Source organism: Lathyrus oleraceus, chromosome 2, assembly GCF_024323335.1.
Source record: "Lathyrus oleraceus cultivar Zhongwan6 chromosome 2, CAAS_Psat_ZW6_1.0, whole genome shotgun sequence".
NCBI classification, from domain to species: domain Eukaryota; kingdom Viridiplantae; phylum Streptophyta; class Magnoliopsida; order Fabales; family Fabaceae; genus Lathyrus; species Lathyrus oleraceus.
Window position 1 is genome coordinate 191610861 of NC_066580.1, and position 72089 is coordinate 191682949.

The following is a 72089-nucleotide window of genomic DNA, read 5'->3' on the forward strand; positions in this document are numbered from 1 at the left end:
CTGACCTTGAATCATGCCTTTCTGAATCTTTAAACTCATATCAGAAACTTAAACAAAAATTCAAAGCACTAAAAAAGGTCCTTGAAGGAACTATCGAAGAATGTGATAAGCTTGAGATAACAGTTTCAGAATTAAAGGATGATATTCTGACTCTGACAAAAGAAAGAGACTCCACAAATAAACAATGTCTAAAACTTGAAGAATCTTTATCTCAAGCCCCACGAACTTCCAACACAATGATATATAAATATGAAAAAACTTTTCAAAAGTTTCTGAAAAATGGGATAGAAAGAAGCAGAATGACTTCCATGATTTATGGAGTCAATCGGAATAACAAAAGAGGAATATGATATGATTCTAGTGAAGATAAATCTTCTACAGATGACAAACCTAAATCCCCATTTTATTATCATTACACACATGCACAAGCACAATGTTTTACTAATGCTAGAAAACCCAAAGTCTTAACAAACTCTGGGAAAACTAATCACAAAGGACCTAAAAGATTATACGTACCAAAGGATAAGATTGTTTATGTTGCAGATATCCTATGCAGCAGAGTTAAGACACCAAGCATGGTACCTGGACTCTGGATGCTCGAGACACATGACGGGAAGAAAGCATATGTTCCAAAGCATGGAACTTAAAGATGCTGGCTTCATAGGTTTCGGAGGAAATCAAAAAGGAAGAATCGGAGGTTCCAGAACTATTGGTAATGGATCTCTTCCCTCTATATCTGATGTTCTCTATGTAGAAGGATTAATGCATAACTTGTTATCAATAAGCCAATTAAGTGATAACGGTTATGGTATAATCTTCAATCAAAAAATATGTAAAGCAATTAATCAGAACAATGAAACAGTTCTTTTCACTAGCAAGAGGAAAAACAACATCTACAAAATAAATCTTTCAGATCTAAAAGATCAAAATGTAAAATGTTTGATGTATGTACACGAAGAGCAATGGGTATGGCATAGACGCTTGGGCCACATTAGCATGAGAAAACTCTCTCAACTAAATAAACTCGAGTTAGTCAGAGGTCTACCTAAGCTGAAGTTTTCTTCAGATCTCTGAGTGAGGCATGTTAGAAAGTAAAATTTTCTAAAACATCTTTTAAAAATAAAAAATGTTGTTTCCACCTCTAAGCCTCTGGAACTTCTTCACATTGACCTTTTTGAACCTGTTAAGACATCGCCAGTCAATGGAAAGAAGTATGGACTGATCATTGTTGATGATTTTAGTTGTTGGACATGGGTAAAATTTCTAAAGCACGAGAGTGAGTCTCACTCTGTATTCACTAGCTTGTGTTCTAAAGTGCAAAACGAATTTGACTCTAAAACCATTAGATTTAGAAGCGATCATGGTGGCGAATTCAAAAATAAGTTCTTTGAAGAACTATTTTATTCTAATGGAATATCCCATGATTTCTCCTGCCCTAGAACTCCACAACAAAATGGAGTTGTAGAGAGGAAGAATAGAACACTCCAAGAAATGGCCAGAACCATGATCAATGCAACAAATGTGGTTAAACACTTTTGGGTTGATGCAGTAAATACAACGTGTTATATTCAGAATAGAATCTCTGTAAGACCTATTCTGGAAAAGACTCCCTATGAACTGTGCAAGGGAAAAAAACCCAACATTTCTTACTTCCATCCTTTTGGATGCTCATGTTTTATTCTTAATACTAAAGAACATCTGAACAAGTTTCATTCAAAAGCACAAAAAGGTATTATGTTAGGATACTCAGAACGCTCTAAAGGCTATAGAGTATACAACACATAAACCAAAATTGTGGAAGAATCAATACATGTTAGATTTGATGATAAGCTTGACCTTGAAAAGTCAAATCTAGCAGAGAAACTTGATTTGGAAATAACTCTTGCAGGTTCTGACGAAAAGACTAAAGCATCAGAAGAAACTGATAAACAAAGTCCAGAAGAAACTGAAATCTCAACTATCTAGAAAAAATCAAGAAATCGCCCAAACATCTCTGAAGATTTGATTCTGGGAAACAAGGATGAACCTGTCAGAACAAGGTCAACATTCAAAGTATCTAAAGAAACTCCTCTGGGATTAGTATCTCTGATTGAGCCTACTTCCTATGATGAGGTACTTCAAGACAATGATTGGGTTCTGGCAATGAAAGAAAAATTGGATCAATTCTCAAAGAATGACGTCTGGGATCTTGTCCCAAATCCTAAAGGAACTCATATTATTGGAACAAGATGAGTATTCAGAAACAAATTGAATGAAAAGGGAGAAGTAGTCAGAAACAAAGCACGACTAGTGGCACAAGGTTACATTCAACAAGAAGGCAACGACTACAATGAAACCTTTGCTCCAGTCGCTAGGTTAGAGTCCATTCATTTACTTGTTTCATTCGCTGTAAATCACTCAATCAAATTATATCAGATGGATGTCAAGAGCGCATTTCTTAATGGTTATATATCAGAAGAAGTGTATGTTCATCAAACCCCAGGTTTTGAAAACTCAAATGTCCAGAACATGTTTTTAAACTGAAAAAATCACTGTATGGTCTAAAACAAGCTCCTAGAGCTTGGTATGAAAGACTAAGAAAATTTCTTCTAGAACATGACTTTATTAGAGGAAATGTTGACTCTACACTCTTTTGTAAAAACATTAGAAATGATCTCATGATATGTCAGATATATGTTGATGATATAATTTCTGGTTCAGCTAACCCCTCTGTTTGTCAAGAATTCTCTGAGCTAATGCAAACAGAATTTGAAATGAGCTTGATGCAAGAACTAAAGTTCTTTCTGGGAATTCAAATCAATCAAGCTTCAGAAGCTACTTATGTATATTAAAGTAAATACATAAAAGGCATTTTGAAGAAATTTGAAATGGAAGAATGCAAACCAGCAAAGATACCCATGCATCTAACATGCATTCTGGAGAAAGAAGAAGTTAGTCAAAAGGTTTGTCAGAAGCTCTATCGTGGTATGATAGGCTCTCTCCTTTATCTGACGGCTACCTGTCTTGACATTCTTTTCAGTGTATGTCTTTGTTCCATATTCCAATCAGATCCAAGGGAATCTCACTTAACAACTATTAAAATAATCCTAAGGCATCTAAAAGGAACTCCTAACCTTGGCCTAATGTATGAGAAAACATCAGAGTATAGGCTTTCTGGATATTGTGATGCATATTATGCAGGGGACAAAATGGAATGTAAAAGCGCATTTGGGAACTGTCAATTCTTAGGAAACAATCTCATATCTTGGGCTAGTAAAAGACAGTCAACCATTGCTCTGTCTACTGCAGAAGTAGAATATATATCAGCTTCATTATGCACTACTCAGATGCTCTGGATGAAAAATCAACTAGAAGACCTTCAGATTTTTGAGAGTAACGTTCCTATCTTCGGTGATAATGCGGCTGCCATTTGTTTAAGTAAGAACCCTATCTTGCATTCCGGAGCTAAGCACATAGAAATAAAACATCATTTTATCAGAGACTATGTTCAGAAAGGGGTAATATCCTTAAAATTTATTGATACAGACCATCAATGGACTGATATTTTCACTAAACCCCTCGCTGAAGATAGATTCTCATTTATTTTGAAACATTTAAAAATTGAAATTTGCCTAGAATAAACCAAATGTGCTTCTCTAAAATAGAAAAATAAGGCTCTAAAATAACATCTGGTATCTGGATCTGACTCTGATACTTCTACCAGTTAGGAGTCATTTGAATCAGAAATCCTCAGGATCATATCCCTTGGTATTCCTGAAGATTAGATAGATCAACACGTGGGGTATCTTGCGTTTGACCTTGGATCTTCTAGACAATTGTCTAGTAGAAATCAAGAGACAGACCTTTGAGATCTCCTCGAGCAGTGTGCTGATTTGGGGATTAGACCTCTTTCATGGGTTGTAATCATGTCTCCCCTAAGCATTTCAACTTGGTTAATATGCCATTATTAATTTTCTAACTTCTCAACTACTCCTAACACTGTCGTTTTACATGCCCTCTATGTGTATTTATATTCTTCACAATTCATAATTTCACACTTTTACACTCACTTCCTACACAAACCCATCTTCTCCTTCAAGTTCATCAAGTTCATCAAGTTCATCATCTTCATCAAGTTCATCAAGTTCATCTTTCTTCATCAAGTTCATCATGGATTCTCAATAATAATCTGTCTATAACTACTCTCAGCAAATGAAATCAACGAAACAAACTCCCATTTCTTCTCAACAAACAACTGTTACAACCGGTGTTGTCTCTACCCCAATCTACAGAGAACCACATATTCTGAACTATGAACCTCATATCCACCTTTCCATTCCATTTGAAAAGCTTGAAGTCATGTGTGAATCGCTGGTAGACTTTGACAACATGAAGCGAAATGGAATAGACTTTATTGAGGAACTTAGAATGCAAGGGTGGGAAACTTATTTCCAAAGGCTCTGAACGATGACCAGGTTCAACAACAAAAGTGTTTAAGATTGATTCTCATCAGTAATAACATTATTGGAATGAAAAGTTGTTCAAAAGCCACACTAAGGTATGTTTAAACTCCTTCTTTTTATCTAGGCAACTTTTTTGAATGAGATATTATATAATTTAGTCTATGTATCTATCTCCTTGATGCATAACTATCTTAGAAGATATATCTGCATAAGAGTTTTCAGAACAATTGGAAAATATTCTTTTATATCCTTGTTCTTATTCTTTATTCAAAACCAAGTATTGTGGGCTCAAAATGTTTGATCAGAAAATTATTGTTGTTCAAATCAACTCTTTAATGAGTTTTTTTGCTTGTCTTACCCTTTGTTTTTTAAAGACTTAAATCTTGTATAAGAAAGGTTTTATGATCTTATTTAAGAGCTTGATTCTGAATATGGAGTATCAAAGACTAATTCTAATCAGAAGTAACTTCATCAAAGTCTTGAACAGACTCTGATGTCACGTGGCCTCTGAAAAACATCAGACTCTGACACTCAGAAAAAGAGTAAGGATTACTTGTAACTATTTATAAAAATCTACGTGTCTAAAATTTGTTATGCTAGCTGTGAATCTATTTGGGAAGAATTTGTAGAGTAGTAATGATTTACTCCTTGGATTCTCTGTGGCCTCTCTCTCTCTCTCTTGTCATTTCGTACTTTATCTTTGTACTTTTTTATCTTAATTGTTAGTTTTCCAAAAGATTTTCTGTGATTTGTCTTTTCAAAATCTAGTTGTCTTAAATCTCACTCTCTCTCGGTTTTGCCTTTTCATTCCCTGTTTAAACTGACCTATCTCAGTTTAAGTTTTTCATTCGGGTTTTACAACTTGTCACTCAAACCTGGTTGACAGTTCTGTAACCTTTCCCTGGTTTTCAAAAGATACTATCTCTCGTTCCTGTCCTAACCTGAGATGAACTCTAGCTCAAACCATGGCGTGAAAAACCAACTAGAGAGCATCAATGAAAGGCTAGTCATCCTTAAAGAATTGGGAGACTTTGATTATTATCTTCTGCTTCTCCTTCACTTAGGAATAAGAGTGAAATTTCATCAAGTAATCTTCAACCTCCTGAATATAACACTGCCTCTCCTTGAGAGAAAGTGGTTCTTCATTCCTTTTGAACGAGTTCTGGGTGAACTCGTCTCTCTGCAAGGAACGGTTGTAAATTTGGATGATGTTTCATTTAAACTTGTGATGAAGAGTTGTTAGTAAAGATTATGATGTTTTGTAAGGACATCCCAACTCCCTCTTCCTTCACTCAAGCTTTGGCAGTCTTCAGAACCTGCCTTAGTTTTTCTTTTTTCTTTCTTTCCCTCGTGTCAAACTCTTTCCAGATACTGTAATAATTTTATCTCTTGAGATCCAATGCTTCGTGTAAGCTATTGTATCGAAAACTACCTTTTTTCAAGACTGGATCATTCTTGTTCTTCTTGTTTTGAGTATTTTTTTCTTAAGACTTGTATGTTCAAATTCTTAAGTAAATTTGATGTATTCTTTCTTAGCCTCTGGTTGTATAACCAAAGCAATTGATGTGGTTAATTGTATGTATCAGCTGAATCAAATGAAAAAGAAATATCAAGTTAAGAGTGTTGTGTTTTTCTTTCTGATTTCTGAACTTCTTAAAATCAGTTTGCAATAAAGGAAATAATTATGACTAAAAGATGGTATGCAAATTAAAAAGGTAAAAGAAATTCATTGAACCAAAAGAATGATTACAAAAAGATGTTTATAGGATTAATCCTTATAAACCATAGGTCTCCAAGCATAGAAAAAGTTTCCCCAATCTAAATCCACTTCCTCTTCTTCATCTGAATCGAAATGAAACACTTCTCCTAATATTCTTCTCCTCTTGGACTTATTCTTCTTATTACTAATTTCCTTTCATGGCTTCAGTGTCTGAAGAAGAGAGGTTAAAGGAATTCCTTCAGAGGGTCTGGCCTTCTGATCAAAATTTGCTTTAGACACCAGAGGAGCCTTTGAAAAAATAGGAGTAGTAAATTGTTCAGAAGTTGTATTCATCTTGAACCAGATGTATGTTGAGTGAATATGGATTTATGAGTTAGCCTGAATATGTGCTTTTATAAGAAAATTTCTAGAAGATCAAATACTTTGTGTGTTTAAGTTTCTGATCTTTGAAATTCTAAAGGTCAATCACTAATTAAGTATGACATACTAGATCATAATTACTCATTGGAAACTGAAACGATTGTGATTTATCATAATAAGTAAAGAATTTATTTGGTTAATTATCTTTACTTTCATATTGTTGAAAAAGCGTTAAATTGTTTTAAATTGTCTTCTTCTTGAAAAAGTTTTAATAGTTTCAAAATTTTCAGTTGGTGTTAGAACTATTAGATTGTTTCAAATATTTCAGTGTTTTAAACTCTTTCAAAATCCTGTGCATTTAATATGTTTTAAATTTCTTTCCCCTATTTTATTGTTCTTCTATTTATTTTTAAATCTTTTCGATAATGACAAAGAGGGAGAAAATGCATAGAGTATTTAAGAAGAGACTGAAGCATCAGAACTTGAACATAGCAGTTTCTGCCAAAACAGCTTCTGATTTATAAGCTTTATATTATTTATATTTTTGAGTAATTTATCTTATTAACCTTAAATGGATAATTTTAATTAAACAAAGGCAAAGATTTAAGGAAATCTTACAAACCTTTCCTTAATGAACTATTAGACTAAAGTAAGAGCTTACAAACCTCAACCTAAGACTTGTCAAACTCAGGGGGAGCTTGAAAACCTCAGACCCTGATGTAAGAATTTGTTGATTAAAATTATAGGACTCAACTAACATATATAAGGAGCTAAGTGGATCTTACAAACCTCGTCTTAATGGACTATCAGCCTTAGAGGAAGCTTACAAACCTCATCTTAATGGATTGTCTAACTTAGGGGGAGCTTACAAACCTCAGACTCTAATGTTAGAATGTGTTAATTAAATCATCAACCATTATTCTTAAATACATTTGTTTGTCATCATCAAAAGGGGGAGATTATTTGAAGAGATTTATTCATGCCCTTAAAATGTTTTGATGACAACAAAGTATTTAAAGAACAATATGGTTTACTAATGGTTGTTCTAGTGTGCAGGATGAAAACACATTAACCTTGGTATAAATCAACTTAATCACTCAGAAGAATCATTAAAGAGAAGAAAGGTTGTTATGGATCTAAAGGATCATAACCAAAGCCTCCAGACTCTAAAGAGCCAACTCAAGTCTTTCAGATGGTCAACCTTATTCAAAGATTAAAAAGGCTTTGAAGATGGGAGTAGTTTGAAGCAAGCAGACTCTGTCATAAGAAATGACTTTGAAAGGCTTCATCCAGATTAGTTATGCTAAGGACTCTGATATAAGGCAAGCCAAGAGCCTGTGAACCCAAGACTCTGAAGTCTCATTTCCACTAGGTTCTGAAGACATACTTTAACTTTTGATCATGCTTTAACTAATTCTATAAAAAATCTCTGATTCAGGAAGTTAAGTATAAAGATAACAGTGACTCATATCAAGCTTCAACAAACGTCTACAAGAAGTCTCCAGACAGAAGTTATCTACAGAAGATCATATGACAATGGTACACTACATTATGTCAAATCATGAAAAAATAATGTTGCGAGGATCTAATCTTTTCAACTGTTCTGAACTTTACTCTTCTCCTCTCAACATCTTTATACTAGCTGAGTTCATATTACACTTCACGTGATCTAGCTAAAGACCTTCAACAGCTACTTGTATCATGGGTAATTTTGATCTTCAACGAATTTATTCTCAACATTTATATAAGAAGAAGATTGAAAAAATTCAAAGTTTCTGTTCTGACCAAGAATGTATGGGGTTGGAGAATACATGATTGTGTTCATAATATAGGTTGAGAGAGAGATTGTGTTATACAGAAAACATAGACAAAATAAACACACACTAAATAGAAAACATAACCACAAAGGTTAAGTGTGTGAGAGTGGAGTGAAAATGATCAAGAAGATTAACAAAACAGAAATGCACAACAAAGAAGAAAATTTATGCATGAAGAGAAGAAGATTGAAAACTTCAATCTTCCAAACTAGGAAGCAATCAACATATATTCTGCTTAAAAGTGTATAACCTTTATGTATCTGCTTAGCTAAGAACCACACATATAAACACAAGGTTAATACCATACTCTTTTGTTAAGAGAATCTGAAGCTCTAGCCACTATGCTCAAAGTAAATCTTTTTTATTAGATTGAAAAAAGAAGTCTCTTACTGAGTGATTGAGCAAAGAAGTATCTTTCTAGATAGATTGGGCATTGAAGTCTCGTGTTTGTGGGTAGAACATAAGTCTCTTTAAATGATTGATTAAGCAGTAAACTCTTATGTCTATGGGCAGAGTAGGAAGTCCTAAATAGGTTGTTCAAGCATTGAAGTATCGTGCTTAAGAGAAAAGTGGAAGTATCTTTATGTGGGATTGAGCAAGTAGTTCTGAACGGGTTGTTCAGCAAATTGTGTCTCTTGCTTGAGGGCTTAAGCATAAGTCTTTTTCTAGTTTGATTGAGAAAATAGTAATATGGTTGATTATAGTTAAAATCTCTTGTGCTGCAAGTGGGTTGGACTACTCTTTGTTTGAGAGGAACCAAAATATATTGTATGTCTCTTTATTTACTTCTGCATTTATATTCTGTTGTGCAACAAACTCTGAAGTTTGACTCTAATCTGATTTCGACTCTTACTTGGATCAGAATCTGAGCTTGACATCTTAGGTTCTGAACAGGTTTAAGAAAATAAAGTAAATTTCCACATACACAATTCAACCCCTCTTCGTATGTATAGTTTTCTCACCTTCAGAAGGAACGCCTTCAACTGCCACGCGACTACCACCTATTGCATGATTATCCACCACCAATCTTTATAAATACCAGTCTCATTTTTTCCTCTTCATTGCTTCCAACTTCAAACATTCGCATAGAATCATTTTTTTTCAAAATCTTTAGAAACAAAAATAATGGATGCTTTTACATCGACTTCAACACCATCCACTAGCAAAAATCCATTTGCATTTGTGATTCCAGCATCAGAGGAAGAGAAAACCTTTGTCTGGGTCAAACAGGTACTAATTCTGTTTTCTGCTTTTGATAAACTCCTTTCATTTCTATGCCCATTCCCATTTCTAAATCACAACCTAAGAAAGTTAAAGATTTATTTCCTTGTTATCCCATTACCATTCCTTTTGTGTTCGAAGAATGCGCTCCCAACCTGAACTTATGGAGACGCCTACACACAATTTTCAATCAGCACCCACACCATAAAATAAGGATTACCTTGCATGGCTCGACAAAGTTAAAAGGAAAAGGAAAGAACAATGGGAAAACATAGGTATTTTTGAGGTAATTCAACTGTCTAGAACTGGACCTAAGTATAATTCTACTATGTTGCTTTCTTCGATCTTCTTTTGATAAGGTTTGACAAACATATTCCATCTTTCTTGTCGGATGCTTATACCTACTTTGTTCGACATATAAGCTATCACTGGGCTTTAACCCACGGGTGAAACCTTCACCCCTACATTGGAAACCCTTAATGAATTTGCCTTTGGTTGATACAACCTCAAAAATTAAATTACTGGCCATCATGACACCACCGTAGAATAGGTCTCCAACCAAGAGCATGTTGCTTTTATAACCCTTTGGCTTTCCTACTACTTCTTTTGCCCAAGTTCCTTACAAATAACTAAATAATGCGTTCCTTTAGCGATTAAATTCCATGAGGATCGAAAGATATCTCTTGGCAAGTTACTTCTAGCCACCCTATATCAATCATTAGGTACTGCTTCTCATTAGATGAAACACCTCCTTGAGACCAGTAAAAATTACCTCCTTTCTGGACCCCTATGGCTCTTACAACTTTGTTTGAATGTTATGTATGAACTAAGATTACAAATAACCATTTTGAAGGCTCTGACGGTAGAAACTGATGTTAGGAGTATCGAAGGCACTCGACTTGCCTTAGTCACCCACAAGATATTCCTTCACAGATAACACTCATGAAGTACATCAAAGTGTTGTCCTTAGTTGGTTCTAAAACAGGTTCCCTAGTGTCACCCCTTTTGTTGCTGCAACTTTGAATGCTGTTTGGGCAACTTTTTTAACCCATACATTCCTATCTACTCGTATCGAGACACCTTTAGATGGTTTTGGGTTTATTAGTTATCATCCTTACTTAGTGGCAAGACAATTTGATTTTAGCCAAATGTTTCCAAAATCTCTCTACACCTGGGAGAATGATATATGTTGGTCGGAGAGAAATTTTTTTACTCAGGAGTATAGATATTGCATGCAATTCCAACATCAACAAGTTCCCGAACTTCCCATATTCCACTTTCAACATTCCTTCTACTCCATAGTGAAGTTTGAGAATTGGTGGTCGAAATACTTCTAGGGCATCTTTTTTGAAGATTTTTTTTGCAAAAGAGTGACGACTGGCTTTTCCAACTTGCAAGAATACCTTGTGAAAAAATCGGGTACACATTAACCAATTTTGACTCCTTTCTATTCATCTCTTCGACCTCTCATATGTTTTCTTGTAGGCGAAACCGATGCTAAAGGCCCGTCCAATGCTAATGAGGTCTAAGAAAACGAAGACAACTAGAAGAAAAAGGTAAGTCTTTTCTCTGGCTTGTGCATAAGTAAATCTCAAAATGATTTTAACACATCATTTTATTTTGAGTAAAAAACATGGTCAAAGTTCCCAAACAACCACCAAACTCAAGAAGAAGAAGAACAAAACCACAAAGGTTGCACCGAGACAGGGATGTACACATGATTTTCTTAAAATTTGATTTGGACAGTAAAAGTAACCACTCAAACCTTTCAGGCTATGCCGGAACCAACAAAGAACTTAGTCGAGGTCGAGAGCTCAAACGACAGTGTAAAGACTCAGTTCTTTTCGAATCCTATACCCAAGCCCTCTCCTAAGTAAGGTGTCAGTAAGAGAAAAGGCATCGGTCGAAAGACAAATCCTTCGAAAGAAAAACCAACTTTGATTGTTGGTCCTGTTGATAATGAGGGTAAAGACTTGGCCAATTATTTTAAGGATAAACGAGGAAAGCAACCAAAAGGCCTCTAAATCAAAGAGAAAGAGACGAAGTAACCTGAGGTATTACTTGCATTTCTCATTTATCATTCTACCCAACGCAACCAACCATTCCTCTTTCTCAAGAACGACCACAGTTGAATGATAAAGTGGTAGAGAAATTAAAAGGTATTAAATGTTTGACTCCCATTTACTCTCCCATTCATTAGTTGAATCCCATTGAGTCTCGTATAACATATGTCCATCTAGATATCAAGAAAACTGGTGAGGATGCAGACACTTCCAAAGAGCCAAATATTGAGGTGGATGACGAAGTCAACAAATTAACTCCTCATCGGATCAAAGAATTCAAGGATACACTAGCCTCTGTTTGTGATGATTTTTCCAGGATAATCCATAAACTGCAAAGTGCTTCAATAAAGTGGACGAAGAACAAGGAAAACCTGGTGTAAAAAATATTCCACCAGAGGGGGGTAGACAAAATAATGTTGTCAAAGGGAATCAGACTCAACCCATCATCCAAGATTCTTCCAAAATAAATTCCCTTATTCAAGAAGAAATCTTGGCCATCAAAACAAAAAAATCATACAGGGGCCTTAAGGAGGCTTCAGAAATTGCACAAGCTTTCTACTAAGATCTTCAAATTCGTATAATGCTTCTTTGGCTGATGTAAGTGAAGGCTCTGTGAACCTCCTGATCCAACAAATCAAAGCCAACATCTTTGAAATTGACATCCTCAATGCTATCAAAGAAGAAGCTCAACTTGGTACTGGCATTCAAAAGTTGCTGACTGAAATCAACATGCAAAAAATCCCATATTCGATGGTTCAGTTTTTGTAACAGTTTGAAGCTTACTTCGATCGGGTTTATAGAGACATAAACCTTAAAAGAACATATAATTCTCAACTCCAACATAAAATAGGAGAAATGACTTAGGCGTGGTATCTAAGTGGAGCATTTGAAAAAGAGGCTGATAGACTCGAGACCCAACTTCAAGAATATTTGGACAAAAAGGCTTCCTTCAATGATCGAATTTCAAGTTGTCGTGCTTGAATTGTTAAATTGAACAAAGAGATTGAAAATATGGAAAAGAAAAAAGCCGAGCTTGAATAGGAAAAATCATTACCCACCAGAGAGACTATTGATCAAGAAGCTATCAGAGGCGTCGAACATGGTGAAGTTTCTCTTCAAATGGGGAATAAGGTTAATATCTTAGAAGAAGCTAGTGATTTACTGAACACCAAACTTGCATTTTTCAAGGCCAAACTCATAGATTTTAAATCTTGATTTCCTATTTAGGTATGTTCTGAACTTTAACTTATTGGGTTGTAATTTTTCTTGTAATGACTTCCATTTTAGAGTCCTTTGAACACCATTTTGGTTTATTTTAAACATTTGATTACTACTCCATCAAAATTTGAATTCCCTGAAGTATAGGTTTATATCTTTTCAAATATTTACCGTTTACTCTTAGGATTTGACGATCAGATGATAGTTCTTCCATTCTGTAAGCGTTATTCAAAAATGCTTGAAGGATACGAAATGGGCCCTCCCAATTGGGTGACCATTTGCCTTAGGTTCTGCCTTTTCGATCCATGAGCAGGATGACTTTCCTTACACGATCACATGGCGAGAAAGTTTTTTTTAACCTTCTTATTATATGCCTTAGCTACTCTCTTTTTGCCTTATTAATGCATCTAAAGCAGATAATATTTCTTCATCTAAATCGAATAGTTCATCTAACATCATGCTCCAATACTGTTTGGATGGTATTTCATCTTGTCTTTGAATTCTAGTCGACTGTAGATATATTTCGACAGGAAGGACAACGTCATGTCCATATGTTAATCTAAACGAAATGGAATTTTTTCCACCTTCGGGGATGTTTGACACACCCATCACACCTGGTCTAATGTCTTATGTCATTTCTTTGTATTTTTACCAACATGAATTTTTATTAGACCAATTATGACCTTATTGACTACCTTGAAATGACCATTTTCTTGAGCATAGCATGGAGTAGATGTTAACAACTTAATCCCTACTTCAGAAGAAAATTCCTGCATTTTTTACCAGTAAATATTGACCCCTATTTAGTCATTATGGTCTCAAGAATTCCAAATTTTTGAATAATATGGCTTTGGATAAAATATATCACCGCCTCTTGGTCGACATTGACTAATGGTATCGCTTCTACCCACATAGTAAAATAATTTATGCCAACTAGAATATACCATTGATCTTTATATGATGTTGGTCGAATTTCACCAACCAATTCTAAATCCCAACCTCTAAATGGCCAAGGTTTTATAATTGAATACAATTCGCTTGCAGAGACATGTTGAATGTTTGCATGTCTCTGGGACTCTTGGCATCTTTTGGCAAATTCGATACAAACTTTTAGAATTGTGGACCAATAAACTCCTTGTCGGAACAAAAGCCATTTCATTTTGTGGCCCGTTTAGTAAGCACCACAGGAACCACTATGAACACTAGATATTACTAAGTATGCCTCGTTTTCGCTAAGGCATTTGCGCAAGACACCCTCATGAGTCTTTTTGAATAATTTGTTCCCAATGATGATATAGTTTAAAGCCCCATACTTGATTTTTAAATCAGTTGATCCTATTGGATTTTCTAAATATTCAATTAACAATTTTTGCCAATCAGAATTCGACATTTTGTAAATGGCAAAGATTTCATAATTTTTCAAGATCTATTTGTAGTCCTTCTGCCCTCCCAAAATTTTCCATGGACAAATTCAAAGAGGACAGACTGGTCGAAATTATTTTATCTTGAACCTTAATCAATTCTTCTAATGTTTCCTTTGACACCTTATACCCTGAGGCAATCTGTGGCAGATCGTTAGCCTCTTGATTTTCCAATCGAGGCACATGTTGGATGTCCACAAAATCGAACCGCTTAATTAGCCGATTCACGGTGATAAATTACATTATCAAAGAGTATCATACTACATAAGCCGGTTTTTTTTCAAAATATCGGACTCAAACACAGTCTTTACTTTCATCTTCCCAACCAGTTGTTGGGATCCCAAACACTCCCTCATCCCTCATGCTTTCTCTGAACCATATGAATCCATGGGTAGGGTGAAGTTTCAAAGAGCATAATGCTTCTTCTAAAGGCAAATACTCTGACCTTGTAGCAGTACAAGATGCAACATTTTCCAGGTTTATGTCGAAATTTCTTTTTGTCAACATGGTTTATCTCTGCCAAATAGTAGCTCTGATCGACCTCTATATTTTTTACAATCCCATCATTTTTCCATATCGAAACTCTTTGGTGAAGTGATAATGGTATCGCTCCGATGCCATGGGTCAATTCACTCCCCAAGAGTAAGCTATAATTAGCCCTGTAGGATATGGCAATGAAAACATTGGGCCTGGTTATCAAACCAATTGTTAAATCAACTTGAATCACCCCTAAAGTGTGTCCAGTTTTGCCCTCATAATTTGACAAAACCATGTTGCGTGGTCTTAAACTTCTATCATGTTTTCCGATCCTTTTCAAAGAAAATGAGGCATCATGTTGATTGATGCGCCTCTGTCAATCAACACTTTGTTGATTCCAGTATTTTTGAATTTTTCCCTTATGAATAAGGGTTTCAGATGGCTTTTCATGCCTTCGTCTGGCCTTTCTAAGAAAACACCTTATTCCTCTACACATCCATTATTCATGACATAATAATAAACTAGCATATGCTTGGCCATTTCTTGTTTATCGCACTTGTCAGATTCCTCAACTTTTGTAGGGCAATCATACTCGACTGGGAGTACCGACACTATATTGCAAATCATGTCGAAATCAAGTTCCGATCATAAATAAAAATTATCAATGACCATATCATCATTCATAGGTGGTGCTTCTTTTAATGCTTTCCATTTTTCTTTTGTTGGCCTAGGGGAAATAATTGTCTTTCGACTAGCTTCTTGGCCTTGTCAGTGACAGGATTAGGTTGTGGTATGTTGGTACCTGATTCTGCAATTTCTATTTCTGCCTTTTTCTTTTTGTGGAACCTCCTCCATTGGGTTCGAGACTCGGGATTTTTTCCTTTATAATTGCAAGGCCCATAGGATTGTTTCGACACTCGAAAATTCTCTCGATATGCCAATGATGAGCCTCTTCCCATCTTGAAACTTTTCTACTTTTGGTGGCTAGTTCCCTCTATTCCCATATGTCACATCCATTTTCCATGAGGAGCATTGGATGTTGGGACATAAGTGTTTGGTTTGTTCCTCAGGTGAGTCGGGAACTTATGTTGTTGCTTTTTTTAGGGCGCACCCCTTTTGTTGAAAAAAAATGGGGGTTTATTATTCCCCCACTACCCTTTTTGCTTAGTATTTATACATTCTCTAAATCCTTAGTAGCTTTTTTTGTAAAAAAATGGCATTGTATCTTGGACTCAGCTTTACTTTAGGATCCTTGAGTTTAAAGCGATTAAGGAAGTCAATCAGCTCCTCTTGGGCCCTGGGGTAAACTACCTTCATTTTCTCCTCACTATTCTCGCCAATTTCCGCTTCAATTTCCATATCAAGGTCTTCAGTAACCTTGATCATATTGATCTCGACTGGTTCGACATAGTTGGCTTCAATCTACAATGGGTCAGAGTCAATTTTCATTGGTACCTTTCCTTTGTCAGTGAATTTCAGTCTTCCTTCCTTTGAAGCATTTTGGACAAGATCCCTAAAAATAAAACATTGGGAAGTTTTATGACCCAAAAAGTTATGGTATTTGCAAAAAACCTATTTTCTTCCTTTGCTATGATGGTAGTATTTTTGCGCCTTGTGGTACCAAAATTTGGTCATCAGTAACCAGCAAGTCAAAAATTTCGTCACATTTGGTTACGTCAAAGGTGTAAGTTTTCTTTGGGAATTTATCATTGTTTTTTGGTTCGACAAGGTTCTTCCCATTCACTGGTCCTAGCTTTAACTCAGCCAAGTTAACTTCGTTCTCCTCGACATAATTGTATTCGACGTCGGACCCTGGGTCATTCTCGTCTATATCAATATAAGCTACCTTTTATTTTTTGTTTCTATTTGCCCTAGCCTTTTCTGCCTTTAGAAGTTCGACTTGTCGAACTCTATTTTCTAGTTAGGGCATATCCCTCAGATATTTGGTGTCCAATTTCATCCTGATGGAATAATCTAAGCCCCTCACAATCATCTCGACTAGTTCATGTTCCGACACTTGGGTGAAGCACTTAGAATTCAGCTGTCAAAAAATGTTGAGGTAATCATCGATTAGTTCAGCGAGTTTCGCTTCACACTTGCCAATTCTTTCAGGATAATCTTAGATTTCCCCATGTAGAACTGTTCGTGAAATAATCATTAAAACCGAGTCCAATCATTTATAGAGTGTGCATGGAGTGTTGTAAACCATGTGAAGGAATTTTTTGTGAGAGAATTAGGGAAATATATCATCCTTAAATTCTTTTTGCTTGCTATATCCCCCGCTTCAGTCCAATATCGAGTGATATGTTTGACTATGGAGTCATTAGTATCACCAACAAATTTGGTGTACTTAGGGACTTTCTAACCCCTCGGGAGTTCTGTTTGTAGTACATATTCCGATAGAGGGGAAGTAGAATTGGTCCTATGCAGGCCTACATTCAAACAATTATGTCCCATGATCCTTTCAACCATGGCTACAAGGTTATTTTGTCCTGCCATATTTTCTTGTTGGACTTGATGGACTATTTGCCCAGCATCCTGATTTCTGTTAACCAACAAAACTGTTGAATTCCATTGTTCGAAACCCACATGTATCTGTTATTCAACAACTTGAGGCACAAACTGTTGACCTTGGTTCACAATGTTTTCCTTATTGATTATTCCTACATTCTAATCTGGACTAATCATATGGGGTCGAATTTGAACCTGGGGAGCACCAAATTAATTAGCGATTCAAGACATTTGAGTCTCTAACTATTCATAACTATGATTCCTACTCTGAATCAAAGGGTTAAACAAATTTCCTATTTTTTGGATGAGCATGTTAACCGTTTCATGGTTACTCTTGTCCATTTGTTATCTCATAACCATCATAGAATTTGTGGTTACTAGTGGCATCACTGGAGGGAGGAATCCTACCCCTAGTTGTGACTGCATATTTTGACAGGGATTGATTATAGCACACCATAATGCCAAATTAGGATTAAATGGCGACAACAAACTTGTGTTATCACCAAAAGTTGACGTATTCGAGTGCAAACTCGCCATCATCGTTATTGGTATACCATAAGGTTCCTCTCGATTAAACATATGCAATGTTAAACTTGGGACATATGGTCTAAAGTGGCTTGCCATAGATTGTGTAACCCCTGGTGTTGTGTGGATACTCGACGCTATTGACGAGGGAATTATTACCCCATCTTGCATAATCGAAGGTGTAACTGTCGTACTTGTTATGGAGGTGCTTGCTCCATTCAAAGGTGAAATGACCATGCCTCCGGTCGTAGAACCGGGTGGTCATTCTTCATTAGTATTGGTATTTCTGGGATTGGCCATTCTAATATATCTTCTTATTGTTGGAACGAGAACTTCCTTATTGGTTATTTTACCACTTCTCAATCTCAAACACACAAGGCATTGGAAAGTTTAATGAATGAAGAACTTTTCGTAGACAAATGTCTTAGTGAGTAAAGGAAAAAACAAAAATTTCGCACAAAAATGGATCCCATTGGGCGTGCCAATTTGTTTACCGTGAAATTTGATAAACAAAGACAAGTTTGATTTTACTTAAGGGATTAAACTCGAAAATATCCCGGGACAAATTTGTGCAAAAATTATATGTTTCGAAATATTTTGGCAATGAATGTCAAGAACATTGAATGAAAAAATAATGCAGTAAAGTGAATGGGTGAAAAGGAAAAGTTAAAGGAAAAAGTTAACTTTATAAATGAAACGCAAATACATACATTGAAAACTCGTTTCTCACTTTCACAATTGGATACTTTGAGTGTGTAATGCATAAAGTTACAGATCCCTAAAACTATAAACAAACACTACTTATATACTAGTCATAATTGTAAGACCCCAATTTTGATCCTAAGATCCCTCATTCAATTTCATCATATGCATTAGCATTGGGATCATACCTTGGCATCCTCCTTACCCCTCTTTCATTGGGTTTGTTTTGGGAGAGATCACCAATCACTATATGATTGTATCATACTTGTAAGTTATCATTTTACTAACCAAAATATCAAAAATATGTCTTTGCACTTGCCTAACTCTTTTATAGGTAGGGCATGATCCCATTGATTTATCAAGTTCATATCTAGGGTTTGAGACCCTCATGACAAAGAGCACAACCATGAATTGATCCAAGGATGGTTACAAGTATCATATATGAGTCCCAATTATTCCTACATATCATATTGATCAAGTATTCTTCAAGGGCTTGATGGTGATTTGCCTTGGAAACCCTAGTTTGACTGGGTATCTTAAGTAACTTCTCCAACAAGCTATCTCATCAAATGATCAAGTTTCTCAAGGTACACTTCAAATTTCATCATATCATGCCTATATGATCTAACATGAACCAAGAAAGTCCAAAGAATTGAAGGTTAGCAAGTTGGTTGATGGTGGTTGGCCAGATGAATTCATCTGATCAAAACTGGGTGTCCCTAGACCCTATCTCCTAAACTTTTCACCATATGAAAATTATTCCAAGATAAACTTTACTCTAAATGACATTACAAACAACTTTCATGTTGATACCTAGAGCTAGTTTTGCTTGGAAAATCATTTTCTATGTTGAAACATTATAGGTCATTTTGTCTAAACCCTAATTTGAAAGTCAACTTCCCAAGGCCATAACTTGCTCAATTTTTATGAGATGAAAAATTTCCAAGTTTAAAAATCAAATTCAATATGTCTACTTCAACTTTTATGTTTGGAGTGGGAGATAATTCAAATTTTATGAGCATGTGATATGAGGTTACATTATAGGTCATTTTTTACCTATACCATTGAACAAGTGATTTTTCCAAACTTCAAAAATGTATAAATCTATCATTATAAATCCAAATTAAATTAAATTGGTGACTATTATGAATGTCTTTGAAAGACCTACAACTTTGATGAAGACACTTTTCTCATTTGAAGCTCACACAAAAAGTTAAGTAAGGTGGAACATTGAGATATATGGCTTGACACTTAGAAATTTTTTCAACATGTTGAAATTTCCAAACGTCCACCTCCAAATTCACCATGTTCCAAGCTCCAAATAAAAAAATGTTCAACATCAAACTTGTTCCCCTTGATCCAAGCTTTCCAAAGAACCCAAGTTGATGCATTTTGGATAAAGATTGTTAGGTATGTGCATGGCTTTAACAGGGCTGCATCATTGGAAAGAATCAAATATACAAACTTCAGTTCACATTGCCTTGCCATTCAAGCTTCATTCAAACTTCAACATGATTGATTTTGGACCTTTATGAATTGCATCATGGCCCTGTACATGCCCGTGCACTCGTGCCATTCACATTCCCAATTTTGGACAGATTTTGAAGTGTGCAAATATTATTCCCTTTGGCTATAAATAGAAGGCTTATGAGTTCATTTGAATCAGACCTTGCGTGCCAGCTTTGCTCCCCCATTCAAACCCTCTCATTCTAAAGGAAAACCTGAGAAATTTCAATTTGAAATTTGAGTTTGAATCTCAATTGTTGGAGATTCAAGAACTTCAGGATCCACATCCTTGCAACCTCTCCAATCACTTCCTGCTAGCTTCTCAAGTGTGATCAGATCGTGTTTGAAGCAAGCAAGATCAAGTTTTGCATAACATTGAAGGTAATTTTCAGAAAACTTCATCTCTTCGATTCTCACTCAATTCTACTCAATTCTCTTGGATCTTTGATTGTCTGAAGTCCTACCAATGTAGGCAAGAAGATATAGTTTTAGAGGTAAAATCGAAGCAACTCAGTTGATACACCTCAAAATTCAACTCCTCATATCTTTCTATATATGTGGAGTTAGTTAAAATTAAGGTCAAATTCGTGCTCCACGCCATTTTTTCTTTCAGATCATGTCCTCCTTTTTTATTCAGGTGATGGTTGAGGGTGGACCAGTCCGGTGAGGTCCACCGGAGAAGAAGATCGGAGTTACAGCTCCGACCATGTGTTGGCACGTCTCAGACCATAATATCCTTGCAAAATGTTTTAATCTCGTGCGTTGGTTTTAAATACCATCCCTGCAGCGCATTAACTAGTGTCCATTGTGGAACGCGCTCTGAGGACCACTTGATCTGCCACCTCAATTAATGAGGGAGATCAAGTGGTCCATGTTTTTTGGTATTTTCTGAATTTCATTTTAATTAGTTTATTTTCATTCATTCATATTAATTTTAATATTGATCCAAAAAATATGAGAGTTTCACCAAAAAAATTCAAATAATTTCCTCTTTCATATTTTGAATTAAAATTAATTTTTGGATCATTATTAAGATTTTTCATGATTTAATTGATTTTGTGATTGTTTTTAATTGTTTAAAAATACTTTTAAGTCTTTAAAAAATTTTGAAAAATTTTCTCCAAGGTCCTTTGACCTTGTTTGACCTATGATAAATCTCATGGCCATTTCTTTGGTGTTTTGATGAGGTTTTAGGAATTTGACAAACCATATCTAATTTAAATGTACTATTTTAGTATTTTTAAATTGAATAAATTCAATTAATTGTGTTGACCATTTGTGATGACTTGTTTGAGTTTGACTCTTGTTGTTGGGCCTTGGTCAAGGCTGATTTGACTTTGTCAAGTTAACATCATTGGATTTAGGGGATTGATGGAATATACATTCCATCTCCCAAAATGAATGAATGATATTAATTTGGTAAAAGTCCTCCTTTGACCAATTTGAGTTTTGATCCATTTCCCTCCCTCTTCATCTCATTCCTCTTCTTTATACATTCATCTCATTTGGTCTATGATATCTCAAAATCCTAAGGCTAGTTGATTGAAAAATCAACATAAGTATGGATGAGATTAGGCCACCTCTTTTGCATATTCTTTTTGTGTGTGGTATGTTTCATGAGCATAGTCCATTATACTATGTCTCTAACTTGCATTAACACCAAAATTCTATTGCCTGACCTCAAATAGTTGTGACTTCTACATAAGTCCAATTACGATTGCTTAATATAGCGCTAAATTTGTGAAACAAAAGGCATAGCATTCTAGTTAGTGAGATTGTAAGTCTCCCCTCTTTCATGGTATTGTGTGGAAACTTGACCTTTTTTCCTTCCTTTGGAAGATGTCTTGGTTCAAGGGTCCATGCTTGTGATAAGTGGGTTCAGTGTTCTCCAAATAATGACTAAGAGATAAAAAGCAAAATCAAAACAATACTAACTTCTAACTCATTAACAACTAACATTTAATTTTAAGTCCTTTATTTTAATGCACTTTAATTTTTAAGTTCTATTCATTTGCCATTATTCATATCATTCTAATTGTTTATGTTAATGTCATTTTCCCTTTGTCCATTTGGACCATATTGTGTCATATATCTTGCTTGTGTATAGTTTGTTTGTTTGTGTGGTCTTGGACCATTAATGTACATAATAAGAACAAAAACCCTAAAAAACTTTTGTGTGGACTGTTGACTTGATCTTGGACCAATTGGACTTAGAATTTAGGCAACCTTCCTATGCTAAAGGACTTGGCCAATGCCAACTTTTGTGAAACCAAGTGATTGCAATTTGAAACTTCATTTGATACATCATTCAAGATCCCTATGAGTGCATCTGCAACATGATCACTGTGAAGTTGTTATTTTGAACCTGTGACTTGTGAATCCATCTGTTACATGGGCTATTTGAAGAAGATCATGGAGTGGATAGGCTTGGATGTGGCTATCTTTATTTGATGCCTTGATTTTCAAGATTGATATAATTGTATGCATTTGTGTGTTGCTTGATTCTAAATGTCCAAGGGAATGTGGGTTTCTATAAGACATTCTTGTCTATTGGATTGCTACCCATCGGTCAGATCTTTTCACCTCTTAACTTTTAATTTTGTGCATAGGGTAGTCTTTTCATCTCCTTCCCATTTCTTTAATTTCAAAATTTCTCCCTCCTTTTAAAAAAACACTTCTTTGTTTGAACTGTTTTGTTCTAAACTTTGACCACTTTGCAAAAAGGTAGAAACTTTGGCCTTATGCCATTGCATTTTCAAACTTCTTTTCATAATCAAACTTGTAAATGAACTTAATTATACTTAATTTAAACTTTCAAAATCCAAAAAAAGAACTAACTCATTCAAACCTTTTTTAGACCTTTGTGTCTTTCAAACTTAATTTTTGTTAAAAGCAATGCATCCACTTTGAAATTTGTATCACGAACTACGAGGTTTTGATCCCTCATTTTTATGTTGGTACGTAGGCACAAGTCTGAAGGTCTTGTCAAACACAAAAATATAATTGGTGAATTCCTTTCTCATCCCTCCATTCTATTTGTTTGTAAACATCATTTTGTACAAAACACATATGCACACAAAAAAGGGCTCCCTATGAGTACCTAGGACACTTTGGGTGCTAACACCTTCCCTCTGTGTAACCAACCCCCTTACCTGTAATCTCTGACATTTTATTAGTTTTGATTTGAAAACTTCTTACTTTTGGGTTTTGTTCGTACTTTTCCCCTTTCCCTTGGAAACAATAAAAGTGCGGTGGCGACTCTGGTTTTATTGATGTCTAGCTTATCCATAGCTTGATGATCATGAATTTACCTCTACAATAATATAACTGTCTACAACGGTCGATTTAGAAAAACTTGACATGTCTTCGTCTTCTTGCATCTTTTGTCTTTGACTGGTTTCCACGTGTTCTTGAATAACTATTTGATCTTATCCAAACTCTCTTCGATAAAAACATCATAGTCACGTCAATTGGAAAAACTCCCCAAATTTTACTAAGTCTTTTAACTCAACCAGGATCTTTAATCGACCTCTCGACCAACTTTCCCAACCTCTTTAGACATGATAAGCTTATCAAACATCTAAGTGATCTTCTGGTCGAAAGTGACCATTTCGACTATGGGCGAAACCTTAAATCCCCGTCACAACCAAGTTTGATCCCGATTTCTCATGTTTATTACTTGTGTCGAAAGTATGAGGTAACACCTTCACTCTCTAATTTGAAGAAAATTATATTTTTCTCTCACTCTAAAATATTTCTAATATTTAATTAAATTAATTAAATTACTAATAAATCACATAATAAACATATAACACTCAAATAATTAGAATAAATTAATATAAATTCAATAAAAATAAATAACTAAAGTTGGGGTGTTACACCCTCCCTCACAGATCTTGTGTTGGAAACTTTCTTGTTTTACACCATTCAAATGTCACCACTTGATCTATGACGCTTCCATGTGACTTCTTCTATTTGCTCTCCCCTTTATTCTTACATCCATAGCCAAAACTCTATGTTGGATAGTCAAGGTCTCTCCTGAAATAACTTAACAGCCCAAGCAAATTTTTCAATCCGAGTTTCTAATAAAGAAGGAATTTATCTGAGAATATGTCACCCCACTTTTATTTGTGATAAAATGCTCATCTCTTTTCCTAAACCAGGTATTTGCTATAGTAATATCCAAAGCTAATGAAAAATCTAAGATAAATTTACCCTCCACATTCACCTCCCATAGACCATACCCCCATGTATGCTCTCAAAATCTCTTGATACGCTTCCTACATGACCATTTAAATCTCCTCTTAGAAAAAGATCATCTCCTTATGGTATCTCCTTGTGTCTTGATCCACTATAAATTTTAAGGTTATGATTCAGTCTCCCACTATTTTCACATCCACAATATAATTCTTCCACTCCTTGTCCACAATAATCCTCATCTCATTTCTCGGTCTAACTTGTCTGGTATACCAAAGCTTAAATCCTGAGTTATTTAATTCTTTCTCTTTTTCACATGTCCATTAATTTTTTTGTAGGCACAAAAAATTGATCTTCCTCCTAACCATAATGTCCATTATTTCCATAGATTTCCTAGTAAGTGTGCCTATGTTCCATGATCCAAAATGAATCTTACTCTCATGAACTAACTTCTTTACCCACACTAGTTCACGAAAATGTGATAACCATTGCTTATTTTTCATTGCATCCAGACAGCGATGCAACTGCCCTTGCTCTTTTGACACTATACTCGAGCCATACATCGTGTGGCTTTTGAGAAACAACCCAGCATTCACATTATTTCGTAGTTGATCCACGTCATAGAGATTCGACAAATTTTACGTTGGCTGTCAATTGTCCAACACAATCATATCCTTTTATTTGGACTTGGGACCGACTTTATATACCAAACTACCATTATTTGAAATAAAGAAGATTACCTCAATTGAATTGGAAATATTTTATATATTATTTTTTAGTTAAAATTTATTTTTCTACAAATATTTCTGAATTTTTTTTTCTATGAAAGCTCTTGTAGTTTTTTTGTGAGAAATATTTCCTAAGAAATTTTCTATAAATTTTAATAAAATCACTTATAAAATATATTTCGTAGAAAACATATTTAACAAACAAATTTATAAATATAATAAATCTTCATTTCATTTGAAGCGTCTTTGATAATTAAAAAAAGTTATTTAAAATAGTGATAGTTTGATATATAATTTAGAAATTGCGATATTTTGACATACTTTTAAAAAGGAGTGGTAGATTGGTATAAAATTCTCGACGTTTTTGTCGGACATTTCTTCGGTTATATCTGGCACCCTCATATTTCAATAATATCTATGTGATCTTTATCAAAATTTTATTAAAATGTTCAAATAAAAAATTTGGTAGAATTGGTAAAAAAATTCTTTAAAATTGAAAAATCAGTAGTTTATTTCAAAAGTCTGGTATTCATTTTTATCGGTTTTTTTAAGAAAACGAATTTAAAGTACGGGATTTTTTGATAAATCTTGTATCTTTGATAATTATTCTGATTTTTAAAAAATTCGGTAGCTCATATTTTATAAGTATAAAAAGATTAACACTACTGGATTTTTTGAAAATTTTGGTATGGACAGTGATTTTCCTGCATTTTTTTTGAATAAATCGATTAAAATTTTTTAAAAAAAATTATGATTTTATTTTCCATATTTTTATACCTGATTTTCCAAAAATCTAATATAAATCATAGTTTTCTGAAAAATTATATGATTTTACATCGATTTTTTAGAGTTGTTTTAAAAAATTCAGGAAAAACTCATACACATCTTAAAAAATACTGTCAAAACTTGTTTAATTCTCAAAAATTTGATAAAACCTCAGAAATTTTCCAATAATCCACTAACACAATCATTTTCTAAAAATCGTCAGAAAAATATATTAGAGTAAAAATACTACTATTGTAATAGTGTGAGATAAAATTTGAGGGTGCCATAAAAAAACATCATAAATCTCCTATGGTCATATTTAATTTTGATTCATACAATTATGTCCTACATTTTGTTTTGGGCCCGCGTAGTGTTAGACTTGAGATTTGACCATAAAACATCTGTTTTTCGGTCCTTTTACAAAATTAGAATTTATTAAAATGTTTGGTTTATAAAATTTAAATATACAATTTCTAAAAAAAATTATAATAACAACCACATGAACAATTTTAATATCACAATTGACGTGTCTCAAAATTAGTTGTTTATGAATAATTCAGCTTTAAATGATCAAAACCTTGACCGTTAACCATAAACAATACTATGTCTGTTATTATTTATTTTTTTGGAAAGCAATAGCTATCTTATCAAAATTAATAGCTCTAATGAGAGTCGTTGGTAGGTAATTAATTGACAATCTTTAAAGTTTTGTTTTGTTCTTCATTTTATCATATCTACCAAACTGTTACTAAATATCAAATTTCAATCAAACAAGATTAGAGTAGGTGGAGCCTAAACACTGTTTTATTAAGTTAATTTAAAATTTAAAATCTCAAACTAAAACACCTAAACTTTATCGTACAAATTTTGATATCAGACATCCGACTAATATTAGAGGATCAATTTCACTTTCAGTTGAATTAGCAGGATTCGAACATAAAAGAATCAGACTCTTAGAATTCAAACCTTCTAATTAGGTTAATTGATATCTCTTTTTATGTAGACAAAGTACAACCTAACTATCCTAACTACACTCTTGCTTCACTTAGAACCTTATGACAAAAGGTAAACACTATTTGAGATATGAGTCACCTATAATTTTCAGTTCTTGTATAAACTTGTATCAAAAAAGCAATAACTAAAACTCTTCACTTTCTTCTCCACACTCAACCACACTTCCAACAAGATGAAAAACGTTAATCCATTTGTTCACAAAACATCCAAACATGCTAACAAAACCTTAGTTTTTGATTTTGAAGGCACTCTTCTAAGATCCACCTCACTCTTTTCTTACTTCATGCTAGTTTCTTTTGAAGCTGGTGGAATACTAAGATCTCTCATCTTGTTTCTTTCATACCCTTTGGTATGGCTAGTTGGTGAGTATCAACTAGGTTTGAAGATTATGGTTTTCTTAACATTCTTCGGCCTAAGGAAAGATTCATTCAGAATTGGAACATCTGTTCTTCCAAAATTCTTCTTGGAAGATGTTGGGTTGGAGGGGTTTGAAGCTGTGATGTGCTGTGAGAGAAAAGTTGCTTCTAGTAAGTTGCCAAGAATCATGGTTCAAGGTTTCTTGAAAGACTATTTAGGTGTTGAAGCTGTTGTAGCGAGAGAGATAAAATCATGTAATGGTTACTTTTTGGGAGTGTTTGAGAAACATAAAACCACAATTCCCTATGATGTTAAAGCAACAAGCATGGACAATAATAGTATTGGAATTATTGGTAGCCATATTGAGTATATTGACCAGAAACTTTTCCCTCATTACAAGGTTTGGCTTTTTTTGAACACACACATGTCATTTATATTTCCAAGATTTTAAATAATGGTAGTGCCTTTTGCGATTTTAATCAGTATAGAGATATTGATATTGCAACTAAAGTTTTAAAATGCAATATGTGACAAAACGGTATTTATCTTAAAGAATAAATTCACCGTTTTTATGTTAAAAATAAATTGTAATTATTTAAAATCGTGACGATTATAATCAGTGTTGCAACATCTTTATCGTAAGAAAGTTTTTACACGAGCACAACACCGTTATTCGATGCTAATTACGATTGTTGCAGTATGAATTAACATATTTTATTCTTTATCACAAAAGCAATGAATAACACTATCACTATCTGCACTTTCGGATGCCATTTTATCCGTGTAGTTTTTGCGGACAGTTTTTTAAAACCGGTATATTTCTATAAATGAATTTTGAGTTTTTTTTTAACACATATGTTCACCCTTAACACACATGACGATTGCAGTCGTGTAAAGATTTTTGTGACATCATTTTTGTGACATCATTTAGTATTGATGTTGCAATATTGATTACGATCGGTCGATATGTGTGAATAAACTACAATTTATTATTTATCAAAAAAACAGGGTATATCCGTTGATACTATTTTGTCGCAAGTGTTTTTGCGATGATAGACAGTTCTTTGAAACTTTGTATATTTATTTAATTAAATTTTGAGTTTTGTTTTTTTTTCTATTTGGCAGAAGGTTTGCTTTATGTTAACTTCTAATGAGAGGAGAAACTGGAGAGAGCTACCAAGAAAATGGTATCCTAAGCCATTGATTTTCCATGATGGAAGATTAGCTTTCAAGCCAACTCTAATATCTTCATTCATCATGTTCATGTGGTTACCACTTGGAATATTGCTTTCCATTTTCAGAATTACCCTCGGAGTTTCACTTCCTTTTAATGCATCAGCTTCAATATTAGCTTTCTCAGGTACAAGAACCACAGTTTCAAGACCTCAAACCTCGACCGAAACCGAAATAAATCGAAAGAACATGCTCTATGTGTGCAATCACAGAACTTTGCTTGATCCACTTTACATTTCACACACTATAAACAAACCACTCTCAGCTGTTACTTATAGCATGAGCAGATTCAATGAGCTTATTTCCCCGATTAAGACGACACGGTTAACGCGCGATCGACATCGAGACAGGAAATCAATGGAAAGAATGCTTAATGAAGGAAACCTTGTAGTGTGTCCAGAAGGAACAACATGTAGAGAGCCTTATTTGTTAAGGTTTAGTCCTTTGTTTGCAGAACTTACGGATGATATTGTTCCGGTTGCTGTTGATGTTAAGGGTAGTATGTTTTATGGAACAACAGCTAGTGGACATAAATGTTTGGATCCATTTTTTCATCACTTGAATCCAAATCCTGTTTATTTTGTGAAGATTCTTGAGAGGATACCATCATCACAAACATGTCACGAAGGTGGAAAATCTGGAGTTGAAGTTGCAAATTTTGTGCAAAATGAAATTGGAAAAAGTTTGGGATTTTGTTGCACTGATTTGACTAGGAAAGACAAGTATATGACATTGGCAGGTAATGAAGGTGTGTAATAAACAATCCTTGTCTCGTAAGTTTCAGAAGCTAGCTGCAAGTTAATTTGTGTGTATCAGTGTGTCACTGATAGTGTTATTTTTATTTTGTTGTATAGTGTGAAAATATTGTACTATTTATAAGGGTGATGAAGTTGTTATGTCACTTTTCTATGTTTATAGTTATTCTGGTATGAAGACAAGGTTGCTCAATTGATGTCTCTTGTATACTTTTTCTTTAAAATGGAAATTGTTCTGGTCTATGGCAAAGTCCAACCCATTCAGCATGACAATATATGGTATTTGGCATCAGTCCATCCAACCGGACAGTCGAATCCATCTAACAATACTATGAAACATTTGATGACATCCATATATGTAGAATGATTCAAGAATCTTAGGGTTCTTGAGTGCTTCGACTCTAGCATTGTACTAGATTGAAACCGGCTAAACACCCAAAGATCTTCAGATCAGGTGGACCATTAAATCCATGGATGGAAGGTTCTAGTATTTCAAAACCTTGATCTAACATGTTCTATTTGTATGTTTGCTCAAAACTAATTGGTATTTGGAAACTGTCAGATTGTACTCTAGGAAATCTTCTCACATCAGCCTCCCAAAACAACTATGTTTAGTATTAAGTTCAATGGTCTCAAAACCATAGAACCTCACTTTAAAAGACGAATTACAAATTAATCTTAGATACACATTATTATAATGCTAAACCTCACACTCGTCATATACTTGATTGTCGGAGTGTTTGGATGTTAGCACTCATCATCAAACAAAGTTTGAAGTTCATCGTACGAGAGTTTGTCTTCGGATCCATCATTGTCAACATGTGAAGAGAAAAGCCTCAGTGAATCATTTGGTGTTGTATGTGAGAATCATCCTTCGATGTTTCTACATTTCTATGCATCCCAAATATGATGGTGAATCAAACAAACAAACAAGTGAGGTCGGAGCCACAAGCACTACGCCCAAAAGGTTTTTTAACAGCGCATCTTAGACAGCGCTTTTAAAAGAAAGCGCTGTCTAAGGTTAAAATAAAAATAAAACACGGAAAATATTCTAAAAAAATAATGAAAGCGCTGTCTAAGGGGGGGTCTTAGACAGCGCTTTTAGAAAGCGCTGTCTAAGACCCCCCCTTAGACAGCGCTTTTAGAAAGCGCTTTTAAATATAGACCTTAGTCAGCGCTTTTGAGAAAGCGCTGTTTAAAGTCTTTCAATTAAAAAAAAATTAAAACCAAAAGCGCTGTCTAAGGTGGGGGTTTAGAAAGCGCTTTTGGAAAGCACTTCATGCTTCCAAGAAACCCAATAGCGAGGGACACAGCAGAGCTTCCATCTTCATCAAGCCCTAGCAGCTCCGCCAAAACCAGACCCTCTTCTCGCAAACACAAACCCTCTAAAGAAAACGATCCTCCTTCAGATCACAACATCATCGTCTCTTACTCCCCCTCCCATGTCAAATCCAAGAGTCCGTTACCACCAAGACCTCCTTCTTCCAACCCTCTCAAACGCAAACTTGCTCTCGACACCATCGCCGCCGAAAATTCACTCCCGGCAACTACCGATTCCGGCGTTAAGGTTTTTCTCATCCATTTAGGGTTTTTAGATCTTGTTAATTTATTATCCAGTTTCTTATTTTGTATCTGTATGTGTTGTGTAGGTTATTGTGAGGATGAGGCCGTTGCGGAAGGATAAGGACGAAGGAGATCCTATAGTTCAGAAGATTTCTGGTGATTCGTTATCAATTAATGGCCGTACTTTCACCTTTGATTCTGTTGCTGATGTTGAAGCTACTCAGGTATGGTTTCTATTTTTGTTTCTGCTCAAACTGTTTTTGAGTTACTTCATTTCTACTGTGGTTGAATTTTCTGATCCTGTTTTTCAGCTTGACATTTTTGAGCATGTTGGGGTTCCTTTGGTGGAGAATTGTTTGGCTGGTTTCAATAGTTCTGTCTTTGCTTATGGACAGGTTTCCTTTTTCTCACTATTAACATTTACTTGCTTAATTTGCTTCATTTCTCATAGTGTTGGTCTTGTTAGGTATTAACATTTGGTATTTTGGTTGCTTATTTTGCTGCATTTCTCATAGTGTTGTTCCTGCTAGATATTAACATTTAGTTGCTTATTTTGCTGCATTTCTCATAGTGCTGTTTCTGTTAGATATTAACATTTAGTTGCTTATTTTGCTGCATTTCTCATAATGTGTTCCTGTTAGATTTGATGTTTTATGTATTCTATTTGAAATTGTTAGACGGGGAGTGGGAAAACGTATACTATGTGGGGTCCTGCCAATTCTTTGGCTGAAGAAAATGTAGCAAAAGAGCAACAAGGACTTACACCCCGTGTTTTTGAGAGACTGTTTGCGTGCATAAAGGAAGTAAGAGTTCAGTTCTATTCCTAATTAAATTATTTGAAGACCTCTTGAAGTGTTTTGGGTTGTTTACAGTTTTATTTACTGCACAGGAGCAAACAAAGCATTCTGATCAACAGCTCAATTATCAGTGCAACTGCTCTTTTCTTGAGGTTGGTTGTTTATCTATTTCTTTCAATGTTCCTGATCTTAACTTTGTCATTTTAGTCTGCATAATAACACAATGTTTTTGCCAGATATACAATGAACAGGTCACAAATCTGTTGGATCTGAGTCAAAGGAACCTTCAGGTAGAACCTAAGCATTAAAGGTTTTATTTATTGTTTATCATGTTTCACTGCTTTATACCGGAACTGATTTGTTATCCTTTATTCATATTAGAGAAGATGTCAAATCAGGTGTGTATGTTGAGAATCTTACAGAGAATCAAGTGTCTACAATGGAGGATGTTACTCAGTAAGAAGTACACGGAAACATACGATTGTGATCGAGTTGAAGAGATTGTAGACGCACATGGTTGCTTTGATTGTAAGTTATATCTGATAATGCATGATTTCTTTATTTTTTTGTTTTCAATTGCTTTGATTATAAGTTATATCTGATAATGCATGATTTCGTTATATTTTTGTTTTCAATTGCTTTGATTATAAGTTATATCTGATAATGCATGATTTCTTTATTTTTTTGTTTTCAATTGCTTTGATTATAAGTTATATTTGATATTTGATGGTTTCCTTGGTTTATTACAGGTTAGACATGGCTGATGACCAACATGAGGAAGTTAGTAAAAAAGTATCCGCGGAAGAAAAAATTCGAAGAGGCATCACAGTAATGAGAAGGGTGGTCCAAGGAAGATCTCGAGGCATCATACTAGATGTCTATTGGAGCAACCAGGGACAGCTTATAGAACCTAATGGGCTCCTAGTAATCGGGAGCTTATACCGACCGGAGGTGTTCGGACTGTACATATGGAGGTAGGGATTTTCGGCTTTGATTACGACCAAATGATTGGTAATGAAGACTTCATGCAAGTTTTTAGTCATGAAGAAATCGGCGTCACCGTTGTCAATACATATATTAGGTAAATCCGGTCTACTTTGTTTTATTAATTAAACAACTTATGTTAATGATGTTTACTTTATGTTAATCCGGTTTACTTTATGTTTCAAAAGAGGTGTTAATGATGTTTTTATATTAGGTTTTTGTATGACAAATTGATGCGCCCCAATGGTTTGGACGTGTCATTCGGATTCTTAGCACCCGCGACCGTCAACTTAGGTTTAATCTTAAGTAGACCGGATACCGTGACGGAGTACGTTCTTCGGATCCTCATGGACAATAAAGATGCGGAGAAGTTGTTTTTTATACCGTTTAATATCGGGTTAGCATTTCATTCTAAATTCATCTATTATAATTATTTTCCAAGTTACCATCTAACATTTGCCTAATCATTACAGTGGACATTGGTTGTTGCTCGCAATCAATCCTATCCGAGAAATTGTGTATTATCTTGACTCGTTAGGAAATGATTGGACAACATACCCGGATATGAAGGTCCTAATTGACACGTAAGTGAGAATGTTCAAAATTTTTCTTAGTTTATGTGAATTGTTCTAATTGCTTCATTTTTATTTTATTAGCGTCCTACAAGCTTTTCGGGCCCAACGAGATATCCAAACCTCAAGGAGGGGCGCCAACTCCATTACATGGATTAAAGTGGCGGTATATTTTTAATTACCACATTTTTTATTATATTAGTGATGACACTTGATAAAACTTAGGATTTATAATCCATATTTTTTTTTCATATGTAGTGTCCTCAACAACGTAATCAAATAGATTGCGGGTATTTCATGTTGAGGTTTATGCGAGATACTCTTGCTTTGGGCCGATTAAAGATTCTCACCGATGTATGTATTTCTAACTTATGAGTTATTTTTATATTTACACATATCTCATATAATTAAATAGTTGGAATTAATTCAAAATATGTTATATTATTATGTAGTACTTTGATGAATTCAAGTGTGCATTTTATACAAAGGATCAAGTGGACGAAATCAAAGAGGAGTGGTGTCAATTCATGATAAAGCTCAATGTTTGTTCATAAATTTGTGTAATTAATGTGTACATTTGTAGTATATGTTATGACTTGTAAATGTGTACATAAATTTGTATATATTTTGATACATTAAAGGCAAAATTGGTTTGAATTGGTATATATATATATTTGTTAGCCAAAAATTGGTAGAAAAAAGGCCAAAATGGCATATATAAAATGTGATAATTGTCTGTCAAAATCTGGTTGAAAACAGGTAGAAATTCTGGTTTATAAACCTGGAAAAAATGTGGTTTAAAACAAAAGCTTCAAAAATTTTCGTATACCTTAGACAGCGCTTTTGTAAAAAGCGCTGTCTAAGGGGGGGATTAGAAAGCGCTTTAGGCAAAAGCGCTGTCTAAGGGGGGGGGCTTAGACAACACTTTTTGAAAAGCGCTGTCTAAGGTATACCTAAAAAAATTAAAATAGGAGGGTCTTAGAAAGCGCTTTTGGCCAAAGCGCTGTCTAAGGAGGTGGGGCTTAGACAGCGCTTTTCAAAAGCGCTGTCTAAGGTATACCTAAAAAATTTAAAATAAGAGGGTCTTATAAAGCGCTTTTGGCCAAAGCGCTGTCTAAGGGGGGGGGGGGCTTAGACAGCGCTTTTAAGATTTAGAAAAGCGCTGTCTAAACCTTTAGCAGCGGAGGTTTAGACAGCGCTTTAAAGCGCTGTCTAAGGCTAAAAAAAGCGTTGTCTAAGGTCTTGTTTGTTGTAGTGAAGAAACCTTGGACCTATCGCTACTGTTGCTAGTGCATTTGCAAGGGTTAACCATTTCATCTTCATCCAAGAAACCAACAATGGGCTTAGAGATCTCATACTCTTCATTCAAAGGAAGTCAAAGTGTTGGTGTAATTCTTAGAGACCAATAATTTTATTAGAATTTGATTCTTATATCAAATTATCTATTAATAATAAGAAAATATTTCATTATTATGTTTATTCTTCCATAATAATAAAACTCACACAATAGCTAGTTAGTTTGTTGAAACACTACATGTGATTTAATCGTGAGACTCCTTAAATATAAAGATACTATTTTTAAAGTATTTGTAGTCAAAACCTTAATGAACATGTTCTATTTGTATGTTTTCTCCAAACTAATTGGTAGTTTGAGATTGTTAGATTGTACTCTACAGAATCTTCACACATTTGTCTCCCAAAACAACTATGACTAGTATTAGGTTCAACAGTCTCAAAACCATAAAACCTCACTTAAAAAGACGAACTGCAAATCAGTCTTATGTACACACTATTATAAAGCAAGACCTCACATTCGTCATATACTTGATCATCAGAGTGTTTACAAGTTAACACTCATCATTAGACGAAGCTTGTGACGGACTTATGTAAAGGCGAGTATGTGATAACAGATGTTTAAGTATTACATGTTTTATCTAACCCTTGTTACGGAGCAAGTTCATATTGTGTTTGAGTGACACCCTATGTGTGTATTTGTTTTTAATTTCATATTATTTTGCTTTGGGGTTGTTAGGGTGTTACAATAATGGTATATACCACCCTTTGATCTGAAACCACTATGGATCCTAGATGTGGAGTCGAGTACTTTATGACCATTCAAACATTATCCGTAACAAGGTGACTATAAAGATGGTTGGTAGGTACTCCATAAATCATGTTGAGGGTCATGAGTGATCATGATGGAATTTGTTCATCTTTTGTAACATGACAATGTCTAAGAGGTCAATAATGAATTGGACAAGAGTGACACGCTCTATGCATTATGTTCAAAATAAAGATGAGGTCAAAAAGGTAAGTATACATATAAACATTATCACATACAAGTTTCGTCAAATCAAATGAAATTTTAGTGACTTGGATATCAAATATGTGTTGTTCTATACCGCTCATTATTTATTATATACATGTGTGATTTAATATCATTGTCAATGTCACAATAACCTACATGGTCACACACATAAGGACAAGTAGATGAGAGGTAAAATGAATACATGAAGCTTATTCGATTGGCGGTCTTGGAATGTATTAATATTAATTAGAGAAACAAGATACACCATAATATACGATGTACTTAAGTGAAACACAGAAGACGTAAGGTATAGTGTAATTAATGGGAATATAGAACGTTATAATGTACGGTGTACTTAACTGGAAAACATAACATCGTAAGAAACATAGCATCGTAAGATATGATGCACTTAAGTGAAATACAATACATTGTAATGTACGATGTGCTTAAGTGGGTTTGTCTAGCTTGCGACCCACACAAGCAGTCATTTAAATAGAACCCTTGTACTTAAGTATTATGTTTGACCAAAAATTCAGTTTGTGAAACCGTAACCTCTCTCTCTCTCTCTCTCTCTCTCTCTCTCTCTCTCTCTCTCTCTGTTATTCGTGCATCGCTCATGATATCCCTCTGGATTCTACATCAATGGTTAATCGCCACAAGAGGTTACTGTTCCATAATGGAACTAGAATTGATGTTGATTGACAATGTTGGACTCTAGAACCGGTGGTGTTGATATCCAATACGGTGACACGGGGTGGACCTACAAGGTTAACACTCCAACGCTCAAGTCAATTATAGGGTCCAAGATGAGTGAAGTGAAAATTATGAGCTAAAAAAGTGTACTTTGAATCTCACATATGTTGATTATATATATGTTGGATAATATTTTATTTGGCTTTGCATGATTGGGCTGGATATATGGATATCACCCGTATTAGTCCTTTTGGATGACACATAACAGTTTCCTTGAAGACTTGCCAGGTATTTTATCACCCGAGAAGTCTTTCTAAGTTGACGCCGATATTTTTCCACTAAAACCAATCACTGAGGGAACTGTGAAAGTTGCGAGGCAGTCACAATGGTAGTGGGGAGCAGGAACAACAAATATATATATATATATATATATATATATATATATATATATATATATATATATATATATATATATATATATATATATATATATATATATATATATATATATATATATATATATATATATATATATATATATATATATATATATATATATATATATATATATATATATATATATCAATTCATTGAGAAGTTTCGTTAACTTTCCAGGCACATGGTCTTAAGCTAGCAGGTTATGGTGTGATGCTCCTCAGTAGGGCAATTAAATTTACTCTAATAAGATGGTACTACAAAGGTATATCTAACTGCTTCTCTTCTCCTTCTCATTTTCATTAATCAGGATTATTGGTTGTCATTTGTATTGCTATAAAGAAAGGGGTTAGTTTTCAAATGTTCATTTTGTTTCGTTTGCCACTCGAAATCTATTTTTCTTCTAAACTTATCTTCCATCTGTATGTTTCATAGGTTTTAGCTACCTACATCTCCCCACTGGAAGATCATGTTTCCTCGTGTACCTGTCTTTTTCTAGCTTGCATGTCTTCACTAGGTATTTCTCTATCTCTTTTTGCTCACCATTATGGTCAACCCAAGGAATGTACTTATAAATGTGGCTCTTGAACCTAATAGTGACGAGTCTTCATCATTTATTGGAGTTGAGGATCCATTCCTTATGGACATTTTTTACGGGGTGGATCCTCCTATCTTTGTATAGAATGTGCCTAGTGGTAGTTTTGGGTTCGAGATGGACTGTTCTGATTATGAGAACACTCAAACTGGAGGATTTAGGGGTTATGAAAACTCAAATGTTAAAATGGGAGGAATAAAAAGTGCTTAGTTGGTTCCGGATTCTAGAATCATAAAGATGTTTTTATCATCTCTAATAGGTGTGCTCGCGGTGCAGTTTTGACGGTTTTGCCGCTAAAATTCATCTGAACCGCAAGAGAAAAAAAACATGTGGTTTTGTTTGGTTCGATTGACTTTTAGAAATAAAACCAAACCAAATCAATGTGGTTTGATTTGGTTATGTTGTTTCAATTTTTTACAAGATTTTTATTGAGTCATACATAGACCTATAGAGAACAAAATAACTTTGTGTTTAGTCATTCATACATTACCAAATAACAACAAAACTCATCATATTTATACAAAAACTTCTCATTTAATATACAAAAATGAGATTAAACAAAAGTGGAATAAAAAATATAAAACAGTAGCATAAAACAATATCAAAAATATTATACTAAAAATGAAAAATCAGAGGAGAGGAGATATTAGAGAAGATGAAAAATAAAGAACATAAGAGATGTGAGATTAAAGAAGAAAGATGCCATAAAAACGTAATTGGAAGAGAAAATAACAACATACAAATGAGAAGATGAAAAATAAAGAACATCAAATAGGAAAGATTAATGTAGAAGATGTGAGATGTACATGACAAAAAAAATGAGAAGAATGTGTGATACTATTAGGAGATATTTGAGAATGTTGAAACTAAAATCCTAAGTGTGAGTAAGAGAGTATTTGTAAGATTAAAACATAATAAATTTCACTTTTGGATTGGATGTGGGATAAGTGAAGTTTGAGTTATAACATATTGCGGTTTGGTTTGCAAAATATATATCGCAAACCAAACCAAATCGCACGATTTTGTTAAAATTAGACCAAACACATCCGAATTAAATACGATTTTTTGCAATTTCAATTTGATTTAGTTTTGTTTGCGATTTTCTATTAGGTTTTTTCGATTTTAAACATCCCTAATCTCTAAAGATTTATAGACATTTAAGAGATAGAAAACCGATTTTCCATGTTAAAAAATTTATTATTATTAATAATACTTATCATGTTTAAGCACCATTAATTCAATTACAAAATCAAACTAATTTTTATAAAACCCAAACTCACGCGTGTAGAAAGAATTCTAACATTTTTATCACTTACCAGTATTTATTTTTAGTCAGTTAATATTTTGATAATGAAATATTAATGTGGCTGTCTATTTGCAACAGTTGTGCTTTTGACTGACTGATCGTGTACTATATACGTCTCATTAAATATTTCTTTTTATGTCGGGTAAGAGACAAGTAAGACTGTTTTGTGCACACACACATGGGTTCCACTTCATAACTCCAATGGGAACACTGTTTATGGGAGATCGATGCTCAAATTTTGGCATGTTTCAACATAAAATAGGATTTAAATGTGGAAAATCATAAAATGCCCATAAATAAATACCTAGAAAGAGATATAATTTTTTTTAATAATTATAGAAAAATATTGATCCACCTTTAAATAGTTTCAAAGAATTTTTAAGGTTTTAATTTTGATCATTTTTCCAAGAATCATTTGATAGTTCATTTCTTATGCTTTAAAATTTTCAGAAGAACCTTTTCCAAAGTTTTAGAGTAAAAAAATAATTATAAAACGATTTCTAAAAAATAATTTTATATGGATTTTAAATTATTTTTACTAAATAATCAGCGTTATTTACCGTATATATTTTAAAATATGAAAACAGACCTATCAAAAGAATTATTTTAGAAGAGTTTTGTGGTCGTTTTATAATTGTCTGAAGTTCAATTTAGTGATACATTTGAAATATGTCTATGTTTAGAGAATAACTATTTTAAAGTTAATGATGCAACTATTCTCCAACTTGTCATGAAAATGATACTTCAAAAAACCAATTCATTTATGTAATTAATACTATACTCAGGGACGGAGCTACCTACTTATGTAGGCCTATGCTCCACTTGGATTGAAAACAAATTCCAATATAGAAATACCATCTAGGAATGATAATATTTATAATATATGTATATTGCATTGGATAGTTATTTTATTTTAAGATATATTGAAAATAATTTATTAAATAATATATAAAAATTCTTAATGTGTTTGATATTTTTATATCATCGGTATGAAAGTATATATTTGGAATTAAACAAAAATTAATAATATATAAATAATTGATTTATTTGTGAAAATAAACTATGTTGTATATTTATAACAAAATAAAAAAATAAAAATGATATTTTATAATTTATAATTGATGGCTGATGATTGATAAATTAATTGAAGTATTTGATAAAATTATGAGTCAACTAGCTTATAAATATAAAATAAAAAAATTATTTGATATTTTTACAATTAATATATTTTTTTTTCTTTAAATTAAAATAAGTTATAAAAGATAATACTCAATTTTAGTTGAAATAATAAAGATAAAAGATAAAGAAAAATTATAAATTATAAACTACAAACTAAATCACTATTTGAAATAGCATATGAAAAATAAGTTATATGCTAGTAAAATAAACTATAACTTAATAATAATAATAATAATAATAATAATAATAATAATAATAATAATAATAATAATAATAAAATTATTATCAAAAAATATTTTATTGTCATGAGTTTATAAATTATAAATTCGAAAATATATCATGTCAAATATAGTCTAATATTTTTAAAATATTTAAAAGCCATAAAAAATATTATATTTATTAATAAATAATATATTATATATTTAGTATAAATTTTGTCCCAACATTTAAAGGTTGTGGTCCCGTCCCTGCTCATAGTCACGCGATGGGTACTAAATCTTTGTTTGTTAAGGAAAACCCAACAATATAGATGGATAAGGTCTCAGATGTTAAACATGAAGGAAGATAATTTATTAGCAAAATTTGAATGAAGTGAATAATCATCTCATCGTTGTTAATTAGGGTTTACAGAATGGACGGATGAGAGGATATAAGTTTAGATGTTAATGAGTGGGTTACATCAATCAATTCATTTATAAATCACTTCATTCTCTTCCAAAATAAATTCAATAGGATTCTTTCATTGGGAATAAAATATGTTTGATTCATCTATAAAAAAATTAATTTAAATATTTAATTATATTTTTACAAAATTTATTTTATTATTTAAATTTTGTAAAAAAATATGTTTTAAATTCTCAAATAATTTTCTTAATTTTTTTTTTATAAAACGAATGTCTCTTCCACTTTGTTACGATGGAGACATTGACAATTGAGTTTAAGAGTATTCAAGATTAGGAAAAATTTTATCCCACTTTATTGGATGAAACAACACCTTATGGAAAATCCAAAATGTCTCTCAGATTTTGGAGATGCATCTACGGACGCACCTTGAAACATTAAATGATCTGAAGATGCATCTCCGTAATATTTTAAAACATACACCATGCATTCCACTCTGAAGGCATTTTACACGTTTATTATTCTGGAGATGCATCTCTATTTAGGATTTAAGGAGATACATCTCGGTAACCTATCAGAACAATGCATATTATGTTTTGTTTATGTTTATTCAGATGAAGATTAATAAACGTTATGTACCATGTTATGTGACGAGATTTAAACCATACAATCGATATGCAAAAAAATGACGTATATAAATCCAAATGGTCTAAAAAAACATATATAAATAAAGTATAAATACACGATAAAGTAGGATGAAGTGAAAATAAAATACAATCCATAATGAATCCAAAGTACAACTACTATATATTATTGCACTACCGTGTATGTCGGACTACATCTCATCTGGCTCCTCTGGCTCATCGACCTTCAATATTCCTTGTCCTCTGGCGCTGTCTCCGGTACATCAACGTCCCTCGTACCTCCGTCATGATGGCATTTAGGATTTGTCTCACATCAGACCCATCAGGGAACATACCTTTGTCAACGCCTGTTTGCGCAATTTCCACTATGTGACGACATCTAGGCAAGACATCCTCAGCATAATCTAATTGTGCTTGCTCCTCCTCTAGTATCTCTTGATGAGCCTACACCATATACGGATGTTACACCCTGAAGAACCATCTGATGTACCCGTCGACATAACTCTAGTCGCTCTCAATTATGGACATTTGTGCCTCCTCCGGTACCAGATGACTCTCATACTCATCAAACATGGCATCCATCTATCTACGTGTCAAAGCAGGAGGAGCATATACAATAGGGTATCTGGGAATGATCTGAGTGTAGCCGAACATCCGTATCACGCGCTCGGGCAGATGAGAAGTAGTGAGACGTGATCTACAAGCCAACCATTCAGAGTATAACACTATTTCATCAAATGTCTGTAGGTCACGGTGATCGACATAGTTGTTGAGTGCATATCCTCGGCAACCAATCGGTCAAGATACATTATGAATGACTTTATCGCCTAGTTCCCTCTTAGCGGGGGAAATGTAGTATCACGCGGCATATCATCAGTGTAAGTTTGTACACTTGCCCAATCGGAGATACGCGGGAAATGCTGGAGGATCCAAGCCTAAATTTTTTGGAAAACACGAATAATTAATAAGGGAGTTGCAAAGATGCAATGAAAATGACACAGAAAGATTAAAAGATAATTAATATCACCATCGTTAGTGTGATGATTCATGTGACCTACTTTGTCTTCCACATACAACCCTCTGATAACTTCGAGTACAAGTAGACCAAACAAATGACCCCTAGTTATACCCATGGATTCACTCGAAGTCCTCGAAGTACCGTAGATAGACGACATATGTATAAGTGGTACTCTTATCCATAAAAATTGCAGTTCCAACCAAATATAACATGTATGCTCTCATAACATACGCTCTATGGAGCCCCCACTTGCTTGTCATCGCCTCTAGCCTCCTAAGCTCTAAGGAGCTCATTTGTATATACCTTTTTCAGGAATTCAAACCTATCATGAGCCCCTCTGGTTCTGGACATCTCCAACATCGCAGCCTCTGGATCAACTCCTAGATAGTCTACCATTAACTTGGGTGCCTCATCTTTGCTAATCCTCCCATGATCTAGAACTTTCCCCCTGATCGGAAGATGTAGCAAACACGACACATCGTCGAGTGTGATAGACATTTCACCAAGTGGGAGATGAAATGACGAGGTAACGGTGTCCCGTCTCTCCATGAATGCATTAAGCATCCAGTGGTTGACCATAATATAATCGGTCATACACAAGTCCTTCATCCCAGATAGGAACAAAACTTCCTAAAACCATTCCTCATTCGTCTGAGGCAGACTAGTAATCTTCCGCATGTAGTTAATAAACTTCAGCGGATCACGGTCCTAAAGAAAAATAAATAAATATCAAAAACTTGTAATATATTAATAAACGTAAATTAAAAAGAATGAATCCAACTAATGTTACCTCTCCGTCCCAGATATGTCTGGAAATATGGCATTGGTACAGAGGCAGTAGTCACAACTCTACAAGGCCTCATCCAAATGGCTCTGACTCAACATCCTCATCAGCCTCATCATTTGGAGGTGGCACTAGCTTAGCAGTATCAGCAGCCGCATGTGGCGCTAAATCAGAAGCATCACTTGTCGGAGGTGGCATTAGTGCCTTCGGTACAACCGATGACTCGGATGCCTCTGGCACTTGAATAGGTGAAACCTGGAGCCTGCAGGAGGATGGATGAAGTGATGCATTGGTAGGTGAAACTCGTCTCTAACGGGAAGAAGAAGATCGAAAAGCATGAGCCCCAAAAGTAGATGTCTCTGCTTGGCCAAAGTGAATAGGAGCCTATAAAACCCGACTCTTCTCCCGCCGCACAGATGCATGTTGTGCAATCCTCATGTGCCTCAGTATATCATGTATATCATCCATAAAGCATGTAAGTAAAACTAAACTAGACAATTAGTGCAAGCAAGCAACACTACAAGAAAGAAAAGCAAAAAACTAAAATAGACTGCTAATTTCTAGAGATGCATCTCCGGTTACTATGAAGCTTAAACATTAAAAAATTTCGGAGATGCATCTTCGAAATTTTCTGCAACTCTCCAAGTTCGTTAATGGCGGCAATGCATACATGCAAACTTCAAAAATAATGGTTTGATCATCATTTTCAGCCAACAAACATGTTTTACAGTATGTCTAATGTAACACCCCGTTTTTTTATTAGATATTTTATTGTATTTGAATTATGAATTTTTATGATTTATTTTATGGCTGGATGTTGGCGAGGTATGTATCTTTGAGTTAGGGGTATAAAGAGATTATAGAAGTAAGTAGAATAATTTAGAATTGTTTTGATCATTAAAAATAATATTTTATTTATTTTTATTATATTAATTAGTGAAGATAGAATAATTTGGTCAAATATGAGAAATTGATAAAGTTAGTGGGAGGAAGGAATGAGATAATTAAGTTTGGGTCAAGTTGGTGATTTGAAAAAATTTACCCTAAAAATAAAAAGTTAAGAAGAACCTAGATTTAGGAAGATTTTCACATTACGTGGCATTTGAGAAAAAAGAGCAAAAAGACAATAGGAAAGATGAACAATGGAAAAGAGTGAAAGTTTCAATTCAGAATTTTTGCAAGGAGTTCAGGTAAGAATGGGAACTTGTTCCAATAGTAATGAGTATGGTAGAAGGGTAGAATGGAGGAACCTTTAACCTCCTTAGAATTTGGTGTTTTGATTCATAATTTTGAATTTGGATGCTATGATGGTTGTTATATGATGAATTTGTGTCCCTTATGTGATTAAATTATTTAATTGCGTTAAAATTGTAAATTAACTTTAGATAATTATAGTATTGCATGAGTTGTAATTTTCTGAGCGTTTGGCTTTTTACAGAATCAATATCGGAGGTCCGGAAGGCCTCCAACGATGAAAAATGCAGAAAATTCCGCATTATGTCTGTCACGATCGAGCTCAGCGCGGGAGCCTTTTTTGTGTTTTTCGGTAGAAATCGTTTTTGCCATAACGTTTGATCCGTAACTCCAAATCAAGTGTCGTTTAAAGTGTTAGATATATGAAATAGAGGGATATAACTTTGTTTCAAGGATAAAATGATTTTGGTGATTATTTCATGGACTTTTTTGGGGTTGAAGAAGATGAAAATTGTGTAGGAAATTTTAGAAAACAACAGCTTTTTAGTAATATCTTCGTGCACGGTTTTGATCATAACTTTCAACTCGTGAATCATTTTGGGTTGGGGTTTGAAGTACTAGAAAGTTGACTCTCAGAGATATAATATGATAGTGATAAGTGAATTGTTTAAGTATTATTCCTATGCCTACTGTGTTGGTGAAGTTTTGTTCATACGTTCGGTTAATGAATTGTTGACATATCCCGACGATTTTGGTCATAACTTTTATTCCGTAAGTCCAATTTTGATGTCGTTTGAAGCGTTAGAAAGCTAATGCTTATACCTATAACATGGTATTGATTGTTGATATGTTTTAATAATATTAACATGCCTATTATGTTAATAAATGTATTAGTTTATATGTTTGGTTGATGAATCGTTGCATTGTTGTAATATCATGGTGTGATAATTATGGTGTTATGTCGATGATGTTAAGATGTTGACGAGTTGATTCTGTTTATTGATATTATTCACGTGGTAACATGAATTGGTTGTTGCATGATGAATGATGTGATGCATAAATGATTAGATGTATGTGGGGATCCTTTAGGTGAACTTTGTTATGTTGATGCATGTTATTTGAGAGTCATGCATCTTGGTGTACGGGCATCAATCCAATTTTGGTGAGCCTCGTTTATATGGTGATGGATCGGGTGCGAGTAGATAATTATTATTATTGGAGATTATTGAAGTGTTACCTATGTTGATGGTAACGAGTTTTAGTGAGCCTCGGTCCCATTATAATGGATCGAGTGTGAGTAACTAATTCTTATTATGGGAGATTAGTGAAGCGTTACCTATGGTGATGGTAGTGATTTTGGTGTACTTCGGTTCCAAGAAGGAATCGATCCTATGGTGGGGATCATGGAGTGAGATGAACCTGAGTGTTTATATTTGGTACAATGTGCATGGCGAGTCGGTGTTGAGTATATTGCATAAGTGTTGTATTTGTAATGGTTGTTGTTAATGTGTTTTTGGATGACATGTTGTTGCATATGATGTTAATGATAATTGATATGTGGTTTTGTATGATGTTGATGATAATTGAGATGTTCTTGTGTATGATAATGATTATGATTTGGATGTAAGAATGTGATATATTGTTGTGCATGATTGTGTAGATGTTGTACTCTATTCTTCATTCTATATCGTTATTATTGAAATGAATTCTCACCCCTTCTGTTTGAATGTTGCCTTTGTATGGGCATCGTGCAGATACTCAAGAGTATTATTGTTGAAGTAAGTGTAATGTAGCTCTTGGATTACTTCTTTATTTTGTCGCTTTTACTAGTGGTACCTTGCTTTGACCATGTAACATCGGGTTGGGTTAAACGCTTATTTTATTCCGTATGTCTGATTATGTTGAAGTCATAAGACTAAGTTTATTGTTGAGAATTCTTAAGATGTTGAGTTGATTGATTACAACTCTCTTATTTTGTTATTACAATTGAAGTTGAGACTAGATGTTATTACTTGCTTTATCTTCCATAATTGTGATGATAATTATGCTACGATGATACTTTAAAATGGAAATGAGCATAGAGTGACAAGTTATTAATGTATTATTATGTGATTATATAATACCGATCAGATGAGATGGATGTCGTGTAAACATCCCAGGTATGATTCAGATAAGTGGGATGTCGTGTAAACATCCTTATTACAAATGTGTGTATTGAAATTTACTGTTGAAACCCGTGTTACGGAGAAGGTCATGTGTGTTATGAATGTGTGACACCCTACGTGGTTTTATTTTATATTTAATTTACCCAATGAATTATGTGTGGGGTTTAGGGTGTTACATTAGTGGTATCAGAGCATGTCGGTCCGTACGGCCAGCTTGTTTAATTATGTTTGTTCCCTAGTATGCGACATGTGTGTGAGAATACTGTCGATGCTTGTTTTGTTTTCCATATGCAGGTTAGGAATGAAACAAGGGGGGAGAAGTGTTTTCTTCTCTTGGATGTTCCAACTATATAGAGCTTGGACATCATGTTGCTGCATGTAAGAGTGGAGTATTGGCTAATTAACCATTTTGAGAATGTTGTGCTTTTCTTGAACCCAAAGACAGACAGGATTCGAGGATGGCGCCGATTAGAAAAAAGGTGTAATCCTTAAGGGAATACGGTCAGGTGTTCTCGTTGGTCGCTTCCTTGTGAGGGGAAGGCGATGTTTTGGCCAGAGATGAGCCAGTGGTTTGTTGAGTATCCTGACGTGTTCCATGAGGATGTGTACGGTTTGTATTTTGTTGGAATAAGTTGATGTTATTCTTGGAATGAATTGGTTGGAGTTCAACCACATGTTTACCAATTGTTTTGATAAGTTGGTGCAGTGTGTCGCTGATTGCAAAAGCTCAGGCGATGTTAAAGTTATGTTGTTCCTAACACTGAAGATGTTGTGGATTTGAGATTCCTATCTGACGATCAAGTTTGGAAGTCTTTAGGGAAAACGACCGGGTATTGTTAATGTTGTTTCTCGGAGAGTAGAGAGAAATGTGATGACTAGTGTTATGCCAGTGGTGTGTGATTCCTGATGTTTTCTTGAAGATATCTATGACTTTCCTTCAGAGCATGAGCTTGAATTCGATGGAGGTGAAGAGTTGATGTTTGTATCAGCCAAGCAAGTGATGAAGGATATGGCACAAATGTTTGTGATGTTATCTTCGTTAGAAGCTAGAGGAAAATGAGCAGTTTGTGATCTTCCTGGAGTGCGTGAATTTCCTGAAGTGTTTCCTGAAGGCATCGGTGATTTGCCTCCAGAGCACGAAGTGGATTTTTCTATAGACTTAGTACCTGGTACTAGTCCGGTGTCGATGGCTCCTTATAGGGTGTCTATTTTAGAGTTGAGTAATTGAAGAAGCAACTAGAAGATTTGCTTGAGAAGAAGTTTGTTCAACCAAGTGTTTCTCTGTGGGTTGTGTTGGTGTTGTTAGTGAAGAAGAGGGACAATAGTATGAGGTTATGAGTGATCTGAGAATTGTATTGTAGAAATTGAAAGAGAACCATTTGTACGCAAAGTTTTTCCAAGTGAGAGTTATGGTTAAAGGAAGTGAGATTCCTTGGTCATGTGATTCTAGTACTGGTATAGTTGTGAATCTATCGAAGATAGATGTCGTGTTACAATGGGAGACTCAAAAGTCTACCACTGAGATTAAAAAAAATTTTGGATTGACTAGTTACTATAGGAAGTTCATTGAAGGTTTTTCAAATTTAGCATTATCGTAAGCTCAGTTGACTCGAAAGGGTCAAGCCTATGTTTGGGATGTGCATTTTGAAGAGATTTTCCAAGAACTCAAGAAGAAGTTGACGTCTACTCCAATTTTGATTTCGCCAAATCCAAGTGAGTCATTTGTTGTATATTGTGATGCTTTGAAGATGGGTATGGGAGGTGTGTTGATGCAGAATGGTTAGTGAAGGAGAATGGCGATCCAAAACGCAGCGGAATTTAAAATTTCTCCTTTAATGATCCTTACGAATGGGCATGATCAGTGATAGAATCGTTACCTCTTGTGGTGATCACGAACTTTTAACGATGACAACGCCTCTACTTAGTCCACACAAACGGATTCCTTCAATCTCAGTGCTAGTTGCTACGAATGAAGGCTTTGAGTGAGAGAGAAAGAGAAACGAAATTGCAAGTGTGACAATGCTTCTACACAAGGGTTCTATTTATAGAACCACTTGTGTGGGCTACTGTTGAAAGTATATTTCGTGTCGGGTTTTTGTTATCGTATCCACAGGGATTGTAAGATATCACCGCCGTTTGATGGTTGTATTAGTCTTAGCTCAATGTAACAATAGGGTTTTGGTTTTAATCAAGTTATCTTGCATAAAAAGTAATAAATTGCGGTAAAAGTTTTGGTTTGAATAAATGAGAAATATTGCCAAAGTTAGGTTTCAATGATCACTTTGCATGTATTTGCTCGGTCAACAATCTTATAAACTCCTTTAGATGATAAATCATTTCACAAAGTCCTCTCAATATGTTTCTCTCGAACACACATTGTGAGTTTTGCCATTTTGATCCATTGTTTCTCTCGAACACAATCTATCAAAATGACAACTTTTTGGTTCAACCTTATGGTGAACAAAATCATTCATTATTATCTCTAGCTAACAAACAAGTTTGGATGAAAACCTAGGTCAAGAGTCGGTAAACATCTCTCGATCATAAACCAACACAAAGAGTTTTAAATAGAAACAAAGTTTTCATCATATATTTACCATTAAAGAGTTTACATATGAGGATCCTTACATTTACACACAAAGCTAGTAATCACCAACATCTAACCTTGACAAATGGATGACTTAGCTACTCATTTTCATGGTAGCTTGGTCGGCAAGTAAGGAAAGAAGGTTGATCAACATCCAAGTCGGATAATCGAAGTTGGATGGGAATCCACCTTCTTTTTGTAGAAGATGGTTCTAAGATGAAGAGAAATGAAAATTAGGGCATAAAAGATCCCCTAGAACAATGCTGTAAAATATCTCTCCAAAGTACAAAAGTGGAAAAAGTTGGTAAAAATGAGGTATGGTGCTCAAAAGTGGCACCTGCTACTTATAGACCTCTGCTGGGCTGTCATGCTCGCTAGGCGAGCAGAATGGCTCGCCTAGCGAGGGTCTAATATGGGCACATAAGGCACCTGCGCCCAGAGAAACAGGGTCTGCTGAACTGTCATGTTCGCCTAGCGAACATACCTTCGCCTAGCGAAGGACACGCTTCAACCTTCGCCCCAGCGAGGTTGAGAGGTTTTGCTACTGGAATGCTCGCTGGGGACTCGCTAGAGCTTCGCCTAGCGAGTGAGTGCTGGTTGCGCTTTTCACCAAAACAGAACGAACTCGCTACCACCTTCGCTGTCAGCTCGCCTGGCGAATTTATTGACAATTTACTGGAGCTTTTCGCTTGGCGCTCGCCTAGCGAACCAGTGCTTCGCCACAGCCCTCGCCTAGCGAGCAGGCTGATGAATGCTTGTTTGCTTTGGTTCCTTTGCCAACTTTCTTGTGTCTTCAATTTCAATTATTTCATGCCTTCTTTCTGCACAATAACACACAAATCAAAGGCACCAAGCTTGTTTATCAATGTAATGCATTTCATCAAAAACCAAGGTGATTTTGACAATTTTAGCAGGGAAATAGAGTGAAAGATGCCCACATATGATAGCTCAAATAAGCACTTTTGGGCATCTAACAACTCTCCCCAACTAGATTCTTGCTTGTCCTTAAGCAAAGTATGCCTCTTGAAGGACAAGAGGATTTGCTTTAAGAAAATGGTTTCTCCGAAGTTGGATAAACGGCTCAAACACAAGCGAAATCAGCAAATACAAGTTTCCAACGGTTTGAATAAAATAATACACAAGAACTAAAACTTAAATAGCAATGCAAAATATTTATCTATCTACAACAGTACTATTCTGAATGAATCATCCTATCTCTCCTCTTCGAATAAGGAATGAAGATTTTACGCGTTTGCAACCGCGGGATTAATCTCACTCTCTAACAAACAATGAAGAAATCAAATAGATTCATACAATGTCTAACAATTATAAATGGTACTGTGGAAGCATAAAGATCACTAAGGGCTTTTCGGTTGAAGCTTGGTTAGGTTAACAAACAAGGGTCATTTTTAAGGCCATTGAAACGAAAGTGCCGATGCAAAAGAGACATTCACAGTATTATTCACACTACTCGACTTTGTTTCATTTGTTTCTTATTTGAAACCTTCACAACACATATTCCACAACTCAATTTTTATTTTTCACTATTTTTCTTCCAAGCAAGCATTCATTTTCATTCTTTCTATTTTTGTTCTTTTCTATCACATCAAATATACAAAACAGATGTTTTTTTTTCTATATTTTCTATACATATATTTTTCTATGCTTGCTCGGTTTTTCTTTTCTTTTTCAAGAGTTGTGGTACTTACCGATTCTTTTTCGTTCTCCCCAACTTATTTCTTACTCACCCTAAGTGAATGCTCTTAACTTTTTTCGGCAAAAGAACAATAATCAAGATTTTCCGGGTTGTAAAAAAAAAGATTTTTGAGATCTCGCTTTATTTCAAGCCAAGATTCAACTGTTTAAGCTCAAAGGGGTTAACAAATACTCTCTCTGCTCACAGGTAAGTTGTTTTTGGATGTAGTTGTGCTCAAAAGAAAACAAGTGCCTTGATCATTTCTAATTGCTTCCACAATTTCACAATAATAAAAGACAAAGCATGAATCTCATGAATCAACAAAACTTATTAGAATCCAGCATTTAAGTGTACAATGGAGGTTTCCTCACAATTTGTGGTTTTAAGTTCTAGATGAAACATTCATTCAATTATGTTGCAAAAAGACAATATTCAATTTACCAAAAAGAGTAAAGTTCCTAATGCATTCTAAAATTCTAGCCGAAGGTAACCATGTACCTTAGCCTCATTCACTTGTTTATTCTTATCATTGCCATCCAAGCTCGGATGCACCTTCATTGGGTACTTCTTGAGGAGCAACCAATCTAGAAGGGTTTGCCACTCAATCAACCAAAAATTTATTAAACACACAAAATTAAAAACATAAATAAATAACATTAACTGAAAATATAAATTTGTTCATGGGGGACAAAACACCCCAATAGTACAACACCAAAATCAAGATACAAAATCCGAAAATACAAATAGAAATGACATAAAAACTGAAAAAATACAAAAACTTAACCCACTAAGGGCTCAGGACTCCTCCTCGCTACCGGCCTCAGAACCGGTAGCCTCATCATCAACATCATCATCATCATCAGCATCAGCGCCCACCCCCTCACCATAGACAGGCCTGTCCACAGGCCAGTTGGCGTTAAGCAGAAACTGCTCACGCGCCAACAATGCCTGAGCACCGGTGGGGTCATTCCCTCGCAGTTCTAACCTCTGCATACAGTTGTGCATATCTGTCATGGCTCTCTGGGATGCCGCCATCCACTCAAAACTGTAGTCGCACACAGCTCGGAGGTAGGGATCAAGTCCAGGAGTAGAAGTACTAGGACCATCAGAAGCCCTGGTACTCCCTGTAGCAGCACTGCCTCTAGCATTCTTCGCTCTACAGTATTTGGCCACATACCGGTCATCGATAGGTGGCGGGATCCTTACCTGCCCCCGAGACGGAAGTCTCACCCTTGCCTGAATGCATAAACTCATGATCAAGCACGGGAAAGCTAGGGGACAATTTACACGAGCCCCCGACTTTAGCCCGCTCTCGATCACGGACTTCAGCTCATTTGCGATGATCCTCGCCACATCGATCTCGACGTTGGTGAGGATAGAATGGACCAAATGTGCCACTGAGATCGGCACTGTAGAGGTGTGGGATTTAGGCTGGATGTTGGTCAAAACCAAGAGCAGTATCAGTTGAGCCATGGGAGTCATGTCCTCCCGGTGATACCTCATTGGAACCCCAGATGGGTTCAGCTCAACAGATTTCCCTGGTAAAAGCAGGGTGGCAGTAATGGCAGGAACATCACGGTGAAGCCGTAGGTCTGTATGGTATGCGTCCTTCTCTTCAGCTCCCAGCTGGAGCGGTTCCCCAAGGATTCGGTTGATGGCATCCCGATCAAATGCAATTGGACGCCCGGCCACTTTAGATACCCAAGTAAAGGGCTCGTCGTCATCGGGCAGTGCGTTAGCATAAAATTCCCGCACTGTAGCAATGTCGTAATGCTCTAAGGGATTAATCAACCGATCCCATTTCTTCGCGTCAATCAACCCGGCAAAATTTCTGTTCGTGCCCTGAGGGTTGATGACGAAACGCTTCTCTGGAAGAATTTTCCGCTTCTCCAGAGAAATGTATCTGGCGGCCTGCTTCGGGCCGACAAACTTATCTTGGTCAAACTGGATAGGCACGGTCCGGGAAGTAGTCGCTCCCTTTCTTTTCTTAGCCGCTCCAGACCTTGACTCCATCTGCAAAATATGAGAGGAAACAACACACACCAAACAAACAGATTAGACATCAAAGCAATATTCAAAAGACTGACATGCTCGCTGCTGCTTCGCCTAGCGAAGTGGCAGCGAACGCTCGCCCCCAGGCTCGCCTAGCGAGTGCTACCGAACCTTACGGGTTTTGGGGTTTTTCAGCATGTTCAGAGATTCTCCCCCAAAACCCATACTCAATTGGTTCCAACATCAGAACCTAATGATTTCTCAAGCAAATAATCGTTCTATGCTATTGGGGATTACCTATTTGCATGCAAAACCTAAAAATCCCCAATTCCTAAACCTAAAATCCCAATTTGCAAAACCCTAAATACCACATGCAAAGCTAAAGTTTCCCATACTCCACTCATCCTAATTGCTATTCATATTGGAAATTTAGAATTCAAACAACAAGAAAAATGTAGTAGGGCAAACCTTAGTTACACGGATTCGGAAATGTGAAGAGAGTAGAGTTTGCAAATGACCGAATAGAGCAAGTGTTGGTGATAGAGATGCAAATGAGAGAGTGTGAAGAGCTTATCAAAAATTCCTCAGCAGAGCCGTACAGAAAAATTTTTAGTTTGGGGCAAAATGGTTGCCCTGCTGAGATTTAAATACATACTGTCATGCAGCGCTCGCTGCTGCCTCGCCTAGCGAGCAGCTAGCGAACATGACAGCAAGTGCTTTTTTTCAAATGCAGCACTTGCAAGTTCATCCAGAACAGTTTTATCACAAGGTAACCCAACACAACACAACACAAAAACAGTAAATACTTACAATGTTGGGGTGCCTCCCAACAAGCGCTTGTTTAACGTCGGCTAAGCTCGACGGTGCGATGCTCACAGAGGAGCATCGAGCGGTAGAGCACAGCTCTCGCGATCCACATGACCGCCGAGATAAATTTTCAATCGTTGGCCATTCACTGTCCAACTATCTTTCTGGTCTATGTCTTCAATGACAATAGCCCCATATTCCTTTACTTCTTTCACCCGAAATGGCCCCGACCATTTTGATTTCAACTTCCCGGGAAACAATTTCAACCGGGAGTTGAACAATAGGACCAATTGTCCGGGCACAAATTCTTTGTTACGGAGCTTCTTGTCGTGATACTTCTTTGCCTTTTCCTTGTACAACCAACTTGAGTGGTATGCGGCATTGCGCATCTCCTCCAACTCCAGTAGTTGCACTTTCCTTTTGTTACCGGCCAACTCATGTTCAAAATTTAAAAACTTTAGGGCCCACAAGGCCTTGTGCTCCAATTCAACCGGCAAATGGCAAGTTTTACCAAACACCAATTGAAAGGGAGTTAGGCCAATTGGAGCTTTAAAGGCCGTACGGTAGGCCCATAATGCTTCGTCCAATTTTTGGGACCACTCCTTTTTTGAATTAGACACGGTTTTTTCGAGGATTCTCTTAATCTCTCGATTAGAGACCTCAGCTTGCCCGTTAGCCTGAGGGTGATACGGAGTTGTCACCCTATGCGATACACCGTAATGTTTTAAAATAGTTTCCAAAGGTGCATTACAAAAGTGTGACCCTCCGTCACTTATCAACACTCGGGGGGTTCCGAAACGGGAGAATATGTTTTTCTTCAAAAAATTTATCACCGTTTTGGCATCCGCCCGAGGTGAGGCAATCGCCTCAACCCACTTAGAGACATAATCGACAGCGACAAGCATGTACTCATTCCCATAAGAGGGTGGGAAAGGTCCTACAAAATCTATGCCCCAACAATCAAATACTTCCACTTCTTGGATATTTTGGAGAGGCATCTCATCTCTCTTACCTATCCCACCGCTTCTTTGGCAACTGTCACAACTTTGCGCATGGGTATGTGCGTCTTTGAAAATAGTTGGCCAATAAAATCCCGATTGAAGAATTTTAGTGGCCGTTCTAACCCCATTATAATGTCCGCCATAAGGCGAGTTGTGACAATGCCAAAGGATGCTCTGGGCTTCATCACCAGTTACGCATCTCCTTAATAGGTTATCACTACCCAACTTAAACAAGTATGGGTCATCCCAAACATAATACTTCGCATCCGAAAGGAACTTCCTTTTTTGGTTCGAAGTTAGGTCGGCAGGCACAAAACCACTAGCCTTGTGGTTCGCAAAGTCTGCAAACCACGGCCTAACTTGAACCTTAAACAGTTTTTCATCAGGAAATTCTTCCCGGATTTCTTTTTCAGACGCGGTAACCTCCACGTTCACTAATCGGGATAAATGATCCGCTACCAAGTTTTCCGACCCCTTCTTGTCTTTGATTTCCACATCGAATTCTTGTAACAAGAGGATCCAACGGATGAGCCTTTGCTTCGAATCCGGTTTGGTTAGCAGATATTTAATCGCCGCGTGGTCGGTATACACAACGACTTTAGACCCTATAAGATAAGACCTAAACTTTTCTAGCGCATACACTATTGCAAGTAGTTCTTTTTCCGTTGTGGCATAATTTATTTGAGCCTCGTTAAGAACCTTACTCGCATAATGTATCGCATGAAAAGTTTTGTCTTTTCTTTGGCCAAGTACCGCTCCAACAGCATAGTCACTCGCGTCACACATTAGTTCAAAATTTTCATTCCAATCGGGAGCGACTATTATTGGAGCGGTAACCAATTTTTCTTTTAAAACCTCAAAAGCTTGCAAACAATCTTCGGTGAAGAGAAATACCTGGTCCTTGGCGAGCAAATTGCTCAAAGGCTTAGCCACCTTTGAGAAGTCCTTGATAAAGCGCCGGTAGAACCCGGCGTGCCCCAAAAAGCTACGGATGCCCTTCACATTCACCGGAGGGGGTAATTTTTCAATCACTTCAACCTTAGCTCTATCCACTTCAAGCCCCCTTCTAGAGACTTTGTGGCCTAGCACGATCCCCTCGGTCACCATGAAGTGACACTTCTCCCAATTAAGCACCAAATTGGTCTTCACACATCTTTCCAACACCGTCTTCAAATTTGCCAAGCATAGACTAAACGTCCCACCAAATACCGAGAAGTCATCCATGAAGACTTCCATTGTTTTCTCTATCAGATCGGCAAAAATGGCTTGGACACATCGTTGGAAGGTCGCCGGTGCATTGCACAGCCCAAAGGGCATTTTTCGGTATGCGAACACTCCAAACGGACACGTGAAAGCCGTCTTCTCATGATCAACCGGGTCAACCGCAATTTGGTTGTACCCGGAGTAGCCGTCCAAAAAACAATAGTATTGTTGGCCCGATAGTCTTTCGAGCATTTGATCCATAAATGGGAGTGGAAAATGGTCCTTTCGAGTCGCGGTATTCAACCGCCGATAATCAATACACATTCTCCACCCCGTGGCAACTTTAGTCGGGATCAATTCGCCTTTGTCATTTCGGATTACGGTGATTCCACTCTTCTTCGGAACAACGTGCACAGGACTAACCCACGGACTATCCGAGATCGGGTAAATCATCCCCGCATCCAACAGCTTCACAACTTCCTTTCGAACAACCTCTTTCATGGTAGGATTTAAGCGGCGTTGTGGTTGAGCTACCGGCTTGAAATCCTCCTCCATCAAAATCTTGTGCATACAATAGGATGGACTAATTCCTTTTAGATCGGAAAGAGTCCAACCCATAGCTTCTTGATTGGTTTTTAGCACAATGATTAGACGGGCTTCTTCTTCTTTTGTCAAAAGGTTGCTTATGATGACCGACTTTGCCTCGGTCTCATCTAGAAACACATACTTCAAAGTCGAAGGTAACACTTTTAATTCAATTGGCGCTTTTTCGTCAATGACCTCCTTCTTCAAGTTTTCCTCCTCTACTTCCCATGGTTGTAGGTCGTCTAAACTATCAAGTTCCTTTAAGCATTCCTCAAGAGCTAGCTCTTCTTCAACAGTGAAAACCTCCAATGAGTCGTCAAGAGCTAACTCCATAGGAGATATCTCATGAATATGCTTTGAAACCTCCATAATAGCGTCTTCGATCACATCGATGCGGAAGCTATCATTTCTATCTTTTGAATGCTTCATTGCCTCGAATAGATCGAATGTCACTTCCTCATTTTGAACTCTCACCTTCATTAAACCGTCATCAACATCTATCATCATTCGCGCGGTCTTCATGAACGGTCGGCCCAAGATGAGCGGAGCATCATCATCTTCCTCCATATCAATAACAATAAAATCAACCGGGAAAAAGAATTTGTCGACCTTCACCAAAACATCTTGGGCTACGCCATGAGGATGGGTCGTCGACTTATCCGCCAATTGCAACGTCATTCGGATGGACTTAATCTCAATGTTGCCAAGCCTCTTGATAATTGACAAAGGTATAAGATTAATGCTCAACCCCAAGTCAATAAGTCCTTTCCCGACATAAACGTCACCAATTTTAACCGGCAATGTAACTCTTCCCGGATCAACCTCTTTCTTAGGAAGCGTCCTTTGAATAATGGCACTACAGCTCGCATCAAGGACGATGGTCTCCGGTTCCGTATACCTCCGCTTTTTGGTTAGTATGTCCTTCATGAATTTGGCATACTTGGGCATTTGTTCCAAGGCTTCGGCAAACGGAATGTTGATTTGCAACTGTTTAAAAATATCCATGAACCGGACGTAATGCCGTTCATTCTCCCTTTTGGAAGGAGCATGAGGATAAGGAAGGTTTTGGATAGGAGTAGCGCTCACTACCTCCTTTCCCTTTGCAATTCTAGCACTCTTCCATCTAGGCTTTTTCACTACCTCCCTTATTACCTCATCACTTGTATTTTTCCCCATCTCCACACCTTTTTCTTTTTCAACTTCACCATTATTTTTATTCTTTTCAACTTCTTCTCCCTCACTCCACTCTCCTACTTCACCATCAACATTTTCCTCCAATATTCCCTCCTCAATTTCTTTCTCTTTCTCTCTTTGTTCACTCTCAACCCTTTTTTCATTCTCACTACCCAACTCCCTCCCACTTCTCGTCATGATCGCCTTACAATGTGCATTAGGATTTGTTTGCGTGTTTGCCGAAAAGGAAGGACCGGTTTGTTGTTCCGCGAGTTGCTTAGCAAGTTGCCCAACTTGAGTCTCGAGATTTTTTATGGCCGCGTCATTGCTCTTTTGGTTAGCCATTGACATTTGCATGAATTGCGTCAATGTCTCTTCCAATTTAGAAGTTACGACCGGCGGTTGTTGAGGTTGAGGTTGATAAGGATTTTGGGGAGGGTTTTGACGGCTAGAAGAACCACCTCCATAACCTTGGTTATGATAATAGTTGCTTCTAGGTTGGAACCCTTGGTTCCCTTGGAATTGTTGTTGTTGATTTTGAGGGTGCGGTTGATAAGGTTGTTGTTGTTGTTGTTGTTGTTGTCTCGGTTGATAGTCCCGTTGATTGGCCATGTAGTTTACTTCGTCAAAACCGGGAGGTGGACAAAATCCGGTGTCATGTTCACCTTTACAAAGTTCACAACAAGCTATTTGTTTAGCTTTTGACGGTTCTCTTAACTCTTTGATTTATTGCGTTAAGAGTTCCACTTGTTGTGAGATGAGCTTGTTTTGGGCAAGGATGGCATCGTTCGTCCCTAGCTCAAGCACTCCCGCCTTCTTCAAAGAATTTCCTCGACTTTGACTCTGAAGATCATTCAAAGCCATTCGATTTATAATGTTCGTGGCTTCTTCGGCACTTTTTGACAACAAAGAGCCACCCGAGGTAGCATCCAACAACGTTTTGCAGTTTGGTTGAAGTCCATTTCTGAAGATATGGATTTGAGTCATTTCATCAAATCCATGCCCTTTACATTTCCGAAGCATGGACTTGAATCTTTCCCACGCTTCATTCAAAGATTCACTGGTTCCTTGTGAAAACACCGAGATGGCCGTCTTGGATTCCATGAACCGGTTATGGGATAAGAATCTTTCGATGAATTTCTCTTCTAACACGTTCCAGTCTGTCATTACGGCTGGTGTTTGATCTAGGTACCAATCCTTTGCTTTACCGAGCAAAGCGTGGGGAAATAATCGTCTGAACAACGGAAGCTCCTGAGCCTGATCCACTCCGGCAGCCAATGCTATCTCATAAAATTTTGTGAGAAAAGCAAATGGGTCTTCATGGTCCATTCCGGTGAATGGACTTCCATATAATAGATTTAGAGTTCCCGTTTTCATCTCAGCTTGCCTTCCGATGTGGTTGGCAAACTGAGCGGTGTTCCTTGGACTATTGATGCATGGAGTAGAAATAGGTGGTGGTGGTTGTGGCTCCATGTTTGGTATGAATGGTGGTGGATTTGTGGTTGAAGAACTTTCTCCTTGCTCTTGGCGTTGTCTAGCCTGTTGCCTCCTACGTCTCGTTTTGCTATTGAGCCTCCTTGCGGTTCTCTCGATCTCAGGATCAAAAAGAAGTTCGTCCACAGGGATTTGCCCTCGCATAAAACGTAAGCTGCACACTAAACAAAACAAATTACAAGCACAAGTCAAAAATTCACAAGCTAAAACTTAAACAACCATTGCGATGCTCGCAATATCAATTTACAATCCCCGGCAACGGCGCCATTTTGTTGAAAGTATATTTCGTGTCGGGTTTTTGTTATCGTATCCACAGGGATTGTAAGATATCACCGCCGTTCAATGGTTGTATTAATCTTAGCTCAATGTAACAATAGGGTTTTGGTTTTAATCAAGTTATCTTGCATAAAAAGTAATAAATTGCGGTAAAAGTTTTGGTTTGAATAAATGAGAAATATTGCCAAAGTTAGGTTTCAATGATCACTTTGCATGTATTTGCTCGGTCAACAATCTTATAAACTCCTTTAGATGATAAATCATTTCACAAAGTCCTCTCAATATGTTTCTCTCGAACACACATTGTGAGTTTTGCCATTTTGATCCATTGTTTCTCTCGAACACAATCTATCAAAATGACAACTTTTTGGTTCAACCTTATGGTGAACAAAATCATTCATTACTATCTCTAGCTAACAAACAAGTTTGGATGAAAACCTAGGTCAAGAGTCGGTAAACATCTCTCGATCATAAACCAACACAAAGAGTTTTAAATAGAAACAAAGTTTTCATCATATATTTACCATTAAAGAGTTTACATATGAGGATCCTTACATTTACACACAAAGCTAGTAATCACCTACATCTAACCTTGACAAATGGATGACTTAGCTACTCATTTTCATGGTAGCTTGGTCGGCAAGTAAGGAAAGAAGGTTGATCAACATCCAAGTCGGATAATCGAAGTTGGATGGGAATCCACCTTCTTTTGTAGAAGATGGTTCTAAGATGAAGAGAAATGAAAATTAGGGCATAAAAGATCCCCTAGAACAATGCTGTAAAATATCTCTCCAAAGTACAAAAGTGGAAAAAGTTGGTAAAAATGAGGTATGGTGCTCAAAAGTGGCACCTGCTACTTATAGACCTCTGTTGGGCTGTCATGCTCGCTAGGCGAGCAGAATGGCTCACCTAGCGAGGGTCTAATATGGGCACATAAGGCACCTGCGCCCAGAGAAACAGGGTCTGCTGAACTGTCATGTTCGCCTAGCGAACATACCTTCGCCTAGCGAAGGACACGCTTCAACCTTCGCCCCAGCGAGGTTGAGAGGTTTTGCTACTGGAATGCTCGCTGGGGACTCGCTAGAGCTTCGCCTAGCGAGTGAGTGCTGGCTGCGCTTTTCACCAAAACAGAACGAACTCGCTACCACCTTCGCTGTCAGCTCGCCTGGCGAATTTATTGACAATTTACTGGAGCTTTTCGCTTGGCGCTCGCCTAGCGAACCAGTGCTTCGCCACAGCCCTCGCCTAGCGAGCAGGCTGATGAATGCTTGTTTGCTTTGGTTCCTTTGCCAACTTTCTTGTGTCTTCAATTTCAATTATTTCATGCCTTCTTTCTGCACAATAACACACAAATCAAAGGCACCAAGCTTGTTTATCAATGTAATGCATTTCATCAAAAACCAAGGTGATTTTGACAATTTTAGCAGGGAAATAGAGTGAAAGATGCCCACATATGATAGCTCAAATAAGCACTTTTGGGCATCTAACAGCTACAAGCTAAAAAGCCCACTCAAGTGTATATGGCCCATATCTTATAATATGCCAAAATCACTTAAGCGTGTGGTACCTTACCATATTTCGTATTCTACTTAAGTACACTGTACCTTACGATGTTCTATAATTCACTTAAGGGCACCGTACATTACGGTATTCCTTAATTACTCTATCTCTCATCAATCCATCCTTTGTGTACGACCCTATAGGTTTTCACGGCATTGGCAATTATATTAAATCACATGTTTAACATAATAAACAGTGAGCGGTATCTAGCAACACATCATTGCTACCCAAGACACGAAAATGTCATGTGATCTGACAAATCCTTCTGTGATAATAATTATGTGTATAATTATCCTTTTTCCCTTATGTTTATATTGAACACAAGGCATAGACCGTGTCATCCTTGTCCAGTTCAATATTGGGCCCATAGACATTTATCCTGTTACGCAGGATGGGCAAATTCCATCTAGGTCACTCATGTCCCTTAGCATGCTTCGTGGAGTACCCATCAACTGTCTTTATGGCCATCCAATTACGGACAACGTTTGATCAGCAATAAGGCACTCGACTATACACTTAGGGTCCATAGTGGTTTCAGGTCGAAGGGTGGTATACACCATTATCACCATGAGAATAACTTATGACAGTTTGCATAACATTCTATATAGTATTCTCATAGCGGGTCAATCCAGTATAAATATTACTCTTAATATTCATACCTGTGTTTAAGACTTGATAACTCTTTATCCATGATCCATGAGATGTGATCATCAGTCTCTAAACATAATAGTCTTCATGCTTTAATGTTATCCCACTTCACAATAAAGCTTGACTACAGATACTTTAAGAATAGTGTCATTATGTCTAATGTGATCTCATGATTAAGTCATACTTGATACATTAAACAGACTAGCTATTCTAGGGACTTTATTAAACAAACATAATAAAGAAAAAGCCTTTTATTATTAATAAATAATTCAATACAAGTACCAAAAGTATTGGCCTCTAGGGCTTACACCAACAGTTAGGTTGTGGCTTATGCTTAGAGACAGTTGAGATTTCATGAAAGGAATTTCCCTACGCATGATCTTGAGTTGACAACAGTGGTATTCATGTTGAATATTTGGAGGCACTACCTATTTGGATCCAAATTAAAAGTGTTCAGTGATCAAAAGTGTTTGAAATATTTATTTGATAAGAAGAGTCGAATATGAGGAAGGGGAGATGGCTTGAACTTCTGAAGGGTTAGGATTTTGATTTGAGTTACCATCCGGGTAAAGCTAACATTGTAGATGATACGATGAGTAAGAAGTCTTTACATAGGTAGATGCTTATGGCTCGAGAGTTAGAACTGATTGAGCAATTCAAAGATATGAATTAGTGGGTGGAGAAACTTCTAACAGTGTGAAGTTGGGTATGTTGAAGCTGACGAGTGGTATCCTTGAAGAGATCGGAGAAATAAGAGATATGATATGAGTTTGATAGATCGTCTCAAATTAATCAACCAAGGTAACAAATATGATTTCCGAGTTGATGAAAATGGTGTGATGATGTTCAGAGATAAATTTTGTGTTACTGATGTACCCGAATTTAAGAGTATTCTTGAGGAGGGTCACATAAGTGGATTGAGTATTTATCCTGGTGCTACGAATATGTATCAAGATTTGAAGATGTTTTGGTGGCCAGGAATGAAGAAAGAGGTTGCCAAATTTGTGTATGCTTGTCTGACCTGTCAGAAGTCAAAGATCGAACATCAGAAGTCGTTGGGTCTGATGCAACCATTGAATATTCCATAGTGTAAATGAGATAGTATTTACATGGATTTTGTAACAGATTTACCAAAGACTTCAAAGAGATGCGATTCAGTTTGGGTGATTGTGGATAAATTGACCAAATCGACTCATTTTGTACCGATGAGGATCAATTATCCTTTGTAGAAGATGGATAAATTGTATATTGATGAGATCGTGAAGTTGCATGGTAATCCTTCAATTATTGTGTCAAATAGAGATCTGAGATTTACATCGAGATTCTGGGAAAGTCTATAGACTACTTTGGGTACTAAGATGAAGTTGAGTTCTTTTTATCTTACGTAGACGGACGGTAAAATTGAGAGGATTATCCTGTCTTTAGAGGGCTTGTTGAGGGCTTGTGTGCTAGAATAATGAGGTACTTGGGATAGATATTTGTCGTTGATTGGGTTTACCTACAACAACGGTTTCCATTCTAGTATCAAAATGGACCATATGAGGTGTTGTACGATAGGAGGTGTAGAACTTATTTATGTTGGTATGAGTCAGGCGAGAGTGTTGTGCTCGGACCTGAGATTGTTCACTTGACGACCGAAAAGATCAAAATGATCCAAGAAATGATGAAAGCGCCGCAGAGTCGTCAGAAAAGTTACCATGACAAGAGGAGGAAACCCCTTGAGTTCCAGGATGGAGATCACATGTTTTTAAAAGTTACGCATGTAACTGATGTTGGTCGAGCTTTAAGGTCTAAAACCTCACGCTGCATTTTGTTGGTCCGTACCAGGTTTTACAGAGGATGGTCACGCTGTGTTTTGTTGGTCCGTACCAGATTTTACAGAGGATAAGAGAGGTGGCCTATTAGTTTGCTTTATCTCTTCCGCTTACTAATCTTCATGATGTGTTTCATGTGTCTCAGTTGAGGAAATATATTTCGGATCCATCTCATGTGATCCAGGTGGATGATGTACAAGTGGGAGATAATATGATTGTTGATGTATCACTTGTGCGGATAGAGGATCGAGAAGTGAAGCATATGCATGGTAAAGAGATTGCCTTAGTGAAGATAGTTTGGGGTGGACCAGCTGGTGGGAGCATGAGAAGCAATTGAGGGAGTCGTATTCGACTATGTTTTTCTCATGTAATTTTCGAGGGTGAAAATTTCTTAAGTGAGAGAGAGTTGTAACACCCCGTTTTTTTATTAGATATTTTATTATATTTTAATTGTTTAAATTATGGATTTTGATGATTTATTTTATGACAGGGTATGTATCCTTGAGTTAGGGGTATAAAGAGATGATAGAAGTAGAATAATTTAGAATTGTTTTGATAATTAAAAATAATATTTTATTTATTTTTATTATATTAATTAATGAAGATAAAATAATTGGGCCAAATATGAGAAATTAAGAAAGTTAGTGGGAGGAAGGAATATGAGATGATTAAGTTTGGGCCAAGTTGTTGATTTGGAAAAGTTTACCCTAAAAATAAAAAGTTAAGAGGAACCTAGGTTTAGGGAGATTTTCACAGCACATGATATTTGAGAAAAAGGAGCAAAGATGCAATAGGAAAGATGGTCAAGGGAAGAGAGTGAAAGTTTTAAATCAGAATTTTTGCAAGGAGTTCAGGTAAGGGTGGGAACTTGTTCCAATAGTAATGGGTATCGTAGAGAGGTAGAAGGGAGGAACTTTTAACCTCCTTAGGATTGAGTGTTTTGATTCATAATTTTGAATTTGGATGCTATGATGGTTGTTATATGATGATTATATGATGAATTTTGTTTCCCTTATGTGCGTGTATTTTTCTATTTTTATGATTAAACATATATCCACCATTGTTGCAATTTCGAAGGTTTTATACATAATCTTAAAACTGTGATTAAATGATTTAATTGTGTTAACACTGTAAATTAACTTTAGATAATTAGAGTATTGCATGAGTTGTAATTTTCTGAGTGTTTAGCTTTTTACGGAATCGAAGTCGGAGGTCCAGATAGTCTCCCACGATAAAAAAAGCAGAAAATTCTGCATTCTGTCCGTCACGATCGAGCTCAGCGCGGGAGCCTTTTTTTGTGTTTTTCAGTAGAAATCATTTTTGCCATAACGTTTGATCCGTAACTCCAAATCAAGTGCCGTTTAAAGTGTTAGATATATGAAATAAAGGGCTATAACTTTGTTTCAAGGATAAAATAATTTTGGTGATTATTTCATGAACTTTTTTGGGGTTGAAGAAGATGAAAATTGTGTAGGAAATTTTAGAAAACAACAGCTTTTTAGTAATATCTTCGTGCATGGTTTTGATCATAACTTTCAACACGTGAATCATTTTGGGTTGGGTTTGAAGTATTAGAAAGTTGACTCTCAGAGATATAATATGATAGTGATAATAAATTGTTTAAGTATTATTTCTATGCCTACTGTGTTGGGGATGTTTTGTTCATACGTTCGGTTAATGAATTGTTGACATATCCCGACGATTTTGGTCATAACTTTTATTTCGTAAGTGCAATTTTGATGTCGTTTGAAGCGTTAGAAAGATAATGCTTATACCTATAACATGGTAGTAATTGTTGAGATGTTTTAATAATATTAGCAGGCCTAGTATGTTAATAAATGTATTGGTTTATACGTTTGGTTGATGAATCGTCGCATTGTTGTGATATCGTGGTGTGATAATTATGTTGTTATGCCGATGATGTTAAGATGTTGACGAGTTTCTTTTGTTTAATGATATTATTCACGTGGTACCATGAATTGGTTGTTGCATGATGAATGATGTGATGCATAAATGATGAGATGTGTGTGGGGATCCCATAGGTGAACCTTGTTATGTTGATGCATGTTATTTGAGAGTCATGCATCTTGGTGTACAAGCTTCGGTTAAATTTCGGTGAGCCTCGATTCTATGGTGATGAATAGGGTGCGAGTAGCTAATTCTTATTATGGGGGATTATTGAAGTGTTACCTATGTTGATGGTAACGAGTTTTGGTGAGCCTCGATCCCATTGTGATGGATCGAGTGCGAGTAACTAATTCCTATTATAGGAGATTAGTGAAGTGTTACCTATGGTGATGGTAGCGATTTTGGTGTGCTCCGGTTCCAAGAGGGAATTGATCTTATGGTGGGGATCATGGAGTGAGATGAACCTGATTGTTCATATTTGGTACCATGTGCATGTCGAGTTGGTGTTGAGTATATTGCATAAGTGTTTCATTTGTATTGGTTATTGTTAATGTGTTGTTGGATGATATGTTGTTGCATATGATGTTAATGATAATTGATATGTGGTTTTGTATGATGTTGATGATAATTGAGATGGTGTCGTGTATGATGTTGATTATGATTTGGATGTAAGAATGTGATATATTATTTTGCATGATTGTGTAGATGTTGTACTTTATTCTTCCTTCTATATCGTTATTATTAAAATGAATTCTCAACCCTTCTGTTTGAACGTTTCCTTTATATGGGCATCGTGCAGATACTCAAGAGTATTATTGTTGAAGTAAGTGTAATGTAGCTCTTGGATTACTTCTTTATTTTGTCGCTTTTACTAGTGATACCTTGCTCTGATCATGTAACATCGGGTTGGGTTAAACGCTTATTTTATTCCTTATGTATGATTATGTTGAAGTCATAAGACTAATTTTGTTGTTGAGAATTCTTAAGATGTTGAGTTGATTGATTACAACTCTCTTATTTTGTTATTACAATTGAAGTTGAGACTAGATGTTATTACTTGCTTTATCTTCCATAATTGTGATGATAATTCCGTTGCGATAATACTTTAAAATGGAAGTGAGCATACAATGACAAGTTATGAATGTTTTATTATGTGAATATATAATACCGATCAGGTGAGATGGATGTCGTGTAAACATCCCAGGTATGATTCAGATAAGTGGGATGTCGTGTAAACATCCTTATTACAAATGTGTGTATTGAAATTTACTGTTGAAACCCGTGTTACGGAGCAGGTCATGTGTGTTATGAATGTGTGACACTCTACATGGTTTTATTTTATATTTATTTTACGCGATAAATTATGTGCGGGGTTTAGGGTGTTACATCTAAACTTATTATTCACACAATTCATACTCATTTCTTACCTTAATCATCAATTTCTACTTATTTATACAAAACTAAAAAACTTTTCAAAATATAAAAAAACTTACAAATTTATAGTTTACTGCACACTTTGATGATGACATTGATGCACTTGATGTCGGTTGATAAACCTTTGAGCCTGGTTGTTTAATTTGAGAGTTGGTTGATGGAAAACACTTTGAGAGAGTTTGAGCAAACTTTATGTTTTTCTAGAAATGAGGAAGGAGAGGGATTTTGGCGCAATTTAAGATACCATACCTTCCGGAGATGCATCTCCAAAATATGTTTAAAGATGCATCTTTGGAATATTATAATATTAAGTCCGACTTCGGTGCGTGGAAGATGCATCTCTAGAATCTGGGGGCATTTTAGTATTTGCATGTGGTGCCTAAGTAATATATATGGTGGATTAAGAAACTCCCTCAAGATTATTAGTGCTATTTGTAGTCAAGCAAACTTTCATAAATATCACAAGTCCAGAGCATATATTTTTTACACATGAATTTTCAGAGAATTTATTATGTCACCCCCACTTTTGACCTAACACCCCAGACGAGGGTTGTTATTACCTTTATATCTTTTTTAAATATCTTTCAGATTTTTAAAAGTGTCCGTAATTATTTGAGTTTTCAAAGGAATACTAGATTTTTTGTGTTTATATGAAAAAAATATTAGATATTGCAAAACAAAATTATGGGATATTTTAAGATTTTTCGAAGAGACGTCGATTTTTTTTGAAATTTTCAGTAAAAAATGCATTGATTTTTGGTAAATGTTTGAAGAAATACTATTTTTTTTCTAAATGTTTTGAAATTTTTCATATGTTTTAAAAATGACGGTAGTTCAAAATTCAATCAGGAAAAAAATTAACACTACCAGATTTTTTGAAAAATCTAAAAAAATTACAAATAATTTAAAAAATCTGATAAACTACAAAACATTCCGAATAATTCAGTAGCGTTAATTTTTTTTATTATCGAATATGAACTATCGATTTTTCAAAAATAAAGATACCAGATTTATAAAAAAACTATATGTTAAATTCTTTTTTTTTTTAAAAGGTAAAAATGCATGTCGGATTATTTTAATACGCTATTTGATTTTTCAATTTTTACCAGATTTTTTACTTGTTCTACGTGATTTTTTGACAAAATTTTAACGAATATTTGGGGTGTTAGGTGGGATCAGACCTGGCCCTGAACCTGTGCAACCAGTGCCACAACACAGGGCCTCAAATGTCTATGGGGCCTCAAAATAAAAATATATGTAGTATATGATCTGGGACTTGGACTGTACTATTATTCATGGTATTATGTATCCTGGGCTCCACTAAAAATGTTATATATTGCTACTTTTGCGTCTGCATGTTGAATAAATAATAATAATTTAATACATAAACTAACACTACACTAGAATACGTGCTTAAATATAACAACATATCATTAGGTTCTACAATACAATAGTAGTAACATTTAGTATTTGGTGTGTGAATTCTCTAAATTTAAAATTTAGTACAGTATGAACAATCCTTTGATGTAATCTTCTATATTGATTGTCTTGTAATTTTAAAAAAATATATTTCTTAATTATGAACTCTTAAATAAATATTATATAATTTATCTACTTATTTTATACATTATAAATTATAATATAAGTTTAATGAAGATACACCGATAGTGTAAAATTGTTTTACATTGTCATTTAATAGAATATATCATTTTGTCATATCATACAAATAATTTAAAATTTTCAAAATGACATAATGGAATATATGAATCTCTTTTGTTAACACCGTCGGTGAATAATCCATTTTCTTTTATAATACATTTTATCAATATAAATATTATAGTAATTTCGATAAGATTTGTTTAAACGGATAAATATTAATATTTCTTCACTCAAATTTAAATATTTGTTATTCATTTAAGTTTTATAGTTGTATATCATCACTATGACTACTTACAACTAAAAAAAATATTATATTAATAATATTTATTTTTTTAATAAAAAATTAAAATAAATGATACTTTATTTTATTAACGATCTATTATTAAAATTAGAACGGAGCCTCTAATTTATTTGGGCCGCCCTTGGGTGGGATGGAAGGATAAATTCTCGAATTTCTATTTTTTTTAGATAATAAACTTTCATTACTTTTTTTTTAGTATCTTATGCTTAAAAAAATTGTAAACATAATATAAAATTTAAAATATGCAAAATTGATAACATAAGTAATAGGATGAGCTTTATTCTCATAAAAAACTAATTTAATTAACTTAAATTGAATATTCATATTTGTTGTGAAAATTGATAAAATACGTAAAACCACTAAGAAGTATTCAGAGTTAAATTACACTAGAGAATTTAGATTTGTGGTACAAAAAATAATAGCAACTAAAATAAATGGCAGACCAAGATGTTCAGCAATAATAACTTTCAATGCAATAAGAAAATGAATTAACTTGGCAGAAGAAGATAAAAGAAGGGGAGAAACAAAAAAATGTATTTATCTAGTTCGATCAAATGATCTACATATGGGAGAGAGAGTAATTATCTAATTCACTATACTTCAAAAGTTATTATAAGAGAATACAAATGAGTTGCAAGAAAATAATCTTCCAAGTTCCCAAGAATAAATTCTATTTTGTATTCAAGTGTTTTTCAATTTGTTCAACTCATAATATAGTAATCACACAAACCAAGATGTTTAGAAGTATTTCACAATCCCCGTAGATAACTTCAAAGGTTTTCTAAGACCCTAAACCCTTATTTCTCTCTTCAACTCTAAAATTCTCAAGATTGTCATAAAATACAATAACAAAAGACATACATATTTACAATTACTGAAACTCAACAGATACATAATAAAGCCCAAAACATAATCCATTAACAAATAGGTCCAAGAACCAGACTGAAAAGCACCAAAACACACAAACAAAAAAAATAGGCAGGAAGACCGAAAAAACTCGGACAACATACAAACCGACTGCAAATGGTACTCGTTATCGTACCGATCACTACCGTGGACCTCCGCTGGCCGCCGACCTTGACCCGCAGATCTGATGCTTATGTTGATCATCAACAGTCAACCCCAAAACGACTCTATCACCGCCGTTGCCAACTGCCAATCAACGGCTCCGCTTGTCTTCTGTCGCTGCATCGCGGCCCAGCCGCCATAACTCTGTCGAACGCCTCCCCCATGGCTCCGGTGTCGACACCTTCGAATTTTCACATGATTTCTTATGGTTTTCTAAATGACTCTTCGACTTTATGGTTTATGAAATCTTCAAATACATTTTCTTTCTAATTATCACTTAATATTTTAAGTCATACTCCAACAATCTCCAACTTGACTTGAAACCATGGTGATGCCACTTTAACCATTAACCACCACCCTGTTGAAACACTATTCAACAACCTTGATTAAGTTCAAGCCAACCTTGATCTCGCCATTTGCATCTACTTGCTTCTAATCACCTTTTTCAGTCTAGATAACCTAACAAGCCTACAAGCACGGTTTTTCAACCATTGTTGAAACACTTGCTTTCGAATGCCTCCATGAAGGTCCATATTTCTAAATTTTGCAACCTTTCATCCACATTCAAATCATAACACCCAAGACTTTGCATAATCGTCCCTTTGAGATGCTATAATCTCCCTCATTACCTTATCATGAGTCAAATGATAATCAGGGGCCTCTATAACCTTTTTCTCACTACTACTAGTATATAATAGGAAACTCCATCTCAAATTGAGTTTTCTCCGCCATAGTTTCTAAAAGCTCCATCCCTTGGTTTTTACTCTTCTTCCTCTGATAGGACTGTCAACCAAGTAAGTTGCTTTGGCAGTCCCTCATTGCCTTCATTGTGTTGGCTTTTAAGGGGTTGATTTAGTCCAACATTGCTTAGAAATATGCTATGTGTTATGCTTATAAGTGAGGGCAATGCTCACCATACAAGACGATTTTGTAGATGAGTTAGGCTCAACCCAAATTCTGAGATGATATTAGAGCCTATCCAAGATATGTTGTTAGGTTTCCTGTATCATCCATACTTTGAGCTCATTGAGGCCCAAGAGTGAGGGGTGTGTTGGACTTTCCATCTTAATTGCGGTCCGCCCTAGTCGCCTTAATTTTGGCACTTTGGCTTGTCTCATTGCAACCCTAACACCTTCATTGCGCAGGCTTTGAAGGGGTGAATTTAGTCCAACATTGCTTAGAGATATGGCTTATGTTGTGTTTATAAGTGAGGGAAATCCTCACCCTACAAGTTGGTTTTGTAAGGATGAGTTAGGCCTAACCCAAATTCTGAGACAAAGTATTCTTTTCTTGGACACATGTGATAAGAACAACCTGCCTCTATGACCCAACCATCTTCAATCTCCAAACTCGACACCACTAGCGCACCAACACTCTCATAAACATCCCCATCTAAGGAAATAACAACTTGAACATAATCATTATGATCATTTCTCTCAGGACAATCCCTTTTGAAGTGACCGGTTTTCTGACAATTATGACATTCTACCTTTGACTTGTAAAACCTTTTTGATTTGGACATCCCTCTAAGATCACTTCATCCTCGTAAGGCACTTAATCCTTCACTGCTATCATCAATCTTCAAATCTTTCACATTTGAAAATTCTGTGGATCTCACAGTCATTTGAACTTCATCCAAAGTAATAGTACCTTTCTTACCACAAAGAAGGGCATCCTTAAAATGTTCAAAGGATCTGAGTAAAGAACTCAACAAAAGTATAGCCTTGTCCTCATCATCAATAATCTTGTGAAAATTTGTCAACTACTCCACTATGGATTTGTTCTCCACCATGTAGAATGAATACAACTGTTGTTTCAGACACATCCCGTGAGCCAAATACTTGGTCATATACAATTATTCAAGTTTTTCTCACATTGAAATTGTAGTCTTCTCTCTGGCGACTTCCTTTAGCACTTTATCCATGAGGCAAAAGATAATGACACTTCTGGCCTTATCCAACATCTCGGTCTTCTCTATTTTAGCTAAGAGTTCATGCATCAATGCCTCTCCCTTCAAAGCTTCAATACACTTCTCTTTATTTAAAATTTATTGCATCTTCAATTTCTAGATCCAATATTGTTGTCTTTAGAAAATTTCTTGAACATCCATTTAGACATGGTGCTCACTTACAAATGATGCCCCTTTACCCCCACAGTGGGTGCCATTTGTTATGAAAATTGATAGAATAAGTAGGTGACAAAGAATAATAGCAACCAAAGTAAATGGCATTCGGCAATAATAACTTTCAATGTAACAAGAAATTAAACTAACTTCACAGAAGAAGGTAAAAGAAGGCGAGAAACACAAAAGTTTATTTACTTAGTTTGATCAATTGATCTACGTCTTAATGGACCAATGAAAGAAATAATTTGAATTGGTCATCAAATAATTAAATGAGAGTTATTGGTTATTATTAGCATTTGATCCTGTCAAGTAGTTAACAAACAGTAGCTATAGTTTAGGCATCACTCTAGCTAATTCTATTTAATTATCATCATGTATTATAGCTTTATATACTGATGCAAATCTCTGTAAAATATCATTCTCATATAAGTGAAAAATATACTCTTATATGGTATCAGTAGTTTACTAGCTTTACAGCAAAACCGATCCACAATCTCACCATGTCTTCCTCGACAACATCTGAAATTTCTATTACACCAAATACCAATTCTGTTATTGCCCTAAACACTCACTCGTTAGTGAAACTGAGCAGCAGCAATTTTCCTGCCTGGCAAGTGCAATTCAATGCACTCCTTGTAGGGTATGATCTCATTGGCTATGTTGATGGCACCACTGCCAGTCCAACCCAAACTGATCCAGCATACAAATGCTGGAAAAGACAGGATCAACTGATCCTGCATGCCATCATATCATCTGTTGATCCAAGCATTATTACCATGTTGGGGAATGTCAAAACCTCAAAACAAGCTTGGGACATTCTCACCAAGATGTTTGCAAGCAAAACTCGTGCAAGAATTATACACTTAAA

General features: G+C 35.7%; 2 protein-coding genes and 1 long non-coding RNA gene across 3 annotated transcripts; all 3 read left to right on the forward strand.

The window, feature by feature from the left end:
* Positions 1–26595: 26595 nt before the first annotated feature.
* On the forward strand, positions 26596–29275 carry LOC127118833 (probable glycerol-3-phosphate acyltransferase 2). The gene is made up of 2 exons (XM_051049080.1): positions 26596–27444; positions 28170–29275. The coding sequence occupies exons 1-2, from the start codon at positions 26860–26862 to the stop codon at positions 29031–29033; spliced, it is 1449 nt and encodes a 482-aa protein (XP_050905037.1). The 5' UTR covers positions 26596–26859; the 3' UTR covers positions 29034–29275.
* Positions 29276–30311: 1036 nt separating this feature from the next.
* LOC127122555 (kinesin-like protein KIN-12B) lies at positions 30312–31852 on the forward strand. Its single transcript, XM_051052873.1, has 7 exons — positions 30312–30599; positions 30682–30819; positions 30907–30990; positions 31273–31398; positions 31485–31544; positions 31629–31654; positions 31774–31852. Exons 1-7 carry the CDS (start codon positions 30312–30314, stop codon positions 31850–31852), a joined length of 801 nt encoding a protein of 266 aa, XP_050908830.1.
* A 1200-nt stretch (positions 31853–33052) lies between these two features.
* LOC127121297 (uncharacterized) lies at positions 33053–33580 on the forward strand. The gene is made up of 3 exons (XR_007803384.1): positions 33053–33114; positions 33207–33302; positions 33401–33580. It is a non-coding gene; the product is annotated as an uncharacterized LOC127121297 (long non-coding RNA).
* Positions 33581–72089: the final 38509 nt, after the last annotated feature.

Coding starts and splice junctions, on each gene's coding strand:
- LOC127122555 (XM_051052873.1), top strand. CDS start 30,312: ATGCTTCCAAGAAACCCAATAGCGAGGGACACAGCAGAGCTTCCATCT. Junction 31,399..31,484: donor TGTTTGCGTGCATAAAGGAA/GTAAGAGTTCAG, acceptor TTTACTGCACAG/GAGCAAACAAAGCATTCTGA. Junction 31,545..31,628: donor GCAACTGCTCTTTTCTTGAG/GTTGGTTGTTTA, acceptor TGTTTTTGCCAG/ATATACAATGAACAGGTCAC.
- LOC127118833 (XM_051049080.1), top strand. CDS start 26,860: ATGAAAAACGTTAATCCATTTGTTCACAAAACATCCAAACATGCTAAC. Junction 27,445..28,169: donor AACTTTTCCCTCATTACAAG/GTTTGGCTTTTT, acceptor TCTATTTGGCAG/AAGGTTTGCTTTATGTTAAC.